Source organism: Gossypium hirsutum, chromosome D09 (assembly GCF_007990345.1).
Source record: "Gossypium hirsutum isolate 1008001.06 chromosome D09, Gossypium_hirsutum_v2.1, whole genome shotgun sequence".
Taxonomy (NCBI): Eukaryota; Viridiplantae; Streptophyta; class Magnoliopsida; order Malvales; family Malvaceae; genus Gossypium; species Gossypium hirsutum.
Window position 1 is genome coordinate 45648674 of NC_053445.1, and position 72089 is coordinate 45720762.

The 72089-nt window shown below is 31.5% G+C and overlaps 6 protein-coding genes and 1 pseudogene across 25 annotated transcripts; 5 read left to right on the top strand and 2 right to left on the bottom strand.

Moving 5' to 3' along the window:
* Positions 1-16595: 16595 nt before the first annotated feature.
* LOC107891064 (probable WRKY transcription factor 49) lies at positions 16596-18740 on the top strand. Of its 2 annotated transcripts, none has more exons than XM_016815718.2 (3): positions 16596-17167; positions 17246-17395; positions 18106-18740. In XM_016815718.2, the coding sequence occupies exons 1-3, from the start codon at positions 16926-16928 to the stop codon at positions 18614-18616; spliced, it is 903 nt and encodes a 300-aa protein (XP_016671207.1). In that variant the 5' UTR covers positions 16596-16925; the 3' UTR covers positions 18617-18740. The 2 variants fall into 2 exon arrangements, with proteins under 2 accessions (XP_016671207.1, XP_040956876.1); XM_041100942.1 differs by having other exon boundaries at positions 18124-18740.
* Positions 18741-20095: 1355 nt separating this feature from the next.
* Positions 20096-23360, top strand: LOC107892498 (ATP-dependent zinc metalloprotease FTSH 8, mitochondrial-like; annotated as a pseudogene).
* Positions 23361-23982: 622 nt separating this feature from the next.
* LOC107891063 (uncharacterized protein At5g02240) lies at positions 23983-26784 on the top strand. The gene is made up of 7 exons (XM_016815716.2): positions 23983-24583; positions 25152-25423; positions 25521-25557; positions 25656-25753; positions 25868-25929; positions 26079-26202; positions 26289-26784. The coding sequence occupies exons 1-7, from the start codon at positions 24298-24300 to the stop codon at positions 26406-26408; spliced, it is 999 nt and encodes a 332-aa protein (XP_016671205.2). The 5' UTR covers positions 23983-24297; the 3' UTR covers positions 26409-26784.
* Positions 26785-27020: 236 nt separating this feature from the next.
* Positions 27021-31692, bottom strand: LOC107891062 (telomere repeat-binding protein 6). 17 transcript variants are annotated; one of them, XM_041100935.1, is made up of 10 exons: positions 31524-31692; positions 30367-30449; positions 29574-30273; positions 29148-29324; positions 28966-29028; positions 28787-28866; positions 28335-28546; positions 27873-28190; positions 27720-27783; positions 27021-27452 (listed from the first exon to the last, which is right to left on the bottom strand). In XM_041100935.1, the coding sequence occupies exons 2-10, from the start codon at positions 30445-30447 to the stop codon at positions 27297-27299; spliced, it is 1851 nt and encodes a 616-aa protein (XP_040956869.1). In that variant the 5' UTR covers positions 30448-30449; positions 31524-31692; the 3' UTR covers positions 27021-27296. The 17 variants fall into 17 exon arrangements, with proteins under 17 accessions (XP_040956869.1, XP_040956875.1, XP_016671199.1 ...); XM_041100941.1 differs by having other exon boundaries at positions 27683-27783; XM_016815710.2 differs by having other exon boundaries at positions 29553-30273.
* Positions 31693-34913: 3221 nt separating this feature from the next.
* LOC107943709 (oxysterol-binding protein-related protein 3A) lies at positions 34914-39061 on the bottom strand. The gene is made up of 10 exons (XM_016877488.2): positions 38744-39061; positions 38365-38458; positions 37902-38018; positions 37742-37814; positions 37549-37667; positions 37330-37451; positions 36581-36757; positions 36269-36413; positions 35527-35705; positions 34914-35326 (listed from the first exon to the last, which is right to left on the bottom strand). Exons 1-10 carry the CDS (start codon positions 38839-38841, stop codon positions 35080-35082), a joined length of 1371 nt encoding a protein of 456 aa, XP_016732977.1. The 5' UTR covers positions 38842-39061; the 3' UTR covers positions 34914-35079.
* Positions 39062-44331: 5270 nt separating this feature from the next.
* Positions 44332-47742, top strand: LOC107943710 (RHOMBOID-like protein 4). Of its 3 annotated transcripts, none has more exons than XM_016877489.2 (7): positions 44332-44524; positions 44830-45151; positions 45279-45442; positions 46068-46231; positions 46332-46588; positions 46878-47004; positions 47485-47742. In XM_016877489.2, the coding sequence occupies exons 1-7, from the start codon at positions 44491-44493 to the stop codon at positions 47605-47607; spliced, it is 1191 nt and encodes a 396-aa protein (XP_016732978.1). In that variant the 5' UTR covers positions 44332-44490; the 3' UTR covers positions 47608-47742. The 3 variants fall into 3 exon arrangements, with proteins under 3 accessions (XP_016732978.1, XP_016732979.1, XP_040956877.1); XM_016877490.1 differs by lacking the exon at positions 44332-44524 and adding an exon at positions 44531-44670; XM_041100943.1 differs by lacking the exon at positions 44332-44524 and having other exon boundaries at positions 44539-45151; positions 46026-46231.
* An 870-nt stretch (positions 47743-48612) lies between these two features.
* On the top strand, positions 48613-53930 carry LOC107943711 (ribonuclease II, chloroplastic/mitochondrial). Its single transcript, XM_016877491.2, has 14 exons — positions 48613-48991; positions 49357-49510; positions 49644-49757; positions 49848-49925; positions 49994-50125; positions 50291-50512; positions 50731-50913; positions 51381-51443; positions 51531-51637; positions 51711-51860; positions 52344-52503; positions 52631-53026; positions 53298-53522; positions 53663-53930. The coding sequence occupies exons 1-14, from the start codon at positions 48720-48722 to the stop codon at positions 53786-53788; spliced, it is 2382 nt and encodes a 793-aa protein (XP_016732980.1). The 5' UTR covers positions 48613-48719; the 3' UTR covers positions 53789-53930.
* The last annotated feature ends 18159 nt before the right edge of the window (positions 53931-72089 follow it).

The window sequence follows — 72089 nt, forward strand, 5'->3', positions numbered from 1 at the left end:
GAAACAAAACAAAATTGGATGACATAATAGAAACCGAAACGATAGCAAAGACAATAAAATTCATACAAATAAATTTAATATGCTTCTACATTAGAAATTTGAAGAAAATAGATAAGACTACTAGTTTCTAATCATCCTAAATCATATATTTACGGATGGAATTTATAAAAATAAAATAAATAAGCCAATAATGCAAAAAGTTTTTTTTTTTATATAGTTTGAACCATAAGGCTTCTCGTCTAGGCTGCATAGTGAAAAGAGCATCGAGATCAGGCGGCTGGAAGTAACCGTTCTTCGGTGGCTCCCTCTTTACTACGCCTTGTGATTTCTTTCTTGGCGGCGGCGGACATTTGAATGCCTCCGGAATTCGATGCTTCGGTGTCGTACATCCTTCTTCTATCAAGCCGGCTCTCTCCATTACTCTAAAAACTTTTAAAAAAGCAAAAATCTAGAGACTTGAAACCGCTATATATATAAGGAATTGAATTTCGTATAACTTTTTGAATGTTTGAAAATTTGGTGGGAGAGGAAAAAAATGGGGAATGTTCGTGGAATCGTGGGCGGTTTTTTTTAAGCTGTTGAAATATATAAATAAATAAATAATAAATTAAAAAGATTGGCCAATTTTGATCTCGCGAGGGGGATTGTTGACAGCTAAGCAAGAATTGGTTTGGTTGACGTGGCGGATGATGACTGGAAGTTAATGAAATTACACGTGGCTTACAATGAGCCGCGTTATGTGTTCATGGGGGGCATTTTTCAAATAGGGCGGCGCCTGACTTGGGTCGGCGTTTGGGCGGGAAATATTAGTTACTTTGAATGTCGACCGCCCGTTTTTGGGCTTTTTTATACTAAGATTTTGGTGGAGAGAATTTTTATTTGGATTTTATGATGAGGGTTTATCATATTTGAGTCGGTGGATATGAATTGGTGGACTGAACCCGCTGTCAATGGGGCCACTGGCGACTGAAAAAAAATAACAATGGGCTTAGATTTGAAGCATGCCTAAAATGTGCTTCAATCTGTTAAACATTTTTTAGTTTCTTATTAATACCATTTTAACCCCTAAATCCATAAAAAAAGAACATACAATTTTATTTTTCATGCATTGCTCCTCCAGTAGGATTCCAACCTACAACTACCGGTCATTTACAAATGTATAATTTAATTAAATAATTTAAATTGTGCTAACTAAGTTTTAACTCGATTTACATCGATATTGTTGTCATTATATGTAAGAGTTTAACTCGATTTACATCGATATTGTTGTCATTATATGTAAGAGTTAAAAGGGGTTATGAGTAGTTTTAAGAGTTGTGTAAAAAGAAGTTTAAATTGGTTAAAATTTGACATAAGTTCCTATACTCCTCAAAAATTTAGAATTTAGTGCTTATACTTTTACTTTTAAGAAATTAGTTCCTCTACTTTTCAGATTTCAAAATTCAAGTCCAACGGTTATCATTGTTAATTTTGTTGTTTAATTTGTTAGTGTAACATTTAAAAAAAATACTCACTTAGTATCCATGTAACTAAAAAAATGACATTGTAATGAACCTGAATTTAACAAAATAATTTTAATAGTGTTAATAGTTGGACTTGAATTTTAAAATCTAAAAAGTAATGGGTTCTGAGAACTAAAATTACAATGACTAGATTCTGAATTTTCTAAAAGTACAAGGACTTGTAATATATTTTAAGCATTTATCAATACTTAGTAGTAAATTTGAATTATAAAATTGTTTGGTATATTAATTAAATTTAAGCTTTTAATATAATTATAATTATTTGATAAATGTGAATATTAAAATTTTAAAGGTAAAGTATTTAAAGGTCACTATAACGTTAAAAGAAGTTAAATTAAATTTAAAAAATTCTATATCATGAATTACCAAACTGTTTAAAAAATTAAATCTTTGAAATAGTAATTTTCAATTTATTTTTTTCTTCAATGGGTTATCAAACATGAATTTATTTTTAGCACTTAATTTTTTAATTTATCAAACAATATTTAAGTCTTATGATAAAATTAAAATAGAATGAATTTATTTTTAGAAATTTTAAATAATGTACCATCACCTGGTTTATTGATAACACATAAATTTATCTGGTGTTAGTGTATCAAATATTAATCCAAAATATGTCATGGTAAAAAAATTGTGATATTAAATTCTTATTTAAATTTACTATAACAATTAAGTTATACAAGGCATTGCGTTAACTGTGGTGGTGGTTCAAGTCATGTACGGTACAGAGGACACTAAAAATGAAAGTAGTGAGTGTAATTAAGAATAGTTTCATCTTGTGTTGGGAAGAGATATTTGTAAAGAAATGTCAGTTAGTTATGGATCCTAGCGACTGAGCACTACATTTCACAAGCTTAAGACAACAAGAAACCTTTGCTAATTGTTGATATTGTGTACAACAAAGAGGAGGTCAAGGAGGAGGGAATGGTGGTGACAAGTAGGTCAGTTCACCTGGTCAAGCGGAGAATGTGTTCTAAGGTTGTTGGAGAGGCCAAAAGGATCCGTTCTTCCTCGTCTGGGGGAGTATATATAGTGGATGTCCTCTTGTTCGCTAGCATGACATGGTAAGCCGTTATAGGAGGGTTTCCATAAGAAAGAACATGCCAGAGGTGCAAGACGTGTATTGTGAGCCCCGTTCTATTATGGTAGTACGAGGTGGATGGATAATTCCTAGAGATGGGTGGCTCCTGAAAGAGAGAGCGTGTAACATCCTGATTTTAGGGTTAGTCGGAACAGTGGTTTTGGGACCACAATTCGAGGTCAAAATAATTATTTTATTATTTTATTAATGTTTACAGTATGATAGAATGTTCGTGTGAAAATTTCATAAATAAATTTTATCGTTTGAGTGGTTAATTCAATAAAAAGGACTTAATCGCGTAAACTTGAAAAGTAGCATGCTATAAGTTAAAGTGCTTATTTGCTTTAGTTAATTAAAGGTGAGGTCCTTATGTTGTGATTTGACCATTGAATAATTGAGTGGACAAATATGGACAACCATTAAGTGTTTTATTTATGTTTTATTAATTGACATTTTGGTAATTAAATAAATAATGGTAAACCAAAACATGACTTTAGTCCATCTTTTTGGTGAATGCCGAATTTCTAAAGAAAGAAAACACTATTTTTGAGCTCTCATGCATTCGGCACTTGTATCTTTGATCAAGGTAAGTTCTTTGCTTGATTTTTTGATAATTTTTATGTTTTTGAGATCGTTGCTTCGTAATTTAGCTAGCCCGTACCTCCGATTTCGTAACTGTTAAAGATTTTGATAGTTTTCATTGTTGAATACATGTGTTAATTGATATTTGACGATTAAATATGAAATTTTGATGATAGTTTTACATGTTTGGTAAAGTGATTTTGAGTAAAAATGTTAATTTTGGACTAAATTGAGAAAAATGATAAATCGTGTGGTAAAAGTGTGAATAAATGAAAATTTTGGGCTGTTATGGCAATAATAAAATTCGGCTAGCTTGGGTTTGTGTTTAATTTTATGAAATTGTGATTTTATGTGATAATGACTAAATTGCAAAAATGTGAAAGTATAAGGGCAAAAGTGTAAAATTGCCCTAATGTGTAAATTGTGTTAAATTGAGTGAATTAGTGATTAAATAAGTAAATCTTGTATTAATTTAGATCAAGAAAGGAATAAATCGGAATTGGATCGGGGGAAGTCGAAAGTTATTGAATAGTCGTTCTGGCCTATTCGTGTCCGTACGAGGTAAGTTCATAAGTGAATAAATGTTCTCGAATTCAAATGTATATGTTTTATATATTATCGAATTGAATTGTATTTATATACATATTGCCGAATTGAATTGAGCAAGGAATGACGTGTTTCGAGCTGGAATTGATTGAATTATGACGTCCGAAAGCCCCGTACGAACTATAGGAATAGTATAGGATACATATGTCATGACATAGGATCCCGAGATGTGTTATCGTGTAAGACCACGTCTGGGACGTTGGTATCAATTTGTGATTTACGTGTAAGACCATGTCTGGGACATCGACATCGTATATGATTTCGTATAAGACCCTGTCTAGGATAGTGGCATCGATATGTGATAACATGTAAGACCATATCTGGGATATGGCGTTGTATGAGCTTTCCGAGCAATCCGAGTATCTTTATTGATTCTGAATTATCGAAAGGGCAATATCGATAAATGGATAACTATGTGAAAGTATATCCGATCCAGGTACATATGAAGTGTATATGTTATTCAAAAATTGAAAGGTGAGTATGTTTAAAATGACAATATGTGAAATATATGACAATGAATGAAATTAATGTATACAAATGAACGTTGTGTTACATATGCTCGTTATATGAAATTGTGGTCATATGTTCTGTAATACCCCGAAAATTTTTATAGTAAGATATTATCTTTGATATAGTAAGGAAATAAAGTGACAAAAAGAAGAATTTTGAGTTATGACAACATTGAGAAGTATATTATGACATATTAATTCAAGAAAGGATTAAATTGCAAAAGTGAGAAAAGTTTTGTTACCCAAGAGTAAATACTCAAATTAAAGTGTAAATATAAAAAAGTTGAAGGACCAATAATGTAAATATTTTAAGGGTGGAATAATCTATAAACTAAAGAAAATTGATGAATTAGGACCAAATTGAAAAGCTAGAGAAATTTGAGGGACTAAATCACAATTTTACCAAATTAAGTGATGACTCAATGTAATACCCAAAAAAAAACAATTACTATAGTAAAAAAGTAAGATAATATTCCTGATATAGTAAAATAAGGAAATAAAGTGATAAAAAGGGTAATATTGAGTTATGTCAACATTGAGAAGTATATTATGACATATTAATTCGAGCAAGGATTAAATCGCAAAAGTGAGAAAATTTTTGTGGCCCAAGAGTAAATACTCAAAATTTAAGGGGTTAAAGTGTAAATATGAAAAATTTGAAGGAACAATAGTGCAAATATTTTAAGGGTAGAATAATCTAGAAACCAAGGAAAATGGATGAATTAGGACCAAATTGAAAAGGTGAAGAATTTTGAGGGACTAAATCATAATTTTACCAAATTAAGTGATGACTCAATGATAGAATTTTAAAAGAACATAAAGGGAAAAATGGTCAATTAGAAGAGAAAGAAATCTAGAAGGCAATGATGATGTTGGTGATATTTTAGATTAATTAATTAAATAAATATTAGTTTATTAATATTTTAATTTTGATTTTTAAATGATATTTTATTATTTTATTATTAATTTATTTAGTATATATATGTGGAAAGAAAGATGAAAAGCAACCAACCCATCATTTCCATGCATCCATCGTGAGGAGAAGAGAGAAATAAGGAAAGTTTTGCTTTCTTTACAATTTGGTCTTTCCTCCAAAAAACTTACCATTTTCACCTAGAAATCAAAAGAATTTCTAGAGAGAAAGATAACAAGGAGACTGTAGGGAGCTAGAATATCAAGTTGGATTCAAGAAATTGAAGTTGGAGGAGAGAGAAAATCAAGTTAAAGATTGAAATCAATAGGACAAGGTAAGAACATTCAGATTTCAATATATTTTTAAGTTTGATATTATTGAAATAGCATGGAAAAGATGTTATAGTAGAGTTTTCTTATATAAAGTCTTATGTTCTCGATATATTAGTGAAGAGAAATAAATGAAAGTGATGGGAAATATTACAGAGAAAGGGAATAAGGAAGTTATACACCTAGTAATCAACATTTTGCACTAAAACAGTTTTGGACAGCAGTAGTAGGTTAACTTTGAAAAATCATCATAAATTGTGGAATTGAAATTAGAGGATGAACAAAATATGGAATTAAAGCTTACTGAGTCTAGTTTCTCATAGAAGAAACGATGTAAGTAATGGAATTGTAAATCATGAGATATAATAGATTTTGTGAGACAAGGTCAGAATGATTTTGGGTTCCCTTGTTCTGAATTTGGAAAATCATAAAAAAATTGTACAAAAATAATTATGGGATATCATCCGAATTTTGTACAAGGAGATAATTAAGTTTTAGTGAAGAATGGTCGGAACTGTTAGACAGCATAACAAAGGTGAATTTAAAGAATAAACTGTACTTATTGGCTAAACAAAAAATTCTGAAAATTTTATGGTAAGAAGATATGTGAGTCTAGTTTCAGAGAAAATTAACGGATCTCAATTTGGAGTTCTGTAGCTCAAGATATAAATAATTTAGTGACTATGACTCAAGTGGACAGCTTTGAATGAATATATAAATAAATAGTGAAATTATAGATAATGTTACATATAAGCATGTTATATATATTAAGGATATGGAATGGAGAGGAGAATGAGGAAAATATATGATTATTCAACTAGTATGAGTTTTCATTAAAAATGACCAATTTACATGTTTTAGATTCAGGGACTAAATTGAACAAATGTGAAACTTTGAGGGTAAATTTGTAAAAATATCAAAAAGTGACCAAATTGCATGAAATGAATTATTTTATTATTTAAATTAGTAAATTGAATAAAATATTAATTTAGATCAAGATTGGGTGGAAATTCGAGAAAAATAGAAATTTTCCAAAATGTCCTTGAATTTTGCTATTTTTGCAATTTAGCCTGGTAAGTTCGTATGAACTATATTTTGTATAATTTTAATAGAAGTGAATGCTATTTGGTAATGAATATTATATATATGTGTGTTTTATTATTGGAATTGAATTATTATTGGTAATAGGTATGATTATTAGATGTTTTGAAATGATTATCGGAAGCTTGATTGGGTTGGAAGCTTGTTGGAGATATATCAGATTATCCATTGGTTCTATTGGTAATTTTGGATGATTTGATTCTAGTTATAATGACTTGTATAAGTTAAATTGGTTAATGTTAGCTCATAAATGTTTTGATTTTGATTGGTTATAAATATGAATGCTTGATGAAATGAAATGTCTGAAAATTAATTTGTAAACTCCGATAATGCTCTATAACCCTATTCTGGAGAAGGATACGGGTTAGGGGTGTTACACTCAAGGATAGAATTTTAAAGATTATAAAGGGAAAAATAGTCAATTAGAAGAGAGATAAATCTAGAAGATAATGATAATGTTGGAGATATTTTATATTAATTAAATATTAGTTTATTAATATTTTAATTTAATTTTTGAATGATATTTTATTATTTTATTAGTATTTTATTTAGTATATAGAAGAAAAGGAAGATGAAGAATCATCCATTCCACCATATTTCCATGCAACTAATGTGAGAAGAGAGGAGAAGAAAGAAAGTTTTGCTTTCTTTACAATTTGGTCCTTCCACCAAAAATTTACCATTTTCACCTAGAAATCAAAAAAATTTCCATAGCTTCCAAGAGAGAAGAATAACAAGGAGACAATGGGGAGCTAGAATATCAAGTTAGATTCAAGAAATAGAAGCTGGAGGAGAGAGAAAATCAAGTTAAAGATTGAAATCAATAGCACAAGGTAAGAACATCAAGATTTCAATATATTTTTAAGTTTGATATTATTGAAAAAGCATGGAAATAATGTTATAATAGAGTTTTATTATATAAGGTCTTATGTTCTTGATATATTAGTGAAGAGAAATAAGTGAAAGTGACGGGAAATATTATAGAGAAATGGAATAAGGGAGTTATACACCTAGTAATCAACATTTTGCACTAAAATAATTTTGGACAGAAGTAGGTTAACTTTGAAAAATCACCATAAATTGTGGAAATCAAATTAGAGGATGAAAAAAATATGAAATTAAAGCTTACTGAGTCTAGTTTCTCATAGAAGAAACGGTGTAAGTAATGGAATTGTAAATCATGAGATATAATAGATTTTGTGAGATAAGGTCAGAATGAATTTGGGTTCCCTTGTTCTGACTTGGAAAAATAATTAAAAATTTTTAAAAAATAATTATGGGTTATAATTTATATTTTTAAAATCCATAATTAGTCTATCTTCAATAGAAACAAACGAGAACATCATCCGAATTCTGTACAAAGAGATAATTAATTTTTAGTGAAAAGGGGTTGGAACTGTCAAACAGTGAAATAGGGGAAACTTTAGAGAATGAATTGTACTTATTGGCTAAACAAAAAATTCTTAAAATTTTATGGTAAGTATATGTGAGTCTAGTTTCAGAGAAAATTTGCAAATCTCAATTTGGAGTTCTGTATCTTAAAATATAATTAATTTAGTGACTATGACTCAAGGGAACAGCTTGTTATGAGTAAACAAGATAATAGTGGTATTATGTATATATCAAGGATGTGGAATGGAGTGGAGGAGGAGGAAAAATATATGTGAATAGTCAGCTAATATGAGTTTATTTTAAAATAGCTAATTTACATGTTTTAGGTTCAGAGACTAAATTGAATAAAAGTAAAATTTTAAGAGTAATTTTGTAAAAATTTCAAAAATGACAAAATTGCATGAAATGAATTGTTTTATCATTTAAATTAATAAATTGAATGAAATATTAATTTAGATCAAGATTTGGGTGGAAATTCGTGAAAAATGGAAAATTACCAAAATGTCCTTGAAATTTGATATTTCTGCAATTTAGTCCGATAAGTTCGTGTAACTTGAATTATATTCTTAAATACTTGAAATGTTTGTTATTGATGTGAATATGATTTGAATGTTCATTGTATGAAAATTGATGAAACATTGATATATTTGATAAAAAGGGGAAGAAATCCCGGTTGAATGGAAGGAAAATTCGATGGATCTCTGAAAAGAAATTGACGGTAAAAAGGATCTAGCCCGGATGGGTGATCTTGATATAGCCCTCCCGAAGAATATGTGGAAAATGGATTTAGCCCGGATGGGTAATCCGAATTAAGGTCTGAATTTAGCCTGGACTGGTAATTCAGATCCAAGCTCATTAGAGTAATTGTCGTTGTAGGGGATTTAGCCTGGACTGGTAACCCCGACAATACTCTATGAGTTTATATTACAGGGGATTTAGCATGGACTGGTAATCCCACTTAAGAAATGAGGTTCGCGAGAGTGTGCTCTCTGAATTGAAAAATGTGCGCACATGAATATGAATTGACGGACCCGAATTTGTACATTAAAGTGTACCCTTGAAAATCCATTGAAATTTTGAGAAATTCAACGGGATAAAAATAGAAAATGATAAGTACTTAAAATCATGAAATTAAACTTGAAATACATAGAAATGATAATTATTTGATATACTAAAATATGACATGGAAAATACATGTATGTGAAACTTGCCTGATAATTATGCATATTCAATATTATGAACTGCTACTGGAATAAATATACATTGAACTTATAAAAAATTATGGTACATGAAATATTGTCATAATGAATTGAATAATTTATATTTAAGAAGAAACAACAAGAAAATGACATGTATCATGACATGTAAATATGAGACTATCTTTGATACGTTGATACAAGGAAAATTATGTGTATTAAGACGAGTAATAAATTTAAGTGAGACATGTCGAGAAAATAAGTTTGTCAATATTAAAGTACGCTAACCAATGTTGTTGCTTGAAGTTTAGGCAAGTGCTAAATTACTGTTGAATGGTAATATGTTTAATTATAATGTGCATTGGAATGGTAAGTGCTTAGATGAAAATATAATTGAGCTTATGAAATAGTGGAAAGGTTTCAGTTATGCAATTTCTTATGAAAAGATTTGTTATATGATACGCCCGTATGAACCCTGCACCTAATTCAGAAATAAAAAAAAATTTAAAATCTATATATATATTTAGGATTCTGCGAAAAATTTCCTATGATTCCGATTTAATCCCAATAGGTTCTTAATAAATGTTTTGGGCTTCGAGAGCCTAATAGAAGGACGTTATGATTATTTTCAGAATATGAACAATAAATGATTCAGAATTATTGAAAATGTTCAGTAAACTCCGGTAATGCCTCGTGCCCTATTCCGACAACGAATACAGGTAGGGGGTGTTACATGTTCGAACATGGGAATTATGAAACATGAAACATGGTCTTGAGGTATGTTAATTTGGTTTGAAATTTGGATTAGACAATTGATATCGAGATGGTGGTGTTATGATGCATGGTTAGCATATATGTGAAATGGCTAGTAAAGCATGACTTGTTCTGGTTGGTTATGTAATTAATATGTGCAAATTTAATTTATATGATTAAGCTAACGGTTGCTATTCAAATTTGAAAGCATGGTTTATATGTTCATTGATAAATAAGATAAGTGAAGTTACTTAATGTGGTCAAAAAAATTTACGAGTATGATAAATGTATATGTGGTTGAGATTTGCTAAATTCGGCCTAGTTAAATTGAATTATAAATATCATTGAGATGATTTATTTGCTTATGGCTTACTAAGCTTTCTAAGCTTACTCTGCGTGTTTTCTTTCTATGTTTATAGAGTTTCGGAGACTTGCTCGGGTTGGAAGTCACACTATCCGGTTATCGCTTCGGTAAATATAAGCTTTGAGTTTTTGGTTATGTGGCATGTATAGGCTAGTTTTGATATGTTTGGTTTTGAAATTTGTATATATGTATATAGCCATGCGAAAATGGCTTGATCATGATACTAATGATGGTATATATATTCGGTCATGTTATAAGCTTAATTTGGAGGTATGTTTCATGTTAAATATGTTTGTGATGTTGGTTATATGATTCGACAATGAGAAATGTTAATGATGATGTATAATCGACCATGAAAGTAGCTCATTTTGGATGTATAATTTGTCTTGTGTAAAGGATTGAAAGTGGTAAATGATGTGTTTTTGACATAATACATATGCTCACATAAGTTAAGTTATGTATGTGTGATAGCTTGCATATTAATTTTTAAAGTACACTTTGTGATAGTAAAAATATGAACATATATTGTAATTTATTTGATGGTCATTTAGGTACGGTTATAAATGGCACTATTAGCTTTAATTCGAATTATGAAATTGGTTGGATTATCGGAGGATAAATTTTATGATCGAATATATGGTTAAAAGATCGATTATGCATATGCATTTTGGAAATGGTAAAGGGTGTGTATTTATATTTGGCTAATAATAGGAAAAATATACTTATCCATGCATATGATATGTTTTGTTCGTGATTTTGGTAATTAATGGTTAAGTTGTTAAGTTAAATGCTTGAGTTTAAAATGTGTCATATATGTGATTTCTGAATTTGGTAAATGATAGATAGGTATTTTAGATATTTACTAGTCAAGGAGTATTGTAATTATGGTATGATTTGATTCGGCTCTTTTATATATAAAATTGGTAGTTATTATTTTGGTAAAATGTGCATAATATGGTAAAATCAAATTTTATACTTAACCATTATGTGAAGTTGTTAATGTCGTATGTATATATTAACGTTTAATAAATCATGTGGTTTGGCTTGACTTAGTAAAATGTGAAGAAGTGCATAATTATAAATAGCGTTTTTGGAAAGTAGTTAATGAAATAGATTTATATGAATGGATGTCTTAATATATGATCAGCATATGAAAAAAAAATTATACTTGGTTATAAGTTAAGTATTCGGTTGCCATGATTCATTGGTTATAATGTTTGAATATTAATTTGGGTAGAGTATAAATTATAGAATCGAAGCACGTTAGTTTGGTTTAAAATTATACTAGATGAATAGAATTGAAATGATTATATTATTTGGTACTTGAATTGAAATGAATGTCTGTTCTGAGTTGTATTTTGATCGGTAATGCCTGATAACCCTAATCCAGCGACGGACACATGTTAAGGGTGTTACAGAGCGAGTGGTCTAAGTCTCACACTGAGACAAGGGGACCCAAAACGACTAGTTACCAAGACGCTCATGTGGAACTAGTGAGTTGGTTATGGATACTTCCTCGATAGCATATCTTATTAACACGTGCCCAAGTCCAAAATTAATACAATGTAGAAAAGAATATTTTAGCAAAGTAATGACAAGAGATGATGATGGAAATGGAGATGATACGTAAGCCTTATACTTGGTTTGGAGGCTGCCTTAGGGCCAGTTCTTCATTGCTTTTAAAAAGTGCTGTGGAAAAGTGCTTTTGAGAAGTACTTTTGAAAAGTTTAGTTTAAAATTTGAGTGTTTAGTATTGCTGTCAAAAAGTGATTTTCAGAAATAAAATGTCCATTTTAGACATGTTATTATCAAGTAACAAATACGCATTTAAATAATATTTAAATTAGTTAACATTATTATATTTTAGTAATAATATAAAAAATTATTATAACTTATTGTTAATATTTTTATATATGAAATATAAATTGTAAATATTTTTAAGCAATAAATATTAATTATTTATAAAATTTAATTAGAATATATAAACTATATTTTAAAATTTTAAATATAACCATTAAATATTTGTAATTAGTATTTTAAAAAATATTTTTTTTATTTTTAATTAATAATTTTAACACAATTGTAATTAAGCACCAAGAAAAAAAAAGAAAAATACTATATTATTAGAGGGGTGAAAAAGTAATTAAGCACTAAAAGTGCTTTTGGGAGAAGAAAAGCTAAAATTTTTAGCTTCTCCTTTTCAGCTCTTTTTCAGAAGTAGTTTTGAAAAACACTTCTGAAAAGCTAAAAATTTCTGTCAAAAACAGCTTGTTCTTCATAGCTTTTCTTTCAAAAGTGCTTTTGGAGTCAAATGTGCTTTTTTTAAGCAATGAAGAACTGACCCTTAGTCTGGAGGTGAAGGGGGACTGACGGTTCCCTTTGTCCAACAAGACTTGTAAGGTTGTGCAAGGACTAAATTATTGCCTTTCAATTTGTATGTGTCAACACTAGGCTAGCAACATAAAAGGTAAAAAAATAGGTTGAAAACTATCAATCTTAAGTTATTTTATTGCCCGTTGTTTTCTTATTGGTGTTTGGAATTCTATGGGACACGTGATCCTCGGTTCTTTGGTCTTATTTACATGTTTTGATATAACAAAACTACTAATCTACTATAGTAATAACATTGTTCATTAAATTACTATTATCTCCTTAAAAGAAAAGCAAATTACTATATTTTCTCCACTAACATTGATTTTGGTGCCACTGAATTAAGTGACAACAATTTAATGTGTAATTTAATCGATGGTAAGAGTTTTTTTATATAATATTTTTAAATAAAATAAAATAACTTTTTTTTAAGAAGGAAAGAAAAAACTAAGCCTAATAAAACTTATCCTTCTCTAATAATCGAGATTATGATCATAAACGATTTAGGTCACAATTTGCAATTATATTTGATAAATTTTATATTTCGAATAAATAATTTACAATTATATTTGATAATTTTTATAATCGAAATTATGATCATAAACTATTTATGTCACAATTTGCTCTAAATTATATTTGTTTTTTTTATATAAAACTTTTTTTTTTCAATATTAATACCTAAACTATCACTTCTATATGATTTTTGTTTAGAAAATGTGTTAAAAAAGTGGCACACTTAACCAATGAGAATGCACCACATGACATTCATTTACCCATGACAATTCATGATGTGGCATCCATTAAAAATATATATAATTTATAAAAATTAAAAATTAAAAATTAAAAAACATATAAAGAATTATTAATTCAATAAAATTATTTTTATAATATATAAATTATATAAAATAATTTTATAAAAACATTATACAAAATATAAAATGTCAAAATTATATTAAGTTTGAAAATTTATAAGATTATATTAAATTTATAAGATTATATACAAAATTGGGCCTGTTCGTTGGGTCTACTGCTAAGTTTATTAATGGTTTCGGTTTATTTTATTATACTAATAAAAGCACAATCTTTTTCTTCAAAAAAGATATAAAATATATAGAATATAAAAAAAGTGGGAAAATATACATAAATTCAAAATAAATAAAAAAATTGAAAATTTATAATATATTTAATATAAAAAAATTATACATGGTATGTAAAATATAAATATTCAAAAATAATAATTCTAAAACTTTTAAACTTTTAAAATATATATTAAAATGGTTAAGGGTTAAAGGTCGACGATCAACAACCAATTAACATCGATAAACTTCTATTAATGGTCTGTCAATGTAATTAATGCGTTGAACCAACGATCAATCAATTGCCACATCATTGGTCATTGGCCACTTCATCAGTCATTAGCCCCCTCATAGATGACATGGAAAAAGGTAGACAAATAACACATTCTCATTACTTGTGTGCACTGATTTTTTTTCCCTTTAATGCTTTCGATCAAAAGCTAATAGATGAATAATTTAGGTGTCGACAAAAAAAATTTAAGTAGAATGATTAAAATTTAGAAGCCAAATCATAATATAAACCAACCATAAACAGTACTGATTTATATAATGAAATTTCTTCTACACGTGCAATTATTTGTTCTTTGAATAAGCTTAAAATTTAAATGCTTAAATAAAATAAGGAACTTGGTGGATGAGACCTTGTCTAATACCTCTTGTTTGCCCCTAACGATTGGTACAGATGAGCGATATCACATTAACAAAAGATTTGCTTTCAAAAAGTTTTTTTAGCATAAATTCATCATAAATTAATTTAAGGGTTTCAAACATTTATGTTTTCACATTTCTAAAACCTTGCGCCCAATATATTTCCAAATATTATGATGAGGTAAAAGCGTAAAACAAATTTTTGATTGCTTAATCTGGTTAGAAAGCACACTTCTAGAATCAAAACAATAAAGCACTCTCTTATGAATCAAGCCACTTCCCACTTCTGTTTATTAAAAAGAACATTTTTAAGGTTTTAGAAGACTTCTCAAATCATTTCTAAGGTTTTGTTGTAAAATTATATCATTGGGACTTTGTTCAGGATCATTTTTAGCTTAAAAACCCACAAATTTTGGGGTGTAGGGGCGGAGGTAGCAGAATCTCTCTCCAAGGTATCAGTATCTCTATTCATTATTGTAGTATTTTAGTTACTAACTTGGTTGTACCGATACAACCAAGCCATGTTCTAATATCTAGATCCTTAGAGTTGAAAATCCGACTCAAAAACACTTTAAAACACCCCCAAACATAATCAAACCATATCGAATAGTTTCTATTCATTTCAAAACAATATCAACACTCATTTGCACATACTAGTCCCTTTATTTTTTCAAAAAAGAGGTTGTAAAGATTAATGGGCTAAGTTTATGATTGCATGTAATTTTTTAACAGAGTTAATAGAAAATAATAATAAAAGAATTGAAAATGAAAAAAAAGAGAGTAAAGGGACCAATTTTAAGCAAATAAAAATAGATAAATTAATCATTGAATGTATTTTTATGATTATAACTCAAAGTCACAAAGTAACTCTTTATTCGGTTCATATCAAATTCGAATAATCATTTCCAGTCCCTTGACTATTAAAAAATGGTTATAGTCAGTGGTATATGAGTTTTTGAGTTTAATTTTAATGAGAACTTTTAAAAATTAAGGTTTAATTAAAATTTTTAAAAATCTTGTGTAGTTAATAAGAATTTTCAAAAAAAATTATGAGAATTTAATTAAAATTAAAAATAAGAAATTTCAAAAAATTTGTGCCACCGCCCCTGGCTACAGTCCATCTATCCCCATGCATTAAAGGGGTCCCCTCTTTTATTCTGCCCTAACATGGTTTTGTTGGTTGCACCGTCAGCCAGCCCCCGAGGGGACAGCTGAAACTGCTCCATTTTTCTCCACACGTGAATTTTGACCTCAATCCTACCAAAGGTGCCGCTAAATCTCAACCCCCGATGGTCCCAAGGGTTGACTTTTTACATAACCTCCATTTAGCATTTCGTCTCCATTCGGGGTGGCGGCAAGAATTTTACATCAAAGTTTACCCCTTTGTTTGTTACGATAAATAATTGGATATGGCAATTTAAATCGTTGGCTGACTCCTTAATTACGACCCATCTGACAGTCAAAAACCATTTGTCTTGACGTTCCAAGGGGAGCCTCACCTTTGTTTTTTCTTGGATATCCACCAAGTCAAAGCCGAATACCTACAAAACTTCCCTCACTCTCAAGCAACTGCTCCGAAATCGTCTCGTGTTGAAGATAAAGTTTTGTGCATATTTTTGTATCAGTTTTTTCTTCTTCTCATATAGAAATTGGAGCAAACTAGATGTTGTCCCCTCCATTGACAGGATTATATTTTGATTATCTGCTTCTGCTAATTATGCATGTCAGAGATCTGTCTATTGCATTATTGATCTATTTTTTTAATATGTTGGATATGGATGTGTTCGTCAATTCTATTGATGAATTTGGTATTGTCTTCAAGTTTTGCTTTGAAGATCTTAAATCAAATGTTTAGCCACTTTCTTCATAATATCATTTATGATTTTTTTTCTAGAACGTTCTACATGCAAAACAACCCTACTATTAACTCGAGGTCAAATTAATCATGATGATGACTTTGATTATCCAACTTAAGTATCTCCATCAACCCAATTTAACTAATAATATATGCTCAACTGCCTAAAGGCTTCAATGATTTGTGCAGAAGGGTATATGTTATTTAAACATTAATATACACTCAATTATTTTTTTTTACGTATAATTTTTTAGAGTAGATTATAAATATTACATACTTGTACATTATAAATATTCAGTGGTTGACCTGACACTTGCTGAATTAACCAGAAAATTATAACAACTAGAGGGATAGGATATTCTTAGCAAAAGTCAACATATATAGGTACACGCCTAAGCCTAGAAACTCTTAATTTAAAGTCAAGAGGGCTCACACGTAAAATCTAAACCTCATAAACTTTCCTTCATCTGCTCCACCAGTTTCCTCTTCCTGGCTAATTATTGCAGTCTCTTTGGGGTTATTCTTGTTGTAAAAGCTAAGTTTTTTTTCCTCTTATTATACTTCATCTTATTAGTAGTTCAATCAATGCAAGGCTTAATTTAGTTATCGTTGAGAATAAGTACTGTGATGGAGAAAGAGCAGAAGGATGATAGGTTTGGCTGCGAAGATGAACTTCTGAGAGAGCTTCTTGATGATGAGTCTCCTCTCTTTGTCCTACAGCAAGGGACGGTTCAAGCCAAATCTAAAACTTCTGGAGAAGATTCCACTAAGCGACTCATCTGTGCAGGGCCGAAGATTGAAGATATCGAGAATGCTTTGTCAGTGAAAACATGGAACGGTACTCAATATCAAGTACAACAGCAAAACAGGTTAATTTGGTTTCCTCCTGGATTTTCCTTAACTAGTTTTCATTTGATATTTAAATGAACAATCTTTTCCTTTTGCAGAATTAATTCGATACAGCAGGAAAGAGGTTTGACTAAGATTGAGAATAAGTATACTTTAAAGATAAAAAACTATGGCAATTGCATGGCAGATGATGGATATAAATGGAGGAAATATGGGCAAAAATGGATCAAAAACACCCCAAATCCAAGGTATGAAACTATCTTTCTCTTCTAAGCTCAATTGGTATCCGCAAGTAGAATATACTCGTTTGTGTGAGGGTGGCAAAACTTTGAGACTTGAGGGTACGTACCAAGATAAACAACCATGACACGGCTCATGTCTCGCGGGCTGAATCGAGTCATGACACAGGACTGAAGTTTTGCCGAGAATAGAAATCCCTTGAAACTTCCGATTCCCCTAACCACCTGACAGAAACGGATAAAAGGAAAGGAAAAGCACATGCATCACCCGACAAATATCATACGACAATATCCCTTGTCAAGTCTTAGAACTGGATTTGACAATGCCATCATCAGTTACTTTCCTTGGGACCTCTATATGTCTTAAGTAATTTTGCATTTAAGGCCCATGTCCCAGTCCTTTTGTAATTGTTATCCCCACACATATCATGAGTTAAAAAGTATTGAAACCTAGCAGTACTAGGTGTTTACATAAAACCCTATCTTGTAGGTTTAAATCGCAAAACAACTCTATTTGTGGTGTAATTTACTCTTGTTAGGGATATGTAGGTCAATTATAAATGTAAAAAAAAAGAAGTTCAAAGTATTTTATCATTGTGCAACTAGTGACTATTAGAAGTGTGGCAATTCACTTGATCCGGATGGGTTGGGTCAGTTTTATTTAAATGATTCCATGTTAATCTTTTGAAGTGTTTAAGTAGCAAGTGGCTTTGAAACAGGAGCTATTACAAGTGCAGGAACCCAAGATGCAGCGCAAAGAAGCAGGTGGAGAGGTCAAAAGATGAGCCAGATACACTGATCATCACCTATGAAGGATTTCACCTGCACTTTGCCTATCCATATCTCCCACTCGATAACCACCACCAGCCTTCTCCAGATGATACCATTTCACCAACCAAGAAGGCCAAGCAAGGCATTTCCGAAGCTGAATCACAAGTTCCGGAAACTATAGCAAATTATACCAACATCGAGCCACTGCCAAGCTCCATTGAGGGTTGCCCTCCAGAAATGAGTTTGGAAGCAGGGTTTAGCCAACAAGGGCTGCTCGAAGATGTGGTGCCTTGGGTGATAAGGAATCCTTCACATAACAATAATATTTCCTCCATTTCTTCGTCTTCTTCATCTTCTAATTACTCTCGTTCTCCTCCTGCTTCACCTTATTCACTATCTACTTCTCCTTTTTATGACCCATGTTTAGATATATTAAGCATAAACTCTAGCATTAGGTAAATATTTTGTGCTTAGTGGGTAGAAAAGAAATAACCCAAACAATCTTCCAAGTCTCCATTATTGTATTTGTACCTTTTTTTTAGTATCATATTTTCTTTCTAATCAAACGATGTTTTTCATTGAAGAATAATTTTTTAGAAATATTAAGTAGGATTTATAAATCATATACATCTATTCTTTTAAAACATTAAAATTTTAATCAAACACCATAAAATACGATATTGGATCACAAAATCACCACCTAAGGGTGAGCACTAATCAAATTAAAATAAGAAAAAAAACTGACTGATTCGATTAAATCGGTTCAGCATGAAAAACTATTCTTCACGCCTAACTCAATTCTTGCGCAATTTACAGCCCAATGAAAAAGAGGGAAAGGGATTTCTGGCCTATTAGGTTTGTTCATAACAACAACGACAACTCATTTTGGATTAGCCAGAGGCCCAGAAACCTGAAACTCAATTCGAGATGATGAACTTGTTAAATACCGCGGCAGAGCGGCCATCTCTGCTCTAAACCTCTTCAAAATCAAACAAGATAGAATAAGTAATTTTTTTAATAGTATTATTTTCTCATCAACCAAACAGAAGCCAAATTGGCAACTCATCCTTCGATAGTTATCCATTCTGAATCGGCTCATGTTAATATCGTTAGTCTATTGAAATGATTTTCTCTAGAATTGGTCGCTCTCTCTCCTGCTCGTCTCGTTTCAATTTCAAAAATGTAATAACATTTTCCCTTTTTCCTTTTAAATTCAAAATTTTTCAGTCTCCAAGTTTTGTTATTTATTTTTTTTTATGATGAAAAATTGAATATTCGTTTCTGCAGAATGTAATATCGAGAAATCTGTTATTGAATGAAACGCATATACCAAGGCCTGTCGGAAATGCATGCATTTCACAAGTCAGTCAAGGGTTAGGGCTGTTAAGGGGATATTTTGCACTAGCTGAAGCTGGGAAGAAGCTTGTTCTCAATGCACGATTGTCTATTTTGGATTCGATTCTCGGAAACCCTAGGATTACGCGGCTTTTCTCCAGTGGTGGTCCTAAGAAAAGAAGTGAGTTAACACAATTCCCTTATTTTATATATGCATATATATTTTTTAAAAGTTACGCCTTTTATATTGACTTTTTTTTTTGTATTATTGTAACTTATGAAAATTACCATCAAAAGAACAAGAAGAGAATTCCTAAGGCTAATGAACAGAAATCTGGAGGATCCATAGGTACTTCATGTAATGGATATCTTTTAAATTTTATTAAGGAAAGATTAAACGACTTGGCGATTATTTAGAACTTTAGAAATAGGGAAATTGCCTTTGTCTGATTTAGTTGCAATTTGCAAAGCTGAAGTAAGTGAAAACTGATATCAAATTCATACTTTTTGTTGAAAGTGCATCTGATTAATATAAGTTTTCTTATGTTCTTGTTCAAATATGCAATTCATACCCATGAGAAATCCTATTTTCTAGTAAAAAAGATGTGGCTGAAAAAGATAAAGCATGTTGAAGTAAATGCCTATCGTGTATGGTTTATTTGGAAAAACATGGAATCTCTATTAGTTGAAAAAGATTTTAATTTCCACCCTCAACCCCCCCCTCTCTCTCTGTTTGATGTGTTCTTCAGATTAGTTTCCAAGAGTTCAAAAACAACTCCTCGAACCTGGCTTGGTGGAAAAATTGTTGTTACTAATAAATCAGTTGCAAAAGTGTATGCGAGGAGCTCGCCCTGTGATGCAAATCAAACTACTGATGATGCTGTAGAATCTCCTACCACTGGAGCCCCTGCCAAAAGAAAGATAAGCCAAAATAAGTACTACTTTACATAGGGAGTGTTGAATCTTTCGAGGAGAAGCTAGAGGAAGTCCAAGAAGCATTGGGGATAGATCCTCATAATTATGTTCCTGTAACTTATGTAAGTGAAGTGAACCGGTTCCAGGAGTTGCTGCGCTTTGGACCCACACTCTTGCTCCTAGGGACCTTTTGGTTTATGGGGAGAAGAATGCAAAGTGGATTTGAAGTTGGTGGGCCTGGGGGACGAGGTGGTCGTGGAATATTTAATATTGGAAAGGCGCAGATCACAAAAATGGACAAGAATGCGAAGGACAAGGTAAGCCATCGTTAGAAGTTTGCTTTGAGACTTTAGTGCTGTTATCTTAACTGTTTACAAAGTAAGTTTTGAAGGTCATCATCTTGATAATGGTTTACATATTGTCTTGTTGTCTCAGGTCCTTTTTAATGATGTTGCTGGCTGTGATGAGGCAAAGCAAGAAATTATGGAGTTTGTGCATTCCTTAAAGAACCATAAGAAATATGAGGAATTAGGAGCTAAGATTCCCAAAGGTGCATTTCTTGTTGGTCCTCCTGGCACGGGGAAGACACTTCTTGCTAAGGCAACTGCTGGTGAATCCGGTGTGCCTTTCCTCTCTATGTCTGGATCAGATTTTATGAAAATGTTTGTTGGAGTTGGGCCGTCAAGAGTGAGAAGCTTATTCCAAGAGGCAAGGCAATGTGCTCCTAGTATCATATTTATTGATGAGATTGATGCAATAGGTAGAGCAAGGGGTCGTGGAGGCTTTTCTGGTGGCAATGATGAGCGTGAAAGTACTCTTAATCAGTTGCTTGTAGAAATGCATGGATTTGGAACAACTTCTGGAGTTGTTGTGTTTGATGGCACTAATAGGCCTGATATTTTAGACAGAGCCCTGTTGAGACCAGGTTGGTTTGATCGTCAAATTACAATTGACAACTTGACATTAAGGGTCGTGGCCAAGTCTTTCAGATATACTTGAAGAAACTAAAACTTGATAATGAGCCATTATATTGCTCTCGGTGACTTGCCACTCTAACCCCTGGTTTTGCTGGAGCAGACATTGCAAATGTTTGCAATGAAGCAGCATTGATTGCTGCCAGAAATGGAAGTGCTGTGATAACCATGGAACATTTTGAGGCAGCTGTAGACAGAGTAATAGGTGGTTTAGAAAAGAATAACAAGGTGTGTTGTTCTTCACCCTCTGTCTCTTTCGTTTACTGATGGACTGCGATACTATCTCGATTGGTCTATGTTATCGATTATGTTTACAGAGATGCAATTGAGTGCGTAGAAGAGTGATTTTGAATTTTCAATGTCAAAATCAGGTTCTCCGTTTTCCTCTGTAGTGGTATAATACATTTCAGGATTCTGGTGTAAAGTTTGTACCGAGTACAGAATGTCTTTTTATCACTTGTTCTCTGTATGATGTTCATTCTTCAGCTTATGCAGTGTCTAATAGAGACATGATTTATCCTTTTCTCAGTTCTGACTAATTTCTGCAAGTATGCAATGAAGCTTTGTCGTCTTCAACATTTTTGGTCTGGTATGCAGGTTATAAGCAAGTTGGAAAGGCGAACAGTCGCTTACCATGAATCTGGCCATGCTGTTGCTGGTTGGTTCTTGGAACATGCGGAACCATTGCTTAAAGTAACTATTGTTCCTCGTGGTATCGCAACATTAGGATTTGCACAGTATGTTCCCAAGGAAAATCTTCTAATGACCAAAGAGCAGCTTTCTGATGTGGCTTGCATGACACTAGGTGGTCGAGCTGCTAAGCAGGTGAAATTTCAGTTCACCTCCTCACACTTTTCTTTGTCTATCTTAATATCTTCCAGAATTAGTACCATAGACTTATTTAGAACTTAAGATCTGATTAGCAGATCATATGTTTGTTGCCTCTAACTTGAATCATGTCTGCATAATTGCTGCGTGCTTGACCATTTAGTTCCGAGGTTGAACTTGAAACAGAAGCCTTAGTATCTTGTCTTCGGGTATCATCTAGAAAGGGGCTTGTTTGTTGCAGTTTTACATTTTCTTCCATATGCATGTGTTTGATTGCTTCGAATGCCAAGTGGATGGATCCGCCTATGTTATGCATGTGATGGTTGTATCTCGAGTAAGTGGAAACCAACATGTTTTAGCCGTAATATTTTGCACTTTTCAGTGCCATTGATATCTTAATTATAGAAATTTTGCCTGTGCATGGAATCGAATGCTTCCATGTTGCATGTTAGATTTCTAACCAAGTATTAGATCGTGGTATGTGGAGTAGGTTTTGTTGAGGAAGATATCAACTGGAGCGCACAGTGACTTGAAGAAAGTAACCAAGATGACCTATGCCCAGGTGGCAGTGTATGGTTTCAGTGACAAGGTTGGTTTGCTTTCTTTCCCTCAAAGGGACGCATTCGAGATGACCAAGCCTTACAGCAGCAAGACTGGTGCAATAATTGACAGCGAAGTAAGAGAGTGGGTGGTTAAGGCATATGAACCAACAATGCAGCTGATAGAGGAGCACAAAGAGCATGTGGCTCAGGTCGCAGAATTGCTTCTTGAAAAGAGGTCCTTCATCAGGAGGACTTGGTTCGGATCCTAGGGAAACGGCCTTTTAAGTCGAGTGAACCCACAAATTATGAAAGGTTTAAACAAGGGTTCCAAGAAGAAAACAAGGAACCCAAGGACACAAAAGACGAAGGTAGAACTGCAGGGGATGATGGTTCAACTCCCTTGAAACCTGAGGTGGTGCCTGCATAGTTCTTTCCTATGGTTGTCTAAAAATATATTCTTTTCAGATGTCAATTAATATACTCATTTCGCCTCCAATTTATCCAAACCAAACTTGAAGCTGTAAAAGGGAAAACCGAATGTCTAAACCGAAAATGAGATAGTCCTTTCTGATTTTGGTCTTGAATTAAGCCACTGATTTGATTTGTTCATGGTTTGCGTATCTAAGCAGTGTCAATCTAGCATCGTTGTTGGCACAGCTTTTAAGGTTAAAAGCTGTTTCCTACAGCAAGAACAATGCTAAACATAAAAAATAAAGGTTAAAAGCTGTGTCATATGATTCTCTTTGCTCGCCCCTCTTGCTCGCAACACTTGTACTAATCGAAAGTTCACCTTTTTTTGTTTTATATTTCAATTTCCTTTTATGAAATTTTGAATGTCACAAATTTACAAACTAAAATATAAATAGCTTTTTCCTTGATTTTTGACATTAACTATCAGATTAACTTGAATCTAATGTATGTTTTACTCATTGATGGGTACTAATCTACCGTACTGATCATCGAATCGTCATTTGGAGCTCACTAGTCGAACTCAAAAAAACCTTAAGTTTAAATAAGAATTTTCAAATAATTCAAAATTTGAATGAAAACTTTTAATTAAATACTTCAAAAACTTTTTAAAATTAAATTATCAAAATATTAAGTTATTAATAGGTGTAATTTACCCAAAAATAAATTTAGTTTCTACGGTTAAAATTGACAAACAAACCATGGAGTTAGAAAACTGTGCAGTTTTCTTTATAATTATATATTATTTTTACTAGGAATTAAAGAATCCGAATTTGAGCTGAAATAAGAAAAAGTGGCATTAAATTAGCAATTAAAGTGGGGGTTCAGCAATCAATTCATGGGCTAACCAATTTAACGGCAATAAAAGTAGAGAAGAGGATGGGATAAGGGAGATGGGCAGGCAGGAGGATAAGGAAATTCATAATATATTATTATATTATAAACATTTCTTACCATTCAACTCCCTCTTTGTAACGGCAGCAACCAATCCAAAAGCTTTAATTTATTCCTCGTCACAATTTTGCTAGCCTTACCGGCGGTCGGATACAACCCACTCTAACCCAACCCTTCTGGATCAATGGCTACGCTTACACGTGTCCCATTGGTATTTTCCAGCAACAGGGTTGCACCAGCTCCAGCTGCTTCATTAAATCACAAATGTAATTGCGTGGCGTCATCATCACCCTTAACAAGAAAACTTCCACATTGTTCTACTCCCTCTTCTCTTAGCTTCAACCCTTTTTCATCTTCATTCCCTTCTTTCTCAACGCGACAAAACAAGGGTTTTAGGAGAACATCTCTGGTAGTAGCTTCCATGGCTGATCTCAGCACTGTGCTCGTCACTGGAGCCGCTGGCAGAACAGGTTCTCTCTCTCTCTCTCTCTCTCTCTCTCTCTCTCTCTTGAGATATTAAGAGGAGTTCTGTTAATGGGTGAATTGGGTTTTGGGGGGTTTTAGGGAGTTCTGTTGGTATGCCGAGAAATTTGGTTGCGAATAGTGTGATAACCTTGGAGTTTGTCATGGATTTATGATATTTCTGTTGTTTTCAAGTTAATGAGCATATCAGTGTTTATTTAGATTGATATGGTTTCTTGCAATTACAAGGAAAAATTGTTACTCTATAGGATAATTGGAGGCAAATTTAGCCCTTCTGATTGGTTTCTTTAATGCTTTACATATGAAAAATGTCTCATTTAGAAGGCTTCTTAGTGTCGATTCAGTAGGCTGTTGTGCTGTATGTATAATTAATCTTAATATAGACTTCAAATGGAGTTGAACAAAAATGATCTCGATGGGATGCGTAGATGAGTTGCGTATATGTTTTCCTCTGCTTACTATCTTTTTGGTCACCATGGTGGTTCCGTTTTTCAATCGAAGATTGGCTGTTAATGTCCTGGGATTAACATGAATCTATTTGTGGGAGTTTGGCAGGTCAGATAGTTTACAAGAAGCTGAAAGAGAGGTCGGATCAGTTTGTCGTGAGAGGACTCGTTAGAACTCCAGAAAGCAAGGAGACAATCGGTGGAGCAGATGATGTGTTTGTTGGGGATATCAGGGATACCACCTCTCTGGTTCCTGCCATGCAAGGAATTGATGCACTCATAATTCTTACTAGTGCTGTTCCTAGAATGAAACCTGGGTTTGATCCGACGAAAGGCGGAAGGCCTGAGTTCTATTTTGAAGATGGAGCATATCCTGAGCAAGTAAACCATTTTCATCTTCTAATTCTACGATTGTTACTCTTGTTTTCTCTTGTTCTTCACTAGATTGATGTTAAGGCTATCTTATCATGTTTCTTAGGTTGACTGGATTGGTCAGAAAAACCAAATAGATGTTGGTGAGTTGTTCATCTAAATTGTTCCTAAGTGTTCACTCTACATGTCTAGTTTTTACTTAACCAAACCATATAATAAAAACCCATATTGAAATGGGCAGCTGAGGAGGCTGGAGTGAAGCAAATTGTGTTGGTTGGGTCCATGGGTGGAACAAACCCTAACCATCCCTTGAACAGCTTGGGCAATGGGAACATTTTGGTTAGCATCCTTTTCAGTACTAATAAACTGCTCCCTCATTTGCTTGCCCTCCTGCTCGAGAGAATAGTGAGTACTAATGAATTATTTAGTTTCTTTTTTTTTTCTCTTTCACAGGTCTGGAAGAGAAAGGCTGAGCAGTATTTGGCTGACTCTGGTGTCCCATACACAATTATCAGGTAGAGAACCACTGGTCGTTTAATATTGTCGGTGTCCCTTATTTTTCCCCTCTCTATTCTACTAGTGGAAATGCTATTGACTTCAAAATTATTGTTTGTTAAATCCGTATGACTTTACAACTAACAGTGACCCTTTGTGGCCAAGTTAGGGCTGGAGGACTGCAAGATAGAGATGGTGGCATCAGAGAACTACTTGTCGGGAAGGATGATGAGCTTCTTCAGACTGAAACAAAAGCAATTGCCAGACCTGATGTAGCAGAAGTCTGCATTCAGGTATCGCCTTTCACATATTTATAATTCTCACCGTTGACATTGGATTGCCATAATCATGCACATTTATTTGTTTTCTTTTCAAACAGGCACTGAAATTTGAGGAGGCCAAATTTAAGGCGTTTGATTTAGCCTCGAAACCTGAGGGAGTTGGCAACCCAACAAAGGATTTTAAGGCTCTTTTTTCCCAGATCACTACTCGTTTCTAATTCTCAAGTTCCATAACTTCCGTCTTAGACTTTGAGTGATGTTATGCTCCTAAAGACTTTTTATCAGTATCTCGAACTTCTAAAACCATGCTATGATCTGCAGAGAGGTCTACAAACAAGCAACTCTCAGCTGGTCTACTAAGGTGATGGTGTGATGATATTATCAAAGAATTAGCATTCCTAGTGTTATTTTTGTCTGACATTGCTATGGAACTCGATATTTTAGTAATATTTGCTCTCATCTCTGTCTTTTGATTTGCTTTGAAAGCCATACAATTTTTAGGAACATGAGATATGATATGGAGACTGTTGTAAAAGGAGCAGCCAAAACATCATGTAATAAAGTTGTTTGAGAAAAGGAAATTGTTTGCATTAAGAACCAGAATATTATTTGCAATGATGGGCAAACTATGGCAGTAGTTTTATCCCCCCTGCTAATGCGAAATTGCCCCCAGCAAGCTATCAAAATCTACTGAAGGACATCAGGGTTTTAAGTTTATACATTCGTTAGAAACAACTTCCAGATATAATAGATTTCATTCTCTGTTTATCCCAATTGCCCTTTATTAAGTAAACTCTAGTCATATTCCCACAATATTAAGTAGAATCATATTTACTGAAATATTCTTTCATGCACATTTCCCGTTAAAACAAAAAACAATGGTACAATGTTGTTTGAAAATAAAATTCAAACTATTATTACAAAAGCATCTAAGCATACATTTGTTTATTCAACAAATCATGTAACCGAACTCTATCCAACAAAGGCAGGTGGTTCGGTTTCAGGTCAACTTTGAAGTGAGAGCATACTATTACTAAACATAATTTTCATTTACAGAAGATTTCACTACACAGATTTACAAGATCGACCAGAGATGTAGTCAAACCTCAGACACCTGGTTTTAGTTGCTGCTGCTTAGCCTGCTGTTGGGACCAATAGGCATGGACCGCAAGGACCCTGTCCAAAAGCTCTTGTGGCACGGGTTCTCCTCTCCTTTGCTGAGGGGAGATTCTTGCTGTATGGACCAATGTCTTCCACTTATCCTGTACCATATTCCCTCAACTATGTGAAAAATCCTCTAACACGTATACAATATTCAACAACTAAAGAATCTCAAGATAATGGAACCCAGTTTGGAAAACCAAAACCTGGAAGAGTGGTGATGGAAACTTTAAAAGAACTAATTACTAAACATATTTTATACGCAAAAACATGCAGTTGTTCTAAACATATTCAGAAATGAAAGGTTAGTAGGGAATGGACAACAATGAACCTCCAATCTGAAGCAGAAACAAAAATGGACCATTCACCTTCAAATCCACATATGTACGATGCTTTGCGTTGTCAAAAGCATGTAATTTGACATCACGCCACCTAGAAAAAAATTAAAAGAAGCTTAAGCCCAAAGCACCAGAGTCAGCAAATCAAACATTCATCAACCAAAGGATGATTGTAAAAGTAACCTTCCGGTTCCTAGTTTCTCAACTGCCTGAACCAATGCTTCTACTTCTGAAACAGAGAAGGGTCTTCTGATACGCCGCTGGACAAACTCGCGACGCCCAGCTCTGTGATGAATTGGAACCACAGCCAATGCCTCCACACTAATGGCTGGGACTGATACTACAGATTGGGAATTCGGAAGAGGAGTAGTACTAGCTGATATATTGGGAAGAGAGGGAACTAGGTGATGGTCCCTTTGGGCACCATTGATGCAACCAGCCACAGGAGGATCAAGGGAGATGCTAGAAGTCCTCGGATCTAGAGTAAAAGATGTCGCATGACTAGAAGACAAACAATTAAACCATCAAAATTTTTGAAAAGGGAGCAAGAGCACAGACCACGAAGTGAAGACAGAATGAGAAGAAGGAAATAGGAGAAGATGGAGGACAATTGAAAGGTCACCCTAACAAATACCAAATACTTACCTTGTTATCCCCTGCTCTCCCAAGCACCAAGGTAGTTTAATTTGTGCGTGCCTGGGCTCCAACATAAATCCCAAATTACAATGCTTGCCATCTCGAGAAATACCAGTCTGAAGTAGAGTTTTACTGTCATCTCTAACCTTCTTTCCTTGAAGAAGGATGCCGACATGTAAGCCATCTCCAAGTACAGTAGTCACTGCTTCCATGACTGACCTCTATAATAACCACTGGACATTAATTATCAGCAATATACAGATAGGAACCAATATGCTTGACTTCATATCTATGAAATTGAAGAATAAGAAGCCACTTCATCTCTGATATGGTCATACATTATTTCTTGAAATGACCAGTGCACCGGTGATAAGAATATGCATTTTATCGAATGGATAAAATTTTGTACATAAAAGATTAGAAAATAATCAAATAACAGCAAAGAAGGCAATACTGCATACTTTCAGTGAACCAACAGTGGCGGTTGTAGGAATCTCAACAAGAAGCTCCGGAACCTTGAAGGATTTAATCCGAAGCTTCACTGAATAAACCCGAAAAAGAAAAGGAAGAAAGGTTAGAATGGATGGATAATATGGCCATCAGATCACATACTAAAACATTGCACCAAAGATCTTCATACCATTACGGTCTCTGGACCCAGGATGTGGATGTGGACTTGTAACTGAGGATGCCACTCTAATGGCTGCACATAAGAGGACGGATTATTCGGAAAAAACTGAATCTATCCCTAAAGCCAAAGAGCAGAAAATAAACGAAAAGCAGAAGCTGGCAGCCAAATTGAACCTGCACAATAATTATTACCATCGCCTCTCTTGTCAGCAGCAGAATTGAATCTGTCATCAAGCTGAAAGCCTCGATCCGACCCAGAGAAGGGGCATTGATTAAAGAAATCCCTTCTCTTCAAAGGAGAGATCCTCTTCGATCTTTGACGACTATAACTAGTTCTCCCATCGTGGAAAATCTTTCTTCTTTTCCCATCTAAAAACATTAGTTAATCAGGAAATAGCATTTAGTCAAGAAGGTAATTTATGCTGCTAAAAGAACAACTATGGGAATGAATGCCTACCATATCCAGTAACATGAGCAAGAACTTATTACTAGTCGCAAACTTCAGCGACTTCAATAGACTGTATCATGACATCTAGAATTACATTCATACTACAAGAGCAGAATCCATTATTAATATACCATAGGATGGTCATATACCATTTTTAAAGGAAGCCCCACCATTCAAATTCGGAGATACTCTCCAACGTCTGGATGAAGACAGGTTCTTAATTCTTTGATCTGCCACGTAATTTCCGTTATCATCTCTACTAACTGTCTCTATAGTATCAGAATGCCTAGAAGGACCCAGAGTTGTCCAATCCTTGAACAATGATGTCTTGCTTCCAGAACAGAAATAATGAGGAGGTTTACAGTCCATTTCCAACGCATCCAAACTGCCTGTAGGCTGAAGAGTTCCACTTTTTACGGTTTGAATGATTGAAAGTTCAGCTCCTGCATCCTCAAATTGCCCTTCAGAAAATTCCCCAGATATAAGAGAAGAAATGCCTACTTCAGAAGAATGGTTTGCCTTTCTACCACTGACATTGGCCAACTTATCGAAGCCCTTTAAACTTGAATAGGGTTTCAAATTAAACCGGTCTGGAGCATGTGAGAACTTATTCACTGTACGGATTTGGTGATAACCAGATAAAGTTTTTTCATTGTATGTTTCCTTATCGGAAAGGTTGCACTTCGATGATTGACTCTCATCCTCTTGTTCCTTTAAAACAAGATTCTTACAAGCATTTTGCTGATCCTTTTTACAGTTAGGAGGCACAAAAGTTTCACCTTCCTGCAAAAAATCACCGGCTACACTAACCAAAATTTCGAAAGCATGTTTCTCATTGTTCCCACTGTTCTTCCTATTTGGCACCCTAACCTAAAACCAGCAGCAAGCAATAACAGTATTTTAAAAAAGAAAAAAAAAACCATTTTTTGAACATTAAAAATACGAACATGAGCATTTCTTTACCCTTGCTGATCTAGAAGCTCGAGGGAACACAGGCACCTGGTAGCCGATGAAACCATATTCCAATCTTGTCTGTGACACCATGTCTTAGGCATTCATTGAAAAAAGAACTCATTAAGCAAAACCAACAGGCAGACTAGATTCTGTAAATGAGAAAAATAAATACAGCAAACGAATAGTACGAAATTGATGATCCAAAATGATACAGAAATATGAAAACTGAAAACCGAAGCCCAAAAAGTTGGAAAACTCAACAAGTTGAACAAGAGATTTTGCCTGAACAAGAAAGAAGAAAGATAGGTGCATGAAAAAACAAGCAAGCAATGGCATCTCATTTTAGGATGAATGAGGCAACCGTAAACTTAGTACGTATTCAAAGGTTTCGAGTCTAATACGAGCAATACAGCATGGTTCGGTCACCTATATAGCAATGCGTATGAGAAAACAAAAATTGAACTCCATCGACTCCATAGCATATTGGTAAATGAATATCGTACCTAAAAACATGATTTATCGATGGCATAATGAAACCAAAGGCAGCCCTCATAACATATAATGCAACCTAAGGCAGTCCTTATGAGATAATTCTATACCATCAAAATAGGGGAATCCGGACACGGAACAGTTCTTTACAAACCACTAGGCATCAATGTTACTTGGACTCTAAAATACAGGTCCAACATGAATATACTCGATTTTTCAAAGTATTTGAAGGATCATAATCTCGTATCTATATGTGTGGGATAAAGAAAATAAACAAAAACACCTACATTTGAAAAGGGAAATTCAGACAGAAGGATTCTAGGCATTCGAAAATGGTGTAAGAGGAAAATCAATTTCAGTCCATGTCTTGTAATTTATTACTGTAATAAAATAACAAAACCAGGACAGCACACGTCAAAAGAATTATCTCATTGAATATTATTTTATAATTTAGAGAACTGGGCTTTTTAGATCCCAAGAACTTCAAAATCTAATCATCTGTAAACACAACTAGAAATAAAATTTCAAAATGTTCCACTTGGAATAACAAACTTCTCAAATACTCACAGCCAAAAACTACCTTAAACTTTCCACCGAGCAGAAAACAATGTCCTAAATGACCCAAAATTTGCAAGTTTTACGACCAAGACAAACAATGTTTTTGAAAAAAATCTCACCTCTAAAAATGGTTTTTTTGAGTTTGTGTCTGATCAATATAAAACCCCCATGAAACCACCCAAAACTGCAACTTTTTTTGGTTAAACCCACGAAAAAGAACTGTTTACATTTATATAAGATCTGGGCTTTAACTGGAATAACCGGTGAGTTTACCGGTCACTGAAGGGTAAAGCAAAAATTACATTGGACCAATTCCTCCGTTTTGGTTGATCCACTCCTGTCCGTATCAGTTCTATGGGAGACACGTGGAAGCCTGTCCTTCCATTTTGGTTAATCTTATTCTCGTTCACATAAAATTACGTTTATTCTTCTTTGGTTATCTTGGATAATTGAATTTTGAAGGGTTCTTTTTCGACAATTTTTGCCATAAAACTGTGACAAGGATGTGTTTTGCTATCACATTGTCTATTTCACTCGCACTTTTTCCCCAATGGGACAATTCTATATTCGAAATATATAGTTTTCAAATTAAATCGATGATTAAATTTTAAATTGTTTTGATTTAGATGTAAATAATATATTATCAGTTGAAATATGATATATATTATCTATATCATTAATAGAATTCTTAACTAAGTTGATAGTATAAATTAATTGAGTATTAACTCGATTAGAAAATTACGAAAATATCCTTTTATAATTATAATTAGTCATATTATTCTAAGATATTTTAGTCTTTTCATACTATTTTAAGTTTTTTTAGTCTCTTCATTTTAATAAAAAATAGAAGTGTTTTTTTTATTAAAAAAAACCAAGAAAAAATATGCATGCCATTGAATTTGAACTCACACCAATTGAATTAGTAAAATTTTAAATTTATCACTCAACCAAAATTTTATTTCGATGTTATTTATACATATTTTTTAATATGCACAATTTATTATCTCCACCAATTATATATATTAATAATGTTAATTGAGTTTGTGTCACAAGTTAACTCGATTCTAATATTGTTTATCTGATGTATTTATGTGTTTAAATGTCATTTTATTCATAATTTAATATATTTTTATTTTAATATCGTACATATTTCATGTATTATTATGATTAATTAGTTTTAAACCATACATTTCATTGTTTATTGTATATTATTTTTAAACACACGTTTGTGTTTTAAATTTGTAAATTCCACACTCATATGTGTGCGATAAGATTTCTAGTATTTAATATGTGGATTAAATTATTATTATTATTATTATTATTTTGGTATAATCTCATATGTCCTTATTCGTTTTATGGTCTAAGTATATTCATGTTTGGGTCAAGGCAGGTATTTAGGTAAAATCATCCCAACAATAGAGTTGAGCAAAGAAAACGAAAATTGATCTAAATCGAGGTGTTTAGATGATTTATGGAATGCAAATTTAAAAACCACAGTTATTCAAAATCGAATCGAACCGAACCGAACCGAACCGAACTAAATTCTATTTTTATTTAATATATAATTAAATTTATTTTTATGATATAAAAATAAATATTTTATATTTAAATTAGTGAATATAATTTAAAAGTTCATCAAATATTATTATTTTTTAGAAATATTCATGAAAAAAATTGAAAATTTGTCCAATAATATTCAAAAGATAAAAAAAAAGGAAGAAGCTCATTTTGTCAAAATAATTCTAAACATCCAAAACCACAAATTAATATGGAAAAATCGACAATCGAAACAAATCAAACCAAATTATAATGAACAGTTCAAAATATCTAAAAAAAACCTTGATTGAATCAATATCAACTCTACCCAACAATATAAACTTTAGGACTTGAACTTGATCCAAATACCTGAGAAGAAGTCATCCATTTCCTCAAACCACTTCTCTTGCATAGATAACTTAAGTATTCTCCAATAAATTTTAATTCTTTGGTTAAAATATGTTATAACGCTTATATTATTTGTAAATTTGATATTTAATCTATGTACTTTGACTTTTAAGAATTCAGTCATTTTACTTTTCAAATTTCAAATTTCAAATTTTAAATTTTAGGTTCAATTGTTAACAATTATAAAATTAATTTGTTAAATTTAAATTTATTACAATGTTATTTTTTTAATTACATTACTACCGAGTATTTTTTTATTTTAAAATGTCACACAAAAAAAATTAACAAAAAATTTTAAATTTAAATCTAGGTCAAAATAATTTAATTTTATTTGTTTTGTTTTTAACCTAATAAAATATCAAGTCAGTAGTTTACACATGATTTAACAGAAAATTATGTCACATAAATAACGGGCTAGTGAAGTGTGAGAATTGAACCAAAATTAAATTTTGATGCATTCAAATGGACTAAATTAATGTTGATGTCTACCATTGCAAATTGTATCAAAGTTCATGTATAATTTTGGTATTTATCCTTTTTAATAAAATACAAAAATATCTTGAGAACTGCACATTCGTTCATTTATACTATTATTTAAGCCATTGATTCAGTTAGTATCATGAGTCAATCGGGAACCAACTTTATTAAGAAAATTACAAAAATGTCCTTTCGCATTCAAACTAAGTTATATTGTTTGAATTTACTTTAGTCATTTTATTTATAAGAAAACAATAAAAATATATATATACAAGATTTAAACTCACACAAATTACATTAATAAATGCTTAAATTTTTCATTCAACAAATGCTCTATTTTGATTTTTTTATATATTTTTATTTTGTTATGCATAATTTATTATTTCCATCAATTATGTATTTATACTATTATTTTAGTCCCTTACTAAGTTGGTGTTACAAATCAATCGGGCATCAATTCTGTTAGGAAAATTACACAAAATATTTTTTTGTATTTAAAATAAGTAATATTATTTAAAGGTACTTTAATCTTTTTTTTAATTCTAATAAAATTTTACATATAATGAAATTTGAACCATTTAAACCAATAAAACATTAATATTACCACTAAACCAAAATTTTACTTTAATATAAGATTCAAATTTTAATTTTAGTATAATCTTCTATTACCTTCATCATATATTCTTATATTCTTATTGATTGAATTAATATCAGAAATAAACATGACACTAATTCAAGATTTATAACAACACCATATATTATTTTTAATATTATACGTGTTATGTCATAATCAAAATAATACTATAATTTAAAAACTTCAATATATTCTTTTTAAGTAATTTCCTCCGCGATAACTCTCGGCACTAAAATCAAGAATTTTGATAATAATATAAATACGGTAATAATTTATTTTATTTTTTATTTCATTTTAACACATGTAGACTTTTGCATATTATTTTTGTATCTACGATCATATCATAATCAAAATTATTGAATTTTTTAAAAAAAAGAACCCGAGTAATATTATATCATATATGATTTAAGGATAAAAATACAAAGAACTTTCTTGAAAACCATGGACCAAAAACTAACTAAACAATAAAATTCTAGAAATTATAAATAAAACAGAACAGAATAAATACCTATTATGTAATTGTTCTATAATTGACACTAGCCACAATAGGAAACCAAAGTGTAAGAGGCATAGAAAAAGAATATATCAGAGTGTTCAAAAGCAAGCGCAAAGATGTGCTTTTAGTTAGCAGCCAAATCTTCATACTGCCATGGGTTGAATTCAGTGGACTTAATGTCAATCTCCTCACTGCTACTCGAGCCATCTATGGCAGCTCGGTGTTCGGTATACTTGCCGTTGTATTGATAAACTTCCAAGTCACCCCAAGGTGTAGCAGCAACTTCGTTGGCGAAGTCAAACCATTTAGGCGTGAATTTATGTCCCTTTTCCTCCCTGTTTTTCTTTTCAGCTCTCTGTCTTTCCTCCAAACTGTACAACAAAAAGAGAGATTATATGAATTTGAAAGTGAAAAGTGGCATAACAGAAAAAAGGAACACTAATTCTGAAAGAATTACAACACCATAACCTGTTTCACCTCCATTAACAACGCTCATACAATCAGCAACATGTATATGTGCATAAATAAACATAAATTCCAAAATCTAAGTTTGAGGGGGAGGGGGACAAACCTGCTCTTTTCAAAGCCTGCCTTAGAGAGGTCACCCAGCTCTAGTGCATATCTGTCGGGACGTAGGCGAGAGTCAGATGCCAATAGCTTCTTCGGAGCAGTATCAAAGCTGTTAATCTTATGCGCAAAATGTGTATACTGGAATTTATCATTTTTTGGAGCATCAGCAAGTTTCCATGCCTGCATAACAGCAACAGAGTAACGACAAGCAGTTCAGTACTGGGGGCATAATCTTTTCTGTACTTCTTAAAGCGTCACAAATTATTAGCAAATGTAAGCATATTAGTCCTCGACTGCTTCAATTTTGAAATCAAAACACTCATCATGTCAATAGAGAAAATGTTATAATATGTAAACAAAACTTTCAACATCGCAGATAAAATACTACTGAAACCAGGCACCAGGACTCTCTTCTTCATTGTTAGAAGCAGCACCATTTATTTAGCATATCTGAAGCTATTGAGAGAAGTAATACGTATGATACTTGGAAAACAAATCTGGTTTCACCATTCTGACAGGAAATCTTGTCTCAAAAGTCCAAAGTTAATAACTACGGGGGAAGGCTCAGCATGAATAAATTGCTTTCTGATTAAGAATCCCAGAAGAAACATCATTCTTTGTTCCAGTAACTTTTTGACAGGAAAAAAAGAATATTCCAGAATACAAGCATCAAAAGAACTAAAAGAGTGTTTCCGAGAAGAATAAAAGATGAAAACAACTCAGAGATGCTGAAAAAGACTAACCTCCTTTAGTTCAGTGCCTGGAAGTGGTTCCCCTTCACTATCACAAGGTTGATAACTCATTGACTCATTCCATTTCCCAGTCATCAATATCTTTGGCTCCTCAGCGGAATTATACACGTATCCATCAATCTCATACCGGCCAGCTCTGTGAACAACCAAGGCCTAATGTTAAATTGTGAAGTGAAATCCTTTCAAGATTTTGATGAACCCTTTTTTTTTTTCCGGTCTTCAAAGAATATAGAGAGAAAAAGACACTGGCAATTTGTGCCTACATATGCAGATGAATAGTAATTTCTCGTAACAGAACTATACCCAAACCAACCACACGGTTGAAAATATAGCACAGCTTTGTCGCCTGTTGTCAAGTTTGTCATGATCATCTCCCCTGGTGAGTCAACCCAAGTTCGTCCAAAAATTAAGTTGTTAACTTTCGTGGGAGGAGGAACCAAATCAAAAACTGTGCCATCTCTTTTGAGAGTCACACGGGTCCTGCACACAATTATTTTAGAATTTATGTGTCAATACCAAGAGCTAACCTTAAAAATAAGTTGGTTTTATACTTTCGTAGATATTAAACAGTGAAAAGATAACCCAAATGAGTTCAATTTTATCAGATGAGAGGCATCCTATGAGACAATGATACTGAAGAAGATTATGTGGGAGAACATAAAAAATCAAGTTTATGTATGGCAGCCACACAAACTCTGACAGATCAGAGTGCATAAAAACAAATTCTTCCCTACCCATTACAGTGTTCCTTTTTGAAGGATACAAAAAAGTCAATAGATGCTAAATGTACACAAAGTCGAGCGTTCAAAAATTTTGTTGAATTTTTCAACCTATTCTCCAGCAAAAATAAACAGAATTGCAAGAAGAGGCCTTTGCATAATAAGAATAGAAATTATTCTAATTTCCAAGAACTCCAGAGATTAATGTTGCTTCTATTGGCTTATAGAATATGCTCATGAGGTACAATTGTACACGATGATGAATTTGAAAAACTAAAGCAATAAATGGTAATAAATAATGTCAAACAAGTTATGAAAGAGAGCATGTTTTACCTTCCAAGTGGATAGATATCTATTGAGTTTCCCAAAAATTTGGTTTTCACTTTAGAAGAAATGTCATAAATGAAATGCTCATTTTCAGCATGACCAGCACTCATTGGAGGATGATGACTAACCTGAAAGGGAAAAATGTTCGATAAATACCTTTAACACAGCAACCATTTAGAGAGATTATACGAAAACAAAATCACATATAAGAGCCCAAAGATCCACCTGTTCAGCTATAAAAGTAATGCCGCCATGATTAACCATTTCATAAGTCTCACCAAGTATGGGATTGAATGGTTTCCAGGTACGTTGATAGGCATAGTAGACAGATATAGCCCATGAAGCTGCAATTAGTTACTATTAGTCTACCTATATGGACTTAGAGCAAAAGGGAAAGAGAGGTTAGAAGAAACCTAACTGGTGTACACTAATCGCATGTAAGGATCTTCGCATTCATCAGCCAGATCTAGCAGGTATGAGTACTCCATCAACTGTCACAGACAATGAAATCGATAAATCCCACTGAGAGAACAGCAAATAAATTTACAGCAACAGAAGTGGGATATAAAAACACAAACCTCCGCCATTTTCTGCAGCATTGACATTGGCTCAAAAATAAGTACTGGAAGTGTCACCATTGACGTAACATCAGAACCTATATACTTTTGCATCATTTTCCAGTAACTTTCCCTGTCCTGTTAAACAAAAAGCAAAGTTGTAAATGCCCACATAAGTTAATAAAATGCCATCCTCATCATTTCAAGCCAATCGAAGCTTTTCACTAAATAAGCATCACATGCCAAGCAACATGCAAATATCTCATATATTCCAGCGAATTGGAAAATGTTAGCGCAAGCAAAATATATGCTTAACCATGTCAGGATCATCATTACTACAATATAACCCTGTTAAGCGCTAATGAAAATAAGGCAACTTAACACTTAATCCTTTAGTGATTTTGCATGAACTGCATTTTTCAAATTAAAGCATCATTTTCTCATTTTATCGAATTAATATGAAGATCCCGAAATTAAACGTTACCTCCTGTTTCCATCTTCCTCTCCTTGCTTCTTCTTCGGCATCTTCAGTCCCGCCTTCTGGATTAACAACTTCAAGCCCTTCATATCCCATTAAACTGTTCAAACAGGAAAACAACCGTGAATCCTATCGAGTTAGAAAACCTTTCTTAAAACATTCAAATAAGTTCATTTTTAGCTAAACCCTCTAATCATCTCTGAACAAAATCACAGATCTGATACAACAAATTCCTTTTAAACAACATGAAATCAATAACAACTTTAAAATTGAACAAAAAGTTATTCCCACTTGGAGATCGAAGCAACCAAATGAATTTCAAATTAAAAAAGATCCAAGAAAAATAAATCAAATAAAATTAAAATTAAAAGACGGATCGTAATACCCGTTGACTGATTTAGTCATGGCGCTACCAAAATTAGATATACTGCTAGCGATGGACGCAAAGAAACCACCGCTTTGTTTGGGATCATTCGGCGCCATCTCTCTCTACTATTTTGCAAAAATAAAAATAGAAAATCACAGCTCGAAACAGAAGAGGAAGAAGAAGGGAGGTTTAAGGGAAGGAGGGATTTTAATGTTTTATTGTAAGATTGGTTTATGAATTAATTAATGGGGAATATCTTCTCTCTATCTTTTTTCTTTTTTTCTTTAGTATATTTTTTTTATAATGATGGAAACAGCGAACTCTAGCGAAGCAAATATGCTAGTTGGCGGTTCTTTGTTTTGAAGTCAATAATGGAGATGTTGGACCACGCAAGAGCGCGTGAAATTCCAACCGAGGCGGCTTTCGAAGAAGTAACAAAAGGTTAAACTACAATTAGTCTCTCTACTTTGCAAAATTTATGGATTTAGTCTCTATATTTTAATTTAATCAATTTAATCTCTGTACTTTTTTAAATTTTAAAATTTTAGTCTTAACTCAAAAATTAGCAATTAAATATATTTTGTTAAATTTAATTAATAGTCTTGCACTATATGTATAGTTATTAGATTTAATCCATATTCTCCAATTAAATTATTCTAAGTCTCAATAATTTTTAAATTTCGAAATTTTAGTATTAATGCAAATAATAGTCGTTAATCCATTAATTGAATTTATAATGAGTAATATGTGAAAATATCAAGCTGACATGACATTGCACATATGATAATATGTTTGTCATATCAAATTTTAAACCAGACAACCATCTCTATAACAATCTCAATTCTTTGTCGAGGTTTTTCCTATTATAAAGAGGTAGTTGTTATACACCTATAACAACATGCTTTTATAAATATATAATTATTGTAAATCTACCATAAAATTTATATCGTGAATTTCCATAAAATAAATAAAGTGAGAATTATGCTCAAAAAATAAAGAAATGGGGAATCAAATAAAAGAAATATAGCAAGTGTATGCATTATTGCTTTTATGTATATTTTATTTTACATTCATTCACATGACTAATTATGAAATTTATACGTCTAATAAGTTCAATTAATCTATCTGAGTTGTCAAATTAAATTAATTAATTTATCATTAGTTATTAAATTCAAGTAATCAATTTATATGTTTACGATTTTCCAAATTCATAGTAGAATATTAAATTGGGTTTATTGAATCGATATCTTTAGTTCCACTCATTAAAAATTATTTCATTTGATAAAATATGATTAATAGGTTCTTTGTGTGAAATTTAAATATTTTATTGAAATAATATTTTAATTAAGATCACTTTTATTTAATAAATTATAATTAACAGTCTTGCTTATACGAAATAACTATAATTTTACTTAAAATTTTAAACAATAAACAAAACTAATTTGTTAAAGAATGTATTCCATAATTAAAATAAAAAAATTAATGGAAGATCAAAATAAAATATAAAAAATTAGTTCTACTATAAACTTGATTGTTAGTAAAATGTTGTTATAACGGGTGGCTATTATAGAGAGAACCGACTATAATATATCTTAATTTAATGAATTAACAATTCTCATATGGTGATAACTGAATTTTTAAAAATTGAAAAGTACAAGACTACAAATGTCCAATTAACGTATAGAGATTAAATCTATAACTTCTATAAAATACAGGGACTAAAAGCAGAATTTAACCTAATAAAAAGGAGTGCAACCTGGGTTCCTTAGCCGGCAAGCCTACACGGGTTTGTGGCTACTGCCGTGCGTTTCTACGTGGGTCTTTCCTTTGCCGCGTTAGAAATTTCCACAATATCATTCGTCTCATTATGCGTCTTTCTATTATATTTAGTTTAAAATTTTTGTTCTTCTATTTCAATTTCATATAATTTGTTGTTCTTAATGTTATCAATATATATTATTTTTAAAAAAGATTATTCTGCCATTTAAATACAAAATTATGGTAAGCAAAAAAATCACTTATTTGTTATTATAAAAAAAATAATTCTGAAAATTATATATAAATTTTAATTTAATGTACAATGTTATACATAAATTTTAATTTTATGCAATTTTATATATGAATTTTAATTTTACACATGAATTTTTTATTTGATATAATTCTTATAAATTATTAATGCAGTTATTGATATAGTATTATTTAATGTTTTTATGTTTCATATTGAAATGTTATATTTATCCAATATAAAAATAAATTAATATATTTATTTCTTTAAATATGTACGATTAAATCAAAATTGTGTATACAATTGAGCCACAATCAAAGTTTTGTATGTATAATTGTAATAAATTAAAGTTTATGTATCAAATTACACATTGAATATGTCTATGTATAAAATTTGAAATTTATTCCTATAAAAAAGGTAAACTACAAAAATAGTCTCATATCTTTGTTTAAGTTTATGTTTTGATCACTGATGTTTCAATTGTTACAATTTGATCATGTTACCGATTGTTACCGATTAATAATATAGAAAAAGAAAAGAAGAAGAAAAGGAAATATAGAAAATGAAATAAGTAAAAAGAAAAGAAATAAAGATACAAGTGGCGGGCCCACAATAAAAAACTTAAAAAAATTAAAGATGTGTATTCCATGTAAGCATATGATGGTTTCCACCAATTCTTAATGGTTATTAACGGACCGGTGATTAAATTACTATCAACCGTTCGTGACTTAATGACCAAAGCATAAACTAAAATAAAAATATAGAACTATAGTTTACCCTAAAATAATTATCTCATCTCCATTATTTAATTATTTAATATTTTCTAACATATAAATAATTTGAAAAAAAAGCATAACATTAATTATTGTAATAAGAGTAAATTATGCCAAATTAAATTATAATATCTAAATTACAAATTGAATATAATATACCAACGAAAATCATAATTTGACTCTAAATTAATGTTATTTTACTCTGATATTAAATTTTTTTTAGTAATTTGATGTATTAAATTATTAATCATATGTTGTTTTTAATTTTTAAACTAAACAATGAATATTCTATATAACTTACTTTTTAATTTAAAAAAATTAATAGATTTGAAGAATTATTTATTATTTTACTAATTTAGTTATAAACTTAAAAAAATTATAATTTCTCTCAAATATAACACTGATTAAATGAAAAGGGGCCTTGGTCTTCGACATTTAGATGTTAAAAATAAAAATTTAAGGGACAGGCACCGTGATGAAAATGACACTTGTTTTTCTGGACTTTGGACCAGCCAAGGTTATCAAGAAGAGAAAGAAAGCCTAAGGCTAGTTGAATATCTTAATTACATCATCAACTTTGAATTTTTTATATTTCAATTGGTATAGTTCTAAAGGCTTTCTTTTTTCTGAAACGAAATGAAATATTATTGACTTTGATAAAAAAAATTCCTACCTGCAAACGCCTTACCTCAAATTTTGGAATCTAAAAAATATTACTAACTTTTAAAGATTTATATTTGAATTAAATTTATATATTATCAGTTAAATTTGATAATGATATATTATTAATCCATCAACAACATTTAAAATTATAGAATTTTATTTACAGTATAGATTTAAATTCATACTATTATTAGAAATTATCAACATCCATGTATAAATCACAAATTTGTGTTTAAAAAATTATATAAACTTCTATCATTCAACTAACGGCTTTAATTTTGATATTTAAAACATGACAATAAATTCAACGGTCTAATTTTAATATATATTTGAATTTATTTAATTTATTTAAATTAAAAAGTAAGTTATCCATATAAATAAAAATATACAAAAATCTGATATTGTCTAAATGGAGATCGAAGTGGCTTCAACTAGTAAATATTCAAAAGTTAGGTATCTAAAGTCTTCATGATAAATTTAATATCTAAATCGATAAAAGTTTGTTCATTAAAAAATGCGACAAGGAGGCTGGAGGCTACTCATTTAGTGGGTTGAGAACCGTAACTGACTAAGTTGAGCGATGAGAGACTATGAGGAGCTTCAATGGAGCTTAGTTGAGAGATAGATAGGAGAAAAGATTACCCCTATTATGAGAGGTTTGGGGAATACTTAAGGAAGTACTTAATGTGTCATATGTCCTCTTTTGATTAGTAGGATTGCCATTCAAGGTGGGTGCCTTGTTAGATAGACTACATAATTCGACACGATGGGGTTGTAGAGTATGGTGAGTAACAATAGTCATATCGGAGGGGTTGTAGGGCATGGAGGTTAGTGGAGTCTTACGGAGGCATCCTTGTTGGTGGAGGTGGAGTGGGGTATGTATAATTATTGCCTCCAGTTGAAAGGAATATTGTTATAGTGACATTGTCTAAGAAGAAAGAGTATCAATGAGGTATTTGTGTCATGAGCGAGGTCTATTTGATTTAGGAAAAGCCTTCATATCTCTTATTAAAAAAAATGGTGGAAATTCTTCTTGAGTTTTATGGTTTGATTGTGTTGACCTGAATCAATTGTTAAATGCAATAAATAAAGTATGAGCAGAAGTAACAGTGGAAGTGGGTACTTTTGATCAAATTGCAATAAACAATCGAAAAAGATAGGAAATTAAAATTATTTCTGCAATTCTATTTTTCTATATCTGCGAAACCTAGCTCAATGAGATGAATCCACTATTTTTGAACTTAATACAACTAATGATCATAGTTTCAATACACCATAGCAATGTATCTTCACTTTTGTACTTCAAAGACTAGACCTCTCACAATAAATTCTCCCTTGAGAACTTAGTTTGTAAAACCAATAACAAAAGGTTTTACAATCTCAAATGCACCCTCACAATAATGTTCTCCAATGAACTGATAAGAACTCTCAAATACCCAATACATAAACATATGCAAGCCTCTCAAGTATATAGAAGTTTTTGAAACTTTTTAACATATTAAAGATCAATTACAATCTCATTTAAATCTAAAATAGCTAAACACTATAATAATAACAATAGTAAGGAAGATATTGAAAGATAAATCTTCAAGATTTGTCTCGACCCAACATTCTTGATCCAAAAGATTTGGTACACCTTAAGATATGTTACTCCAATAAATTTATCTTCATTAATAGATTTGATTAATTACACAATATTAACACTACCCAAGGATTTGTTTCAATAAATAATCAACTTTCAAATGTAACAAGTTACTTTTTCTATCACAGTACTAATCAGAGTGAGCACTTCTATTAACGCACAACAGCTACTTCAAATATTTGCCTCAACAATCTCTAATCTCCCCATTTGATTTTTTTTTTTAACAAAACCAAAGCTAATCAATAAACCAAAAAAAAAAAAATCCATTACCGGTCAAAAACAGTTGGCCAAACTTAATACCAAACGTGGTTCCCGGTCTTTTCTCTGATTTGGTAAAATGGCCGAAACGGTTGCTTAAATTTTGGTAACTTCTGTTAACAGCACACACTATGTTTGCTTAAAAACAATTGCCGTCTCCACTCAATCAACGCAATCCTCGAAAAACTGAGCACCCCTTCCCCACCCCCACCATGCTTCAATGTTACGTATATATTCTAAAAATACAAGTATTCCAGATTAAGATTGCTTAATTTTATTCTCCCAACCTACCTCAACTAATTAGTTAAATGTTAAGCATAAAAACAAATGACTCTGCATAAACTTGACAACTTCCTCAACATAATTAATTAAAAGAAAAATCAGTAATTTATTATTTTTAAATTTCTTAATATAAAAAAGTCGCATGTGGTTGGCTTTTAGTATTGGAGTAGGTGTAGGTGTGTACAGTTATACTTACCGCTATATTTTTCATTGAAATACTCAAAAGAAAAAAATAAAAATAAAATCATTTTCATGACAAATTTTTCGTGTAATTGGCAGTTGTCTGAACTCTGATCGATTCTTATAGCAGCCAAGATTGTTGGTTGTTGACTAAAACTTCCCAAAAAAAAAAACAGAGTTTTCGCTTCACTTTTTTAATCTGTCACGTTTCATTGACTAATTTGGCTGATAAAATCATTCATCTGAGTGTTTTAAAATTTTGATTTGGGCTTAATCAATCTCTGTTTTTTCTCGGTTTCAGCTGCCATGGCTACCGACCCTTCACCCCAAATCCCAATGAGGGCCAGTTCAAAGAGCTCAAACAATTCGATACACCCAGTGGATGTGGAAACCCCACCTGTTAGGACTCCAACACCAATCATTTACAGAGAAATCAAGCATTTCAAGAAATGGATACCTTGGTTGGTTCCTGCTTTTGTTGTTGCTAACACTGTTATGTTTATCATCACCATGTACGTCAACAATTGTCCCAAGAATTCCGTTTCTTGCGTTGCTGATTTCTTAGGCAGATTCTCCTTTCAGCCTTTTAAGGAGAATCCTCTTCTGGGTCCTTCTTCCGCCACGTAAGTCCTTCATTGCTTTTGCGCTCTCTCTCTCTCTCTCTCTCTCTCTCTCTCTCTCTCTCTCTCTCTCTATTCTCCCAATTTGGCTGATTTTTATTATGTTTTAATCGATTGGGTTCTTGGTTAGGCTGCTGAAGATGGGGGCTTTACATGTGAAGGAAGTGGTTGATGGAGACCAAGGATGGCGTCTCATCACTTGCAATTGGTTACATGGAGGGGTTTTTCATTTGCTGGCAAATATGTTGAGTCTTTTAGTCATTGGAATCCGGCTTGAAAGAGAATTCGGATTCAGTATGTGCTGCTTTTAATCCAGAGTTCATCCTTGCCTTGAAATTTGATGCTTAGACTCTGCAACTTGTAGAATGCTTTGAACTTACTAGCTATACTTGCTGTTTTTGTGAAAGTCTTTTTATGTTCCATACCTATTTTCTTGGTTCAGTTTATGCATATCTGTGTCATGGACTTGACCGTCTCATGAATTGTTATATAAAAGCCTCCCGTTCTTTGACTTTGACAGTTTGACTCCTTTTATTCTTGTTTCTCCACAAGTTTGGTTTGTTTCTCATCCTCATTAGCATCCAAAGCAATCCAATCAATCAAAACTGTGATTTTGCACTGATGTATCCTTTAGTCTTTTTGATAGTCATTCAAAGGATTTTAAGGCCTCATTAGACCATTTCTTTTGAAATTCTTCTCTAGTGGCATCAAAGTGAAGCATTATTATGCATGTATTCATATTCAGTGCTGCATGTAACTTATTATTAGAGTTAAGGCTATCAGTTGATAACTCTGGCTAGACTTCGTTTAATTACTATCTGCTGAGTATTGGGCATCTCTAACTTCTTACAACATGAGAATGTTTCAATTTTTTTAGCTAGGATGAAATCCTGCTTGATGTTTTGGGATTGTGTTGCAGTACGGGTTGGATTGATCTATATCATCTCTGGATTTGGAGGGAGCTTGATGTCTGCTCTTTTCCTCCAGTCAAACATCTCTGTTGGTGCCTCTGGTGCACTTTTTGGAATACTTGGAAGCATGCTCTCCGAACTCATTACTAATTGGACAATATATGCTAATAAGGTATATAAATTGCAAAGTCGTTAATTGAGTTACAGACAACTGTGGTATGTTATTGCTTGGTATCGGGCTGAAATGCCTTCAATTTTGTGTGCTGTTGCAGGTGGCATCATTTGTGACTCTCCTGGTCATCATTGCCGTTAATTTAGCAGTTGGAATCCTACCACATGTTGACAACTTTGCTCACATTGGAGGATTTCTCACCGGTTTCCTTCTTGGATTTGTATTTCTCATCCGCCCCCAGTTTGGATGGGTTAGTCAAAGATATGCTCCTCCTGGACATTCAAGTTCAGCCCGACCTAAATTCAAGAAGTATCAGTGCATTTTGTGGGCTGTTTCTTTGATCCTCGTAATTGTGGGGTAAGCAGATGAACCATTTTGTTTCTCGAATGCAGTTTCAAAATGTTGGAAAAGATAGTGAAAGAAAAAAAATGGAGGAGCTTAAGAATATGATATCTATTTCGACTGATGAGCTTATGTAGTTTACTACTTCCATGCTCACAGACTAGTTTTTGTAGTTTACTGCTTCCATGCTCACAGACTAGTTTTCTTTCCCTCATTTGGTTTTATATCTACATAGTGCTTTGTTTACTTGGCATGGTGACATTTGATTTCTATTTGCATTTAAAAGGCGATGCTAATTTTGCAGTTTGAGTCTTGGATTGATTATGCTCCTACGAGGAGTCAATGCAAACGATCATTGTTCTTGGTGTCATTACTTGTCCTGCGTACCTACTTCAAGATGGAGCTGCAATACAGAGCCTGCGTACTGCTCGGTAACAAAATCAACACCCTTTTTCATTTTACATTTCCCTCTCTTTATGTTTTAACGCATATCAACGGATTCAATCCTTCTATCAAACTGTATGCAATTATGGTACCAGGCATGAATTTTCAAAAAAAGGATTTCATCCTTAACTGGTACACAATTATTTATGGATTCTAGCCAGACCATGACACAGGATTTGTGAAAAGCGGTGGGCTATGTTTCCTACTCTACATTTTCATTAAAGCACTTGTGTTAGACGTTTTTGTTTGACACCTGCTCGGACATGAGCATGTGGGTATGATGATCCTCTCAAGTCTGGGTAACATAGGGGGTGGGTACATGGTTCTTCAATTCTCTCAGTTAATGTGCATCTTGAACTAGACTTTGGTGGTGGAAATCAGTTTCTGAATGCCATTGTTTTTAAAATATTGGTGTGTAGTGTATATATGCTTGAATTTAAACCATGGAAAATGTACTATTATTGCAGTCCACCCAACTAGGCAGCCAAGTTAATGTAACTTGCTCCACCAACGGAAGGACCACCACATACTTTTTGCCGGGTGCAAGCAGTTCTCAGATCCAGAGCTTATGTTCTCAGCAGTGCAGCTGATTGTTTATATATATATATACGCCAAACACATGGATCTTCTAGCATGTATTACTTTCATGTACAAATGTTTTATCAGTACAAACATGTTTCTGACCCATTCCTTTTTATATGCTTATAATAAGTTTTATTTCCCCATTCTAGATTGGTAGCTAAAGTATCAAAATGAAAAAAGAAGAAGTCCTAATTAATTTTAGTTTTCGTAAATAAATCAATATATTACTATTATATTGAAGTAAGTACTTTATCTTTTGGTTTGTATTCAAATAAATTCTTTAAAATGGAAGATTAAATTGTGTTAAAAGTTTACTTAAAATATAGATTTATTTGAGCATAATTGGAAAAATTAATTATTGAAGATTTAAGTTATAAAATTTGTTTTATATATTCCACAAAAATAATTATGGAATATAATTATATTGTTTGAGAAATATAGATTTTAAATTATAAAAAAAATTCTATATTTTATCTTTAATTTCTAAACATTTTACCTTATTCTGAATAAAAGTTAAATTTTAAACTTAAAATTTTTATAGGATAGTATAATATTAAAATGAAAAAAAAAACTTACTGTTTTCAACACTTTTTTATAGACAAATTATTTTTATTTTAGATTATTAAATATGTGTAAAAAATAAAAATTGATTTAAAAAAGAATTATAATTATAATTGTTAAAAAGTAAATATAAAAGTTTGATTTATGTAGAAATAAAATATCTAAATTACAGGGATTTTTTAATTAAAAATTACAGGTCAATTCAACCACTGATATAGTGGCAAAAAAAATCGCTTCAATGTTAAAATCTGAGACTACCCATTTTCCCACCTTTTCAGAAAACATATTCTGTTAATAAACCGAATGGCCAACATTGATTACGGTTCACTGGGCAAGCCCCAAATCTTCAAAGGGACCATAGAATCCATGGTATACGGGCTCCTTCTAATAACAAAGCAGGCGACCCGGCCCTTATAAGTCCGCGGGTCATTTTGGCGACAAAATATCATCCGGACCTCCATACGGCTTTATCGCCAACAGCTACTTCAAACCAAGCTCCATCTTTCTTCCCTCACTTCACCACATGAACCATAACTTTCCTCTTCACTAAGATTAGGAAATGATGGCTGTTCGCGCCGTCAACGGTGGTTCTTTGTTTCGTTCCGCCGCTTCGCCTCCTCTGTTGACGTTTGGCTGCCGTTTCCGCCAATTCAGCTCCTTACCGTTTCGCCGAAACTCTGAGTTAGGGCTTCGATTTCCTATTTTTTGTTGCGGGAATCAGTTTCTAGGATATGGCGGTGGCCTTTCGCGTTCGGTTCATAGTATCGTTGATTGCGTCATGGAAGAGCTAACAGCTTGGCGCAGTCGCAGAAGAATTCGCGCCACTGTCAAGTAAAGTTTGACCATTGCTTACCTTCTTTTTCTTCGTGAGAAATTATATTTAACTAAAATTGAATTACTAAGCAAAGGACATTTTTAGGTGTAACTGTTTCATACCAAAAAAAATAAAAGGAGAGTAAAATGCTACTGAGTCTAGCTATATCGTGATTATACTGAATATAAAATGTAATTTAAGAAATGCAATTTTTTTTTCAGCTACGTACTTGTTTTCCTTTTTTGTTACTTCCATGATCTGTTATATATTTAACATCGTTTTTGCTGCTTAATCAAAATGGATTTTGAACATTACTCATGTGTTTGATTTAGAGTAATTGATTAAGGTTGAATGTGACAACTAATTTTCTTATCAAATTCAGGCTAACGACTAGTGGTGAGCTTCTTGAAGATAAGCTTGTCAATCAAGAAATAGAAAAGGGATTGCTGCTGGAGTTTAAGAAGGATTCAGATAGGGTATTGCTCGGAGTTGCTCAGAGACCTGATGGAAAGAAGAACTGGATGGTGTACGATCAGGTTCTTGTAGAAACAACTCATGCGGCATGTTGAATAGGTTGCTAGGTGTTAGAACTCGTGTTTGTTACATTAGATGTTTAGACTTTTCAGAATGTTTGAGCTAATGTGACTTTTCTGTTTTATTGTAATACAGAATGGTGTCACATCATCTATCAAACCACAACAAATTACATATATTGTTCCAGGTGTAGAAAATTTTGATCATGCTGAGATCTCAAAATTTCTCCAAAAAGCTCAGGAAAACTTGGTTCGTTCAACTTGCTTTATCAATGACAAACAGAATACTTGTTGTAGTGTTCTTCTGTGGTTTACAATGTTGCAAAATATTTTGGTGCAGGACCCAACATTGCTTGAGATTGCTTGGGTTGAGCTTCTTGAAAAGAATGCGTCAGTGACAGCTGAAGAATTGGCCGAGGTACATATTTTCCTTTGAATTATGGACCTGTCTGCTTGTGCATTTGGTGATCTTATGTTACTGTGCAGATGATATTTGGTAGTTCAGAGCCTCTTGAGAGCTATTGTGCCCATCTTTTGCTATCAAAAGATGAAGTATACTTCACTGTGCTGGCAACAAAAGGTTCTCGTACCATTTATGGGCCTCGACCGACAGTACAAGTACATGCACTGTATATTTTGGTTTAATGGTTGATTAAGTCTGGTAGAGTGCTGTTTTGACACAAATAAAAGTGTGGTAGAAGAGCTTCTATATGCAAATTGGACTAGTCAGACGAGTTATGTCTTGTACCTTATCCTAGACCTCTTATTGATTTTCATATGTAGGTGGAAGAACTTTTACACAAGAAGCTTGCCAAGGATGCCTCTGAGAAAGAACTTCAGGACTTTGTACAATTACTTGTCTCTGCTAAAGCAAAGGCTGCACTCGCTAAACCTTCCAAATCTTCCTGGATGATGGATGAGAAAATCCTATACAAAATTGAATCCCTTGAAGCATATGCCATTGATGCCTGCAAAAGTGATGAGCAAAGGAAAACTGCTGGAATGGTAGTTTGTCTGACTTGATTGAGATCTTTCTATGATATCATAATCCATTCTGTATTACTAACAGGATGATCAAGACGAATTTGTTACCATAAGATCATAGGTTTTCTGTAAAAGAAATAAAACTTAAATCAGTTTTATGACCTTTGTTATGTTTGCATTTGTATAAATTACACGGTTAATTTCACATTCTCTTATTGATGTATTCTTATTCTTGTCAGATCCTGAAGGCAATGGGACTAACAAAAACAGCATCCTCTGCACTAAACCTTCTCATAAACATTGGTTATTTTCCTGTGCATGTCAATCTTGATCTGTTAAAGTTAAATATTCTTACAGATCATTCTGATGAGATCATAGCTGCTGCTGAAAGTCTTCTGTCTGATTCATCTGACTCAGATGAGGTAATTCTGGCTTCCATCTCTATTAAAAGGTTTCATTTTCATTAGTCACTCTGTCTCACTAAATTTGTCACATTTGGACTTTTAGTGGTCAATTTTTTTTAACTTTTACCTCTTATTCTGTAAGATAAAAATTTGAAAAATATATTGTAAAAACTTTTAATGAAGTTGTTTTTAAATATATATTTTATAAAATTTAATTAATTAGAATATTTAAAATAATTGAGATAAAAGTTTAAAAAGTTTGACCTCAAAAATATCAACTGTGACTTTTTTATTGGGTCAAAGGGAGTACTCGAAAAGTATGCAGCAGCTTATGACATTATAAGTCAAAAATCAGCTCTCTGACATTCAGAAATGTTTCTTCCACTTCATCTTAGTCTCTACAACATTAAATGTGAACCAATAAAGAATTTTATATTGGTTTTCATTTTTTTTTCATGTTTCGACCTAGTTTTCTTTTCGTTTAGATGAACAGAGAGGATCTTACTCATTTGAAGGTCTATGCTATTGATGTTGATGAGGCTGATGAGGTATTTGCCACCGCTGGCTTTCTTGACGTGAATTCTATTTCCTTTTTAGGTCAACTTTTTTTTTTCTCAAATGCTTATTGTTTGTAGCTTGATGACGCCTTAAGTGCAACAAAGTTGCAAGATGGCCGCATGAAAATATGGATACATGTTGCAGATCCAACTAGATATGTTGAACCTGGGAGCATGGTAGACAGGTATCTTTTGAAATTGTGACTGTAGGTTAAAACAATTTTATACAGTCATTTTCATAAACTTGATTATGTTTAGGGAAGCACTGAGAAGAGGAACCTCTGTTTTCTTGCCGACTGGCACTTATCCTATGTTTCCCGAGAAACTTGCTATGGAGGGAATGAGTTTGAAACAAGGAGAACTTTGCAATGCGGTCAGTGTTTCTGTTATCCTGCACTCTGATGGCAGGTAAAGTGTGAATTTATTATTTTGCTACTTTGCAGATTATAAAGAACTTGCTATCTCTATGTTTCTGTTGACATTACATTTGAGGGTGGGGGGACAGCATGTTAGCTCTTTAACTCATAAGATTGAGTCAGTAATGTGATGGAGGTGTATATCTTCACTTGGAGTCTGGAACTCCTAATAATTTCTTTTGGTGCTCCCTCAATACTTCGATTTGAGTCACTTGTATATTTAATTGTTGAGTAAACTTATTATACTATTTGTAATTATTGTTGGCATGACTGCATCATTTTGGAACTGAAAATAATAATACTTAATCTCATTTCCTTTCTTGTGTCTCTATTTGTGCATTTACTTGCGTGCATGTGCATTGATTGCTTACATTTTGTACACAATAAACTGTTTCAATTTTATTTTTTGGTTTCATTAGATTTTGGCTTATATTTTTATTAATGGAGACCATCTGACATGTCTTTGGTACTAAAGCATTGCAGAGTATTCAGTTCAAAACTCGATTATTAAACCAACTTATATGCTGACCTATGAGAGTGCAACTGAGCTGCTTCATTTGAACCTGGAAGAGGAGGCTGAACTGAAGATTCTATCTGAAGCAGCTGCTCTAAGGTTAAAATGGCGTCGCCAGCAGGTTGGGCTGTACTTCATTATCATTTTAATTTGCCGAGGGTTTATTGTTATTCTATGTATGCATGTGTAAGACAGGCTTGTTCTGAATTTACATCCCTAATAATCCTCTGACATTACTTATTTTGCAGGGTGCAATTGATACATCCACCCTAGAAGCTCGCATTAAAGTAGTTAACCCAGAAGACCTTGAACCATCAATTAATCTTTATGTTGAAAACCAAGCAGACCCTGCAATGCGGCTTGTTTCTGAGATGATGATACTTTGTGGAGAAGTTGTAGCCACATTTGGATCTCGCAATAACATCCCTTTACCCTATAGAGGACAACCACAGTCAAATATTGATGTTTCTGCATATTCACATCTTCCTGAAGGGCCAGTTCGAAGCTCTGCCATTGTTAGAATAATGCGTGCAGCTGAAATTGATTTCAGGAAGCCTATTCGTCATGGGGTTCTTGGACTTCCTGGTTATGTTCAGTTTACATCACCCATCCGTAGATATTTAGATCTCCTTGCTCACTATCAGGTCTTTTCTTTACTTTTGTTGACACAAATCAATCTTAATAATCTGTCTTCTGGCTTCTTCTATCGGAGATGTTTGTTGCTAATATTGTTCATCTGTACTGTAACTTTTACATTATGGGTGTGTTTGCTGTTACTGTTATTATTGTGACTGCTATTATCATTGTATTACAAGTCTAGATATTTTAATACAAATATTGAATGTTGTCATGCTGCAAAGATTGATACTTTATCTTGTTTGAAAATGACTGTAACGTTTTCATATTTCGGTCCAGGTGAAGGCATTTCTTAGAGGTGAATCTCCACCTTTTTCAGCTGGTCAACTAGAAGGGATGGCATCAATAGTAAATATGCAAGTTAGAGTAGTAAGAAAGCTCTCAGCCAGCAGTCTCCGGTATTGGATAATAGAGTTTCTGAGAAGGCAGCCAAGGGAGAAAAAATTTCGTGCATTGATCCTTAGATTCATCAAGGACAGGATTACAGCCTTATTACTTGTTGAGGCAAGGATATTTAGTAGTCACTTTGCTATCATTTATATAAGAAACTAAGTAATTTAACAGATTTGGATTTTGGTGTTCAAGAGTTCTGATTAACATCTGCATTAATATTGACATTTTTAATCGAACATTCAATGTTGCAGGTGGGACTTCAGGCATCTGCATGGGTGTCTATAGGATCTCAGGTAGGAGATGAAGTAGAAGTTCAAGTTGAAGAAGCGCATCCTCGCGATGATGTTCTTTACCTTAAGGAGGTTCTAAGAAACTGAAAATGATTGATTGATTTGAAGAAACTTAACGATTATCACTGTAAAGACATTTTTGTCACTATGGTAACCCTGCAGTTCATTACTTCATTCATGAATTTCATAGTAATAGAAATATATGCCCCATTGCTATCGTTGTTTTCAATTATCGAGTGTAGATGGTAATAAATTTCATTATTTCCCTCGTAATTTTCAAGAATTGACTAATTTCTCTTTAATTTGAAGCTGATTCAATATTTTCAGTTTCCTTTAGAAGCAGTCAATGCACCAAAAGCTGCGTACCTTCCAAAAGCGAATTCGTAACAGGGAAAATCATGAATGGTTACGGCCGTCCCTTCCCTAATGTATGTTGTTTGATTTCTTGGTTTCAATTTAGCAACATGTCTCATAACCCTCTTTAGCGGCTTCTTTGGTGAAAAGAGGGTGTTGCAAACAAGTTCAATAGAAGATGTTTTGAGACGGCAGAGAAGATCTGAGCAAATCCTTTTAACGTCGAGTACATGGGCAGGTGAAGGTTAATAAGGTGAAACTAGACTAGGTGTATAACTCAGCTAGCATAGATTGAGAGTCCTAGAAAATGTTCAGAATTGCCAAAAATCCTTTCATAAGCAATTGTTATACGTGCGGAGGCCATCATCACTTATAAAAGGAGTTTTTGGCATTTTAACAATTCTAACTTTCTTAAACATTTTTCTAGAGCTCTCTGTCTATTTTGCTGTGTCTTACTTTCATTCCTACTTAGCCTGTTTCACTAGTTCTCTATCTTATTAATCATTTTCCTTTGTTGCACTTAATATTACAGGATTTGCTTAAGTCTATATGTCCACCGTCTCTGAGTACATTCCCCTTAATTTGATTGCAACACTTCTTCCCTCCCTCAAAGAACCACTTACACCCACAATTTTCAGTACCCACACATTCACAAAGTTCCTACTTTCATAACCTAAAAACTTAATGTATCTGGGGTTTGTTTTTAATATAATTTAAGCACTTCCCATTGATATTACATCCAACAGTGAGTCATTTTAGGGGTTTTTAGTCTCACCATCATGCTTTTAAGTCTCGTGATTGTTGATAATGTTTCAGCCATCGGCAGTGCAATTGAACTCTCAACCTAACTCCAGTGAGACACAGAAACCAACAAACAGTGCCCACCAAATACAAAATGTTGTACCAAGATATCCTCTAGTAGCCTCTAGCAAACTACTTTTGGCGTTTCTGGGGATAGTTTAGTCGTTTTGGTGGTTGGCTTGCAGTTGATGGTCAATTAAGTTATGAGTAGGTGCGTATGGTTGCACGCTGGGAATTCATTTAAGAACTGAGATTAAAACCTTAGTTATGGTAGGATGAATTTTAATGTTCCAACTTCCAAGCAACCAGCAGGAGATAAAAACACAATTCAATTCTCAACTAGAACCAATAATTGGGAAACTTCAACACAATCAAGGGTAATACATTTGTATCAATTTTTTTGTTTTTTTGGGAATTAGTTTAGGAGAAAATTGAGTGTTCCTTTTAGTGCTATAAATCTAAATGCTAAAATATTGATCAGATCAGAGTGTCCCAATCAACTGAAAGCCTGTCTTATTGGCTACTCCATATACAACATGTTGAAGTGCATGTTCATACACATCAAAATCCTGACCCATAATTTGCACAAACAGACACAGAATAAATAAATTAATAAAAATACATAGCCACTAGTTATATAAAATCATGCACATTGAGGGTTCCTTCTTTGAGTGACTTGAAAATAATGCCTTCCCTTGAATGTCAAGCCTTATGTTGACAGCATAAAAAAAAAAGTTTCCTTTCAATAAAAGGTGGGGACCATGGAAGTTCCACCATTGATTCATTTTCATGATGGTTGTAGAATGCAGATGGAGGAATTCTAATATATTAGCTATAAAATGTTATCTCAAATTCTTGTAGCTTGAAGACAAGTTATGAGGATAACATAGAACAAAAGAAAATGGGCCACAACAGTTGATTCTGAAATGGTTGAGACACAGCTTCGATTCTTGACTTTTTTTTCTTATTATTAAAACGGAGGCACCACAAGATCCACACGAAAGATTCAGTAACATGGAAGCAGTTTTTGTGAGAAAGGTAGATCAAAGGTGAAGAAAATTGTCCAATAATCAATTCTAAACCTACCCCTATACAATTTGTAGTGATTAGAACATTAAATGTGATGTTTAAAATGCAGTTAAATTTGATGGAGCTGATCCTAAAAACTCATATTATGTGATTTAGAGTGATAAATGTGAAAACCAAACCAAATAGGGCAAAGTTTGTGTCGTTTTTGGATGGAGCTAAAAAAAGGTCCATGAAATTGCAGGATTCAAGTGGAGTACAGAGAAGGAGATCCACATGGATGTGGAGATCTCTATATCAGATGGGTGATTGATAGGTGAGGTTAAAACAAGCCTGATATGATCAGTTGCAAATGGTGGATGTTGTTCCCTCCCCTCCCCCACCTGATAAGGCTGAACCCACACCCACATGGGTGCAGCCACCCCCATACCTCCTCCTCCTGACACTTCTATCTCATCTCTATCTCTATCTCTATCTCTATCTCTTTCATGCGCTGAATCCATCCCTGTTTTTCAGTTTCGTCGATTTTGTTGTCAAAATTTTTCAGCTCAGGTGATAATAATGCATGAATTAAGACTTTTGTTACTTTTTTTTTCTTTTTGGCCCCATAATATATCAATTAACTAATTAGAGGTTCCTCACGTAAGTCTCACCCTTTGACTTGCAAATCAAAAACAACAGAAATCATTTGATACATTTAAGAGATAATATGCTAAAATTTAACTTTGTGCAATTTGTTGAAGGGTATCGGTTCTTTTAGGAGAATTCTCCAAAATATTATCCGTCATACGGTTGATCTGATTCTTCAACAACTGAAGATATTATTCTCATGTTGGGGTTTTATTTCCAATTTCCACAATTCACGGAAGAGGGGCACCTCAATTGATGGAGATAGGTACCTATAAGACTTGGAAAAGATGTTAATATAGGGTATGAGAATGATAATGAAGATACTTGAGCATGAGGCAACTCGAATCACCAACTAAGGCTTAAAGGCTTTAAGCATCAAACATGTTGCCATTAAGCCTTGATGGTTTGAGTTGCCTCCCTTTCTGAGTTTTGTAATCTTGCAGGTACTTGTCTCTACCAATTGAAATGTTTTTCATTTGTAAACTTTACATGGTTCTCCGTAAAAGTCGAAAACAAAACCATAACACGAGGATGATACCTTCAATTGTTGAGGGTCAAATTGACTACCTAACAGGTGACACTTTTAAAACTTCTCTCAAAAGAGTCGATTACCTCAACAAAATTAAATTTGATTTTAATAAAATCCAATTTTTTAATCAATCTACGTAAAGGAAAATAAAACTTTCTACAGAAGTAATTTAAAACCAAGGCATTTCCTTATTATGGAACCCAAAAAATAGTCATAACATCTGCTACATACATGATATAAATCATACTATATTAAACATATTTAATATTTTTTATAAAATTATAATTAAATCTATATAGAATTTAAATTTAATTTGAAATATTGAAAATATAATAAAAATTGAAAGTGCAATATCAATAAAAATTAAATACATGATGTGTTTTTTTATTTTAATTTAATAATGCATTTGCACGTGAATTAAATTTATCATATAATTATTATAATATTTTAAGATAAAATTTTATTAATTAATTTAATGTAATAATTTAAAGAATAATTATTTGATACATAAATAATAAAAAATTTTAACTCCACAAACCATTTTAATAAATATATAAATTATTATAATTTAATATTTAAATATTTTACATAAAGCTTGAGACCAATTACAGGTTTTAGTAATCATTTCATAATCATTATCCTATTCTAGTAGGTTTGAATAACTTAGCGGTGCAATGAATATAGCTAAATTCGCAATTATGGATTTCGAAGTACTAGCCCAAAGAAATTATATTCTAAAAAAATAAATTTTAGAGATATCTATTTTAATATTTAATTATTTATCTACTATATTCAAATAAAAAATCGGAAGTTGGTATCTATATTTTCCTATATTTTCTATTAATAGTAAATTATCAATAGAATTCAATTATATAATTTTAAACTTAAAATAATGATAAACTTTGCATATGTATAAAAATTTATTAATAGCGGATCAAGTTTTAGTTTGATTGGTATAGACATTCTTGTTAATACAGGGGATGTGGATTCGAGTATACTGAAGCGTATTATACTCCTATTTATGGTCTGAGAAGGGGCTATGAATAATTCTAAGAATTATGCTAAAAAGATTAAATATAATCAGAACCTATAATAAAATTATTTTAAAAAATTAATAACTTATTAAATTTTATCATTTTAATAATAAAACATATAATTATTGTGTTACCTATTATAGATGGTATTTTCATATGAATTGTTAAATATTATGTTTTCAATTATACTTTAAAATATTATAAATATGTCAACAAAAACTTTTTAAATTATTTTTAATATATTAATATATCTTTAAATGTTTTATTAATTTAACTCTCTGACTTTAGAATAATTTAAAATATTGACTAAATTATGATTTGACATGTAAGTTGGAAAAATTTTATGTGATGAGATTTGAAACCATATTAATTGGATTAGTAAAATTTTAAATTTAATACTCAATTAAAATTTTATTTCAATGTATTTTATACATTTATATTTAAATGTGTACAAGTTATTATTTTCATTAGTCAACTCGATACTAACTCACAATTGTTGACAAAACCATGATAAATAATTGTAGTGTACTTAGTATTGTTTATACGATGATTTATGTGTTTATATTTCGTTTTACTCACAATTCAATATATATTATTTTAATATATACATATTTCTTGTATTATTATGATTAATTAGTTTCAAATCACACATTCCATTATTTATTGTATGCTATTTTTAAACACATATTTATATTATAAATTTAATATTTCCATCCACATACGCGTGTGATAAGATTTCTAGTATATTTAGTTCACTTAATAAAAGTTTGTTAGATGTTGCAACACCCCTAACCCGTCTCTGTCGCCAGATTAGGGTTACGGAGTATTACAAGGCAAAGCAATCAATCTATGTGTCTAACCAATGTGGCCTCATTGACAGCACAATTCAATTATCAACCTCAATTCACTTGACACATCAACTAATTTGCATTCAAATTCATAAGTTCATATATAAAACTCATGCCAAACTTATCATTTCTTCTTAATCATTCACATTCACTCATACCATAATTCAAACACTTAATTTAGGTTTATATCACATGACCAAAACAACTTTATATGAACATATTCACACCAAAATTAAAGGTAAATACACAACTAAGCTTATACCAAGCTTAAAACATAACATTTGTAAAAAGCATCTAAACACATACAAAAACGCCTATTACATGCCATATAACCCAAAATAAACATATAAAAATCTACCAAAATGTATCTAGGTAATGTGATCTTCAAGTTGATCCGATCGTCTGACTCCATGTAGCATCCCCTAACCCGTATCCGTCACCGGACTAGGGTTACGAGGCATTATTGAACAAAACACACCTTAATACAAACGTTCAATAGAATTCAAGAATTTAACATTGATATGCAATTCGTTTGAATACAGGTTTAAATCAACTATTTCTAATTCAAAATATAAGCATTGTATATATATAAATTGAAATATATTAAGCTTAGCCAAATTTTAAGTAAGTATAATTATAAATTCTACTTTAACCTTTTTAAAACAAAACATAACATTTTGATCCCGTTAAACCATAAGAAAATAAGCCATTTTCGTATGGCTATTAATTTCATATACAATATATCAAAGTACGACTTTCCAAAACATTTATCTAGCCTGTACATGCCAAAGTTAAAATTTAAACAATTTAATACCGAGACAGTAGATAGAGTGATGAACTTGCTGACGATCCCTGAGCTTGAAGCTTGATCTTAAGTCTAAAAATCAGAAAGACATAAACAAACAAAGTAAGCTTTTATAGCTTAGTAAGTCTATAGCACAACAGAAATTATAAAAATAATTATGTAATTTCTTGATACACTTAATGAATTCGCAAATACTATATATGGTAACTATTTCATATAGTCAAAAGCATACTTAATTATCAACTCTTAAAATCGAATGTAAATTCACCATAAACATGAATAGCCGAATGCTTATATACATATATACTTAACAAATATTAGCTCCAAATGTATATACAGTTATTATAACTAAATGTATATATGTATTTATCACCTGCATATATCTAAATGCATATATGTGCTTATCGCTTGCACTTCATCGAATGCATATATATTGTTCAAATACATATGCCAAAAGCATATATTTATACTTATCAACCACATGTGCCGAATGCACATATATATATTTACTATAATCCACATATGTCGAGTGCATACACATATATGTATCCAGCAATTTCATGATAACCAACATATATATATACTCACTAAACACAAAGATTCGAACGTTTATATGCTCATCAAATACTTAGAAACAAATGTTCATATATTTATCCATTACATATAACCAAAATCATATATATACCCAATGCAAATAATCACTTAATTTAAACAGATTCACTGGCACTTAGCCCTGTTAGGCTTAAAGCCTGATTCAGATCACCGACACTTAGCCTGCTAGGCTTATAACCTGATTTAGATCACCGGCACTTAGCCTGCTAGGCTTATAGCCTGATTCAGTTCACCGGCACTTAGCCTGCTAGGCTTATAGCATGATTCAGATCACCGGCACTTAGCCTGCTAGGTTTTAAAACCTAAAAATTTCAATTTCTCATATACAGAATAATTCCTCAAATATTTATTAACAGCAAACACATATTCACCGTAGTCCATGCTCAAACATAAATGAGTTTGCAAATCATATTTTCAATCCAATTCAAGTACTAATAACTTATAATCATATACATATATTCGAACCTCATTTATAAAAACATAAACTTTTATGCTTTAATTCACTCTAAAAACTTGTACACAAATGTACATATAGATATATTCAAACTCCCGTATACATATTTAACATTTATACCTTTTAAATAAAAATTAAAAGCCCATACAAGTATGTTTATTTATATTCGAACCTATATGAATTTATATATATACACATTCTTGCCTTTACCTAAGTTCACAACTTATTCATGTATATATAAATATACTTAAATAAATTTAATACAAATAATTTATATGTACTTATGTATACACACCTATTTGAGCATAACATATATATATATATATGTATCTAAGCTCAATATGAAAACATATTTATGTACATCCATACATATTCAAAACTATACATACATGCTTAACATTCATATCTTATAATATAATCAATACTTAATTATATATATAAATGTTCCATCTCACATATAATCACCTTATTTAAAAAAATTACCTATACAATTACAATATACATATTACGAATCAAACCCAAAGCTTTTACATATATATGTATATTCGAAAACCCATGTATATATGAGTATAATACATACCTTTAATCAAAGCAAGAATTTATACATATATTTATTTTCTCATATTCGAATCTTATGTGTATATATATATAACCTTCATACAATCAATTAAATTCAGAACATATTCATATAGATACATATATAAATATTAATACATTATATATTTATATATATATGCTTTTATAGCATTCCCACTTTAACTTAATTCAAAAATTTATATAAGCATATATATATTCGAACACTTTATACACATATATATACCATTTATAATTCTACAGTAAGGAAAGTAAGATAATATCTCTGATATAGTAAAATAAGGAAATAAAGTGCTAAAAAGGGGTAATTTTGAGTTATGGCAATATTGGGAAGTAAATTATAACATATTAATTCAAGAAAGGATTAAATCGCAAAAATGAGAAAAGTTTTGTTATCCAAGAGTAAATACTTAAAAGTTGAGGGGTTAAAGTGTAAATATGAAAAAGTTGAAGGACCAATGGTGTAAATATTTTAAGGGTGGAATAATCTAGAAACTAAGAAAAATGGATGGATTAGGACCAAATTAAAAAAGGTGAAGAAGTTTGAGGGACTAAATCACAATTTTACCAAATTAAGTGATGACTCAAGGATGGAATTTTAAAAGATCATAAAGGGCAAAATGGTCAATTAGAAGTGAGAGAAATCTAGAAGATAATGATGATGTTGGAGATATTTTAGATTAATAAATAAATAAATATTAGTTTATTAATATTTTAATTTGATTTTTTAAAAATGATATTGTTTTATTATTAATTTATTTAGTATATATATATGTGGAAAGAAGGATGAAAAGTAGCAATCCCCATCATTTTTGCATGCATTAACGTGAGAAGAAGAGGGGAAGAAAGAAAGCTTTGCTTTCTTTACAATTTGGTCCTTTCACAAAAAATCCACCATTTTTACTTAGAAATCAAAGAAATTTCCATTGCCACCAAGAGAGAAAATTGACAAAGAGACTATGGGGAACTAGAATATCAAGTTAGATTCAAGAAATAGAGGCTGGAGGAGAGAGAAAATCAAGTTAAAGATTGAAGTCAATTGAGCAAGGTAAGAACATCATGATTTCAATATATTTTTTATTTTGATATTATTGAAAAAGTGTGAGATTGATGTTAATGTAGGGTTTTATTATATAAAGTTATAAGTTCTTGATATGTTAGTGAAGAAAAAAATAAGAGAAAGTGTTGAGAAATAGTGTAAAAAAAGAAAATAAGAGTGTTATAGACTTAGTAATCAATATTCTGCACTAAAGCAGTTTTGGACAGCAGCAGTAGGTTAACTTTGAAAAATCACCATAAATTATAGAAATCGAATTATAGGATGAATAAAATATGAAATTAAAGCTTATTGAGTCTAGTTTCACATAGAAGAAACATTGTAAGCAATGAAATTATAAATTATGAGATATAATAGGTTATGTGAGATAAGGTCAGAATGATTTCGAGTTCCCCTGTTTTGACTTTGGAAAATCATTAAAAATTGTAAAAATATAATTATGGGATAAAATTTATATTATTATAATCTTTGATGAGTCTATTTTCAAAGAAAACAAACAGAAACATCATCCAAATTCTGTACAATTAGATAATTCATTTTTAGTGAAGAGTGGTCGGAACTGTCAGACAGTGAAACAGGGGAAACTTTAAAGAATAAACTGTACCATTTGGCTGAACCAAAAATTCTGAAAATTTTATGGCAAGAAGATATGTGAGTCTAATTTTAGGTAAAATTAACGGATCTTAATTTGGATTTCTTTAGCTCAAGATACAAATATTTTAGTGACTATGACTCAAATGGACAGCTTTGATTAAATTTACAAGAAAATAGTGAAAATTATAGACAATATTACTTATAAGCATGTTATATAAATTAAGGATGTGGAATGGAGAGGAGGAGGAGGAAAATAAATGTATGAATATTATGGATTTGCATTACAAATGGTTAATTTACATGATTTGGGTTCGATGACTAAATTGAATAAAAGTAAAACTTTAGGGGCAATTTTGGAAAAATGTAAAAAATGACCAAATTTCATGAAATGAGTTGTTTTATTAAAATGAAAAATTAATTTAGATCAAGATCGAGTAGAAAATCGAGAAAATGGAAAATTACCAAAATGCTCTTGTATTTTAGTATTTTTACAATTTAGCCCGGTAAGTTCGTGTAACTTGAATTATGTTCTTAAATGCTTGAAATGTTTGTTATTGATGTGAAAATGAGTTGGATGTTTATTGTATGATAATTGATGAAGTATTGATATTCTTGATGAAAAGAGAAAATAAATCTCGGTTGAATGAAAGGAAAATTCGATGGATCTCTGAAAAGGAATTGACGGTAAAAAGGATCTAGCCCGGACGGGTGATCCTATCCTGATATAGCCCTCCCGAAGAATATGTGTGAAAAAGATCTAGCCCGGACGGGTGATCTTGATATAGCCCTTCCGAAGAATATGTGGAAAATGGATTTAGCCTGGACGGGTAATCCGAATTAGGGTCTGAATTTAGCCTGGACTGGTAATTCAGATCCAAGCTCATTAGAGTAATTGTCGTTGCAGGGAATTTAGCCTGAACTGGTAATCCCGACAATACTCTATGAGTTTATATTGCAGGGGATTTAGCCTGGACTGGTAATCCCGCTGTAAGGATGAGGTTCGCAGGAGTGTGCTATCTTGCAGGGGATTTAGCCTGGACTGGTAATCCCGCTGTAAGGATGAGGTTCGCGGGAGTGTGCTCTCTGAAATGGAAATGTGTGCACATGAATATGAATCGACGGACCCGGAATTGTACACTAAAAGTGTACCTCTGAAAATCCATCGAATTTCTGAGAAATTCAACGGGATAAATATGGAAAATAATAAGGGTATTAGAAAATATGGAATTGAATTATTATTGGTATTGATCTGAAATAAATGTAACCATTGATATTTAAATGATATAACGGGTAAAGTTTTGAAGTGAGATAACATGAATTTGAAATGAACTATTACTGGTATGTACAAAATTCATGAAAATGATGGTACATGAAATATCGAAATAATGAAATGGAAATGAAGCATTAAATTGCATGAGTGTATCGGGTTTCGTAAGCCCTAATTATTATGATCATAATATTTTGAAGGTATATTATGAAAAATTATAAAACCATGTTAATAATTTTGAAAATTTTAATTTAGATGAAATTTATAACTCGGTTAAATACGTTTACAAGCGTATGGGTTCTGGTAATGCCTTGTACCCTATTTCGATGTTGACTACGGGTAAGGGGTGTTACATGTATACTAATTTAATATCATTAAATAGCTAATAGACTTACCTCGGATATAGACGAAGACGTTCGACTATTCGACTACTTTTGTTTTTCCCCAATCCAATTCCATTTTCTTCGTTTCTTGATCTAAACATATTCAAATTTAGCCTTTTTATCCATCAAACCATTCAATTAAATCCAAAAATACATAAATGGGAAAATTACCATTTTGCCCCTAACATTTTACACTTTTTTTTAAGTCTTTTTTGCACAAAACACAAAATACACAAAATTTAATCACACCATACTAGGGCCAAATGTTCCTAGTGTTCATACAAGTTCACAAATTTCATTTATTTCACATTTTAGTCTCTCAAAATTTATTTTCACAATTTAGCCCTAATTACTCAATTTCACCAAAATTTCAAAGACAAAACATGTTAATCTTTCACATATATTTCATTTTTCATCTTCAACTATCACAAAGCTCAAGCATTCATCAATGGCACATTTCAAAATCATCAACAATTCACAAAATTAAGACATGGGTTTTGAAGAATTCAAAGCAACGATCTCAAAAACGTAAAAATTATCAAAACCGAACAAAAACTAACCTTGAATTAAGCTTCAAAAGATGGCCGAACCTAGCTTAGGTTTCTTTCTTTCTCTTTTCTCTAGTTTCGGTCAAAATAAGATGAAAATGTGGCTTTTAATTTGTTTGTCTTTTAATATATATTGACTTTATAATATAATATATTATTATAACCTTTATACATAATAAAAACTATAAATTATAAGCATAATGCCGTCCACTATCATGATTAATGGCCTAATTTCCTATTAAGGACTTCACATTATAAAGACATTAGCATGTTAGCACTTTACACATTAATTAGTCAATTTTACATTTTACGCGATTAAGTCCTTTTTATTAAATTAAGCACACAAACAATAAAATTAATTCACGAAACTTTCACACATGTAAATTAACACATAATAAACACAGAAAATAATATTAAAATATTTTTTAGACTCGGATTCGTGGTTCCGAAACCACTATGTCCGATTAGGGTCGAAATCAGGCTGTGACACTCCACAAAATTTTATCTACATGGAACATAAAAGAATACGAGTAAGCTTTACTAGAACTTTGTAACAGCCCATTATTAGTGAAATCGAAACTGTGATTTTGGTACCACAAATCCGAGTCCTTAAGAAAAATTATTTTAAAATTATTTTATGGTCTACCGTATGATAGAAATATCGTATGAAAATTTTGTTAGGAAAATTTTACCGATTACATGTTTAATTGATAAAAGGACCAAATTGCATGAAATGCAAAAGTTTAGTTCTAGTAGCTATAAGTATCAAATAGCTATGGAATTCAAAATTGAAGGTCCTTATATGGAAAATAAACCATTAAGAGGGGTTAGTAGATAAGTATGATGATTCATCCATGGAAAATTAAATAAAGAAAAGGACAAAATTGGAAAGATGAAAAATAATAAAATAAAAGAAAATATCATCATTTATATCATCTTTCCCAAAATTAAATACATGGAAACCCTAGCTAAGAGAAGATAACTCAAGAAAGCTTACTTGGCTTAATTGGGTAAGTAATCTTGTCTCGTTTTTAGTAATTTTTATGTTTCCGATATCATAATAGCTTAATTTAGCTATCTCGGGGATTAATTTGTAAAGTTATCAAAGTACTAGGGTTTTACCATGGATGAGTATGCATGAATTATGAAATTTATTGTAGAAAATGAAAGTTTTTTGATAGATAAACAACTTTTGTAAAGTGAATTTTTATGAAATTGTGATTTAGGGATTAAATTGTAAAGATGTAAAATTCATGGAAAAATTATAAATTTTAGGAAATACATGGGCTGTTAATGTTACATGTAAAAATCTGTTAGGCTTGGAATAAAGATTAAATTGCATGAATTTCATTTTCCGAGCCTATGGACAAAATCGAAATTAATTAAAAGTATAGGGGCAAAATAGTAATTTTCCAAAGATGTGAATTGAATTTAAATGAATATAAATTAATGTTAAATTCATTCGTATAGATCCGGATAGATGAAAAACGGAGTTAGATCGTGGAAAAGAAAAAGTGTCGAATTAGTAGATTTTTCGTACACGAACAATTGTTGAGGTAAGTTCATGTAATTAAATTGTAAAATTATATGTTTGAATTGAATGTTATGTATGTGTATTGTATAATTGACTTGTATGAAAATCGGTCACATATTCGATAATCGCTGGCAAGTATTAAGTCCCGTTTGAATAAATGAAATTCGATGGATACAGAGTTCCCAAATTGGTTGTGGTTTTGCATATGTTGCGGACACACCATAGCTCGAAAGAGCGTTCCATTATTAGCTCTCATGAGCATCCTGATATATGGCCCTCTTGAGCTTTCCGTTATACAGCCCGAATAAGCTTCCCGTTACATGGCTCACATTAGATTTAGTGCACCTCTGTATCAATTCCGTATATCTTAAGTGTTCTGTTTAGTCTACTGGGCCTCTACTAAAAAGGTAAACAATTTTCGTTACAAGTTAAAGGTTTATCTCCGATTAATGTTCGAAATATTGAATTAGTAAAATGAAGACATAAGTAAATTGAATATATTTGAGGAAGTATAAGAAAAACAATGACTAGTAAGTTAAATATGTAAAAATAAATTGTGAAAGAAATAGTGAGGGAATTATGAAAGTTTACACTAAATGGTGAAATATGATACATGTATTAAAAGAGTAATAAATTTTATAGGTTGATTTGAGGATTTAAGGACTAAATTGTGAAATAAGTAAAAAGGTTACAAATGAATATGATAATAAGTAATTGAAATATAATATGATAAATAAACAAAGAAATGAGATATTGGGATTTAAGGAATTTAATAGAATTTGAATATCATGGGTACTTACTAAGTCTTCACCGACTTAACGCGTTTATTTTCAATGCGTAGGTACAGTGATTTTGAAGAGTCGTAGTTGAGGTCGTGGATATCCATCTCATCACATCTCTAAGTGACAAGAGGGTATGTTTCTTAATTTGGAATAGAATGACATGTACTTAGGAAAATCAAGTGTGTTCCAAGTAGTAGGGACTAAAGTATAAGTTATGAAAACTTTACTTATTTTAGATTCTAAAGAAGAACTTTGTTGATATTTGCATTGATTATTAAAAATCTAAATGCGTACATGCATAATTGATGGGATATGCGTTAAATAAGGTTGATTTGGGATTATTTTGAATTGGTTTTAAACTTTAAAATGGCTTAAAAAAATGCAGGGGGTCTTCAGCAATTTTTCCAAGTATTTTGTTTAAAAATTTACCTAAGGTATCAATACCTAGAGCTTGGTTTCGAAAAATTCCAAAACAGAATGCACTTTTGGTATTGATAATGAAGGAAAAGTATTGATACTTAGGCCAAAGGTATCGATATTTTGCCCTGATTTTGTGCAAAAGTTATATTTTTAAACATTTCCAGACATAGAAAAATATCCAGTAATGTCCCTGAACATTGAGCATAAAAATATTAAATTATTTTAGTGAAAACTTTATTTATTTTTATGTCAAAATTTATTAGTGATTAGCCAAAGTCACTTCGGCACCAAATTTAATATTCCTATATCAGGTTCCTTTGGTCGAACCAGGTATAGGGGTGTTACAGTTCAACAATTCAATAATAAGATATTTAACACAAGAAACATTGCCTGATGAACAATATACGGATATGAGTACACAGTTATCCATTTGAAACATGCCAAATGCTCAAACGAGCCAATCCAACCGATAACACACCCCGACACCAAGTGCCTAGCCCATAGGCTAGCATCCCTCCTATAACACGCCTCGGCACCAAGTACCAAGCTCGAAGGCTTTACATCCACCCCGATAACATGCCATTATTACTATAAATATAATACGATAGTCCTCAACAAATGCTGGAGTTCGGTATATTCAGTGAACCGGAAATAAACAGGAATCATTATCTCATCTCAAACCAATTCCGAACAGTGCACACTATAACCTATTGACATGACAATCGTACTCTATTCTACGTTCATCCGGCTCAGGAGTTATTTTTGTAAAACACAAATCCAAACATTTTATTCCCTCAATTCATATTAAATTAACAGTAAAAGATTATTTTTAACATTCAACATCCAATACCTCATTCAATTTATATTGCAATTTATATCAAAATAAATTGAACGAACTTACCAGGGCTAAACTGCAATAACGACAAAGATTCAGAGATTATTCAACTACCTTCCCTTTTCCTCAATTATCTACTTGTTCTTGATCTTTGATAAGATTTATTTCAATTATTAGCCTCAATTTCATATACCATTCAATTTAATACACATAACTTTCTATTTACAACTTTTTCACATTAGCCTCAAAATTTCACATTTTATTCAATTTGGTTCCTAAGACCAAAACATGATTATTTCTGCAATTAAAGTTTATACCCATTATAAAAAAAATTATAAATATCCCAAATCAGCTCTCACATGCTAAAATTTCAGAAGAAAATCATGTCTAATTTAATTCATTTTCAATTAAACCCTTAAACTTGAAAATTATACAAAATCACTTAACAAAATATTTCTATTAAACACCGAAACATCATATTCTACCAATTAACATTCAAATCATTTAAAATCACCAATGGTATATTTTCTATACTTTTCTAATTTCACAAATTAGTCATTGTACTATCTAGATTAAGTTACAACGATCTCAAAAATATAAAAATTATCAAAATCGGGCAAGAATTTACATACCGTGCAATTATATTTTAGTCAAGCCAAAACCAAGCAACTTCAATGGTGTTTCTATTCTAATTTTTAGGTGGAGAATTCCACTAAGGAATATGATACTATTCTTACATATATTAAATTTAAGTTTTATTTAATAAATTACTTATTTACCCTTTAATAAAACATGCAAATTTAACAAACATCTAGCCCTTAGCCGTCCACTACAATTAGAATAGGTATAGTTATCATTTAAAGCCACAACTTCAAAGTTTAATAGCTATTTATCACTTTTAACTAGTAAATACTAACTTTCGTAACTCTTACGATTTAGTCTTTTTTTGCTTAATTGACTATCTAAACATTAAAATTACAGGACCAACATTTAATACGACACTAATAACCTCGTAAATATTAAATAATAATTAATATTTATGGGCCGACATGTCGGAATTTGTGATCTCAAAACTAATGTTCCGACACCACTAAAAAAGGGATTGTTACATATGTTTTATTGTCATGTAATTTAATCATTAGTGAATAACTATTGAATAATCAAATTCTTACTGTGATTAACTTTAGTGTCTAAATTAATCATTCTGGTAGATGGATGGTCAAATCAAATATCTTAAACAGTGGAGTGACCCCTCCCTAACCCATAAATAAGAGGATAATGTGCTTCAGTACATTCGAATCCACGTCCTCTTACATTGACAACAATACCCATATTAATCGAGCTAAGACTCAATCGGTCAAAACCTTTGCAACTATAGAAACATACAATTTAATAATCTATAATTGTAAAATTTAAAATTTATGCTAAGAAAATGATGAGATTTGTAAAAAAATTTATTCTTATTTATAGCTTATTCAAGTTTTGAAATTTTATGATTATTGTATTGCCTATCATAATTTATTACTTTATTATGAATTAATTATTATCTCAATTTTATTACAATATTATTAATATGTGACTACAATCTTTTTAATTATTTATTAATAACTTATTTACGTAATTATTTTATTAAATTTAAAGTTATTAGTTTAGAACTATTTAACACAATGAAAATTTTACATTTGCAAATATAAAAGTTATTTGTCTTTTATTAATAGCTAATATAATTTATATGATTATAATAAAAAAATTAATTTTTATATTATGAATTTTTTTTTTGTGAAAATAAAATGAATACAAACCTAGTTAGCCTAGGTCCTCCAAGGAGGATCCTCAAATAATCTTGAGCCTGGTCTTCTGTCCCGAACCATCTTAACATGACTATCAGCAGTTATATTTTCTTCCCGAGAAATATGATGGATCTTCCACTGTTTTACCGTCGACAAAGTTTGTAGTATTCTTCTGATTAGGGTAGAATTAGATGTTTCAGCTGAATCATCCTGAATGGCAATAATCGATTAAAAACTATATGTTTAAATTATTTAATATTATCTTATACATTATATTTCTAATAATTATTGAAGTTATCATAATTCCAAACTTAAATATGTCTTAAAAAAGATTATGTTTTTAAAAGAAAAAGAATCTTTATCATTTATATTAATAGATTTTGTAAAATTTTAAAATTATATTTAATTGTTCCTTCATACATTCATTTACTATAATTTTATCCATAAATTACCGGATGCGGGAAAATTTCTTTTAATAATTTTTATTAAAAATTAGAATTTAATGAATTAATTGTAGGTTAATGGACTATATTTTAATTAAATCAATTTATTTTTCTTCAACGTACTTAAATAGAGGCAATTTATTAAGTTAAAAATTAAATAAATTAATTAAAATTTCATATAAAAAATTATTAATTTTGAGGTAATCATATGAACTCTATTTTTAAATATTAATTAATTTAATTTTTAATAATATAATAAAATTACATATTTTGATAACATAATTTTGTTAATTTTAAAATTTTAAAGAGGGTTTATATCCTTCACTTTTTTTTTGAAGTTCATACATACATATATATATATTATATTCTATTAAAAATTTTAAAATTTTACTATTTATTAATTTATAATTTTGTTATTTTTGAATAGATTAAACATAATTATTTTTCATATTTTGGAAAGTTAAAAGTATAATTTTGTAATGAATTAATTTATAATTTTATTATTCCTAAATGGACTAAACAAAATTTTTCTATTTTTAGTGCTAAAATCCTTGCTTGCCCCGGGCGTCGCCTGTATATAAATATAAATCTGAGTTTCAAGTTATTATAATTTTTTAAGATTTATAATTATTGCACTTATCGTATATAATTTAATATGCTATTATTGAACCACAAGACATCATGTATTAAAAATAATAATTATATTTAATTCAAATAATTCTGAATTATTCATTAATTTATATTAATAAAATACTAATAAAATTTTAATAGGAAGCGAGAAATTGGGTACCACGTAGTAGTACCTTCCTAAAGGGAATCAAATTAAAGTTCATATTTTGTAATACAATCAGACTAGATTTAGAAAAAGAAAAGTCAAACTGTTATACGCATCATAAATTCAAAGGGGAAACTAAGTATTTAAATCTATCATTTAGAAGAAATCATGTTACTATATTCCTTTGAATATTGAAGATTAAGTAATGTTATTCTTTAATCTTGTATTCATATAAACTATAATGTAAACAAGTTATCACCAATAAACTAATAT

Bases quoted from the DNA above. Each gene is read 5' to 3' on its own strand.
- LOC107891064 (XM_016815718.2), top strand. From the start codon at position 16,926: ATGGAGAAAGAGCAGAAGGATGATAGGTTTGGCTGCGAAGATGAACTT. The intron at 17,168-17,245 runs GTTAATTTGGTT...TTCCTTTTGCAG, and splicing joins CAAGTACAACAGCAAAACAG to AATTAATTCGATACAGCAGG. The intron at 17,396-18,105 runs GTATGAAACTAT...GCTTTGAAACAG, and splicing joins AAAAACACCCCAAATCCAAG to GAGCTATTACAAGTGCAGGA.
- LOC107891063 (XM_016815716.2), top strand. From the start codon at position 24,298: ATGGCTACGCTTACACGTGTCCCATTGGTATTTTCCAGCAACAGGGTT. The intron at 25,558-25,655 runs GTGAGTTGTTCA...TGAAATGGGCAG, and splicing joins GAAAAACCAAATAGATGTTG to CTGAGGAGGCTGGAGTGAAG. The intron at 26,203-26,288 runs GTATCGCCTTTC...CTTTTCAAACAG, and splicing joins TAGCAGAAGTCTGCATTCAG to GCACTGAAATTTGAGGAGGC.
- LOC107891062 (XM_041100930.1), bottom strand. The intron at 30,274-30,366 runs GTAAAGAAATGC...TGCTGGTTTTAG, and splicing joins GAGCTTCTAGATCAGCAAGG to GTTAGGGTGCCAAATAGGAA. The intron at 27,453-27,719 runs GTGAATGGTCCA...AATATGGTACAG, and splicing joins GTACATATGTGGATTTGAAG to GATAAGTGGAAGACATTGGT.
- LOC107943709 (XM_016877488.2), bottom strand. From the start codon at position 38,841: ATGGCGCCGAATGATCCCAAACAAAGCGGTGGTTTCTTTGCGTCCATC. The intron at 38,019-38,364 runs GTAACGTTTAAT...TTTGTTTAACAG, and splicing joins GAGGAAGATGGAAACAGGAG to GACAGGGAAAGTTACTGGAA. The intron at 36,414-36,580 runs GTATAGTTCTGT...GGTTGTTCACAG, and splicing joins CAACCGTGTGGTTGGTTTGG to AGCTGGCCGGTATGAGATTG.
- LOC107943710 (XM_041100943.1), top strand. From the start codon at position 44,835: ATGGCTACCGACCCTTCACCCCAAATCCCAATGAGGGCCAGTTCAAAG. The intron at 46,232-46,331 runs GTATATAAATTG...GTGCTGTTGCAG, and splicing joins GGACAATATATGCTAATAAG to GTGGCATCATTTGTGACTCT. The intron at 47,005-47,484 runs GTAACAAAATCA...CTATTATTGCAG, and splicing joins CAGAGCCTGCGTACTGCTCG to TCCACCCAACTAGGCAGCCA.
- LOC107943711 (XM_016877491.2), top strand. From the start codon at position 48,720: ATGATGGCTGTTCGCGCCGTCAACGGTGGTTCTTTGTTTCGTTCCGCC. The intron at 49,926-49,993 runs GTACATATTTTC...GTTACTGTGCAG, and splicing joins CAGCTGAAGAATTGGCCGAG to ATGATATTTGGTAGTTCAGA. The intron at 50,126-50,290 runs GTACATGCACTG...TTTCATATGTAG, and splicing joins GGCCTCGACCGACAGTACAA to GTGGAAGAACTTTTACACAA.